The 69,209-nt window shown below is 44.7% G+C and overlaps 1 protein-coding gene across 1 annotated transcript; it reads right to left on the bottom strand.

Moving 5' to 3' along the window:
• Positions 1–47,650: 47,650 nt before the first annotated feature.
• Positions 47,651–68,945, bottom strand: ATIC (5-aminoimidazole-4-carboxamide ribonucleotide formyltransferase/IMP cyclohydrolase). The gene is made up of 16 exons (XM_073645621.1): positions 68,817–68,945; positions 66,913–67,039; positions 66,428–66,504; positions 64,310–64,376; positions 60,546–60,634; positions 59,230–59,381; positions 58,997–59,153; positions 58,032–58,157; positions 57,771–57,878; positions 57,560–57,645; positions 54,526–54,615; positions 53,782–53,910; positions 50,080–50,172; positions 49,653–49,835; positions 49,394–49,546; positions 47,651–47,843 (listed from the first exon to the last, which is right to left on the bottom strand). The coding sequence occupies exons 1-16, from the start codon at positions 68,827–68,829 to the stop codon at positions 47,724–47,726; spliced, it is 1,770 nt and encodes a 589-aa protein (XP_073501722.1). The 5' UTR covers positions 68,830–68,945; the 3' UTR covers positions 47,651–47,723.
• Positions 68,946–69,209: the final 264 nt, after the last annotated feature.

Raw genomic sequence — 69,209 nt, 5'->3', positions numbered from 1 at the left:
CTGGAAACAGAGGTCCAGAGTAAGGTATAGACGCGGTATCCACCGCTTGTCAGAGGTGATGCAGTGTATGGAGTGTCACCCTGGGGTTATATATATGTGGTGGGAGGAAGGGGAGGAGGTGTGTGTGGTGTGAGCGGTGGGACGCTGAAGTGCGGGCTGCCGAGAGGACCTGAACCGGAAGTGACGCGAACGCGCGTCATCGGGTCACATGATAGTCACATGAGCGGAAGTATCCCATATTTGCGTTCCAGGAGAAGAGCGGTGCGTTCCACTGCTTGTAGAAGGTGTGTAGCTTGGTGTAGGAAGCAGGTAGGAGGTGGAATCTCGAGAGGGGACATCCATAGGGAGCAGGGAAGGAAGTGGAGGTATTAGGAAGGTTGCTGGGGAGAGAAGAGGGGGAGAACACATTAAAAACCACAAGCATGTACATGAGGAAAAAGAGAATATACTCTAAGTATATCAATTACTCTAGATAACTTTTCAGATAAAGTATTGTGCAGGACAGAACAAATCATACAGAATTATGTAAAGCATAACCAATTGTACAGAATGGGAGTGGAGTCCATCACTAAATATGGACTGAGAAAGTCCCATTATAAACGCGGCTAGCTGTGTACTAGTATTCATTGTGGACCAATTAAATAAAAGAGAGCAGGTCATAGTCCCGATTGAGTCCTTTAGGGGACAATGTTTGAAGTTCATGAATCCAGAAAGATTCACGGCGTTTAAGCATACCGATCCGGTCGCCGCCTCTTCGTGGGATGGGTATATGATCTATTACTTGAAATTTGAGTTGTGAGATGGTGTGTCCAGCGGTAGAAAAGTGGTGTGGTATGGGTAGAAGGAGGTTTTTACAACGAATAGTGGATTTGTGTTTTGATATACGGTCTTTGACCGGTTGGGTAGTTTCCCCGATATAGATGAGACCACACGGGCACTTGATGAGATAGACTACGAAGGAGGAGTTGCATGTGAAGAAATCTCTAATGTGAAATTGTTTGTCGGAGTGTGGGTGGTAAAACGTGTTACCCCTGATGACATTGTTGCATTGAAAGCAGTGGAGACAGGGAAAAGTCCCAGTTTTGGGGTTAGCAAGGAATCTTTGTCTGGGTATAGGAGGGTTGGTGGGTAAATCAGCTCGGATCAGGCGGTCTCTTATATTGGGTGCTCTTTTGAAGCATGGGAGGAAGGGGTTTTTGAATTCAGGAACTGATGGGTATGCAGTGTGTAGAATTTTCCAGTGTTGATGGATCCTTTTATGAAGGATACGTACTGCAGGGTGGTAAGTGTGGACAAAGGGGAGACGGTCCGAGGTGGTGTGGCGACTTCGAGTGTCTGGGTTGAGAGATTCTTGTAAGAGAGCTGGGGGATACCCCCGTTCCATAAATTTGTATTGCATCTCTCTAAGACGTGTGTCCTGTGTGGTGGTGTCGCTCACTATGCGTTTCACCCTGTGGAATTGGGACTTGGGTATAGATGAGATCGTGGATTTGGGATGTGCACTGTCAAAATGAAGTAAGCCATTTCTGTCCGTTGGTTTGACATATAGATCTGTGGACAACATTCCCTTTTCATTTTTAATGACCTTGGTATCTAGAAAATTGATAGACTCAGGACTAAAAGTCATTGTAAACTTAAGGCCTTCCCATGCCGTGTTGATGATGTCAAAAAAGGTCTCAAGAGTTTCTAAAGGGCCCCCCCATATGAGGAAAATATCGTCTATATACCTTTTCCATGTGATCGCATGTGCTTTGTACAGGTCGTTGGAATAGACAATTTCCTGCTCGAATTCCGCCATATAGCAGTTGGCGTACGGGGGCGCTACGTTTGAGCCCATCGCGGTCCCCTGTTTTTGAAGATAGAAGGTGTTCCCAAACAAGAAGAAGTTTTTGGTGAGGACTAAGGTTAATAGATCTATGCAGAGATTCTGTGTGTCCACGGGTGTGTTGAATCTATTTAGCAAGTTGCCCACACATTCTATGCCTTTGATATGGGGAATAGATGTGTACAAGCTATTGACATCAAGAGTGACAAGAAAGGCAGTGGGTGGTATTTGATGAATAGAATGGATTATATCAAGGAAGGCCCCTGTGTCCAATAAGTAAGATGGATTTTTCTGAGTCAAAGGAGTCAGTATTTTTTCCAAAAAGATGGATAACGGGGACAGTATAGAATCTGTAGAGGCCACAATGGGACGGCCCGGGGGGTTTTCAAGATCTTTATGAATTTTGGGAAGGATGTAGAATACTGGTGTAATGGGATATTTTTTTATTAAAAAGTCTCGTGTTTTGAGATCAATTGTTTTCTGTGCCAAATAATGGTCAACTGTGTTAAGGATTGACGTACTGATGTCATGTGTGGGATCTCTTTCTAATGCAGAGTATACCTTACTGTCATTTAGTTGTCGTTGTATTTCGTGAGTGTATTTATTTGCATCCATGACTACAATGGCCCCTCCCTTGTCAGCCGGTTTGATTATAATAGTTTTGTCGGTCTCTAGAGATTTGAGGGCCTGTTTGTCTACACTTGACATATTGTGATGGTAATGGATCAGGCCTTTTTGCATGTCCCCCCTTAATTGTTCAAAGGAGCTGTTGATAAAACCTATAAAGGTTTCTACCGCATGTTTGTCCCTGGGTGGACGGTATGTGCTTTTAGACTTAAGGCCGAGGCTAGCTGCAGTGATTTGGACTGGGTCTGGTAGTGGAGTGGTTTGAAAGCTCGTGGATGCAGGTTCATGTGCGAAGTGAGCTTTGAGACGTATGGAGCGATAAAATCTCTGAAGCTCCATATCGAGCATGAATGTGTTACACCTGCTGGAGGGACTTCACCCGGATTACCCGCTCTCAGGTACTACAACGTTAGTGGTTAATATCTCTTCACGATCCCTCAGCATAGCTGAGATCTCTGCCTTACAAAAAGGACTGAACTTCTGCCCCTCCAGCAGGTGTAACACATTCATGCTCGATATGGAGCTTCAGAGATTTTATCGCTCCATACGTCTCAAAGCTCACTTCGCACATGAACCTGCATCCACGAGCTTTCAAACCACTCCACTACCAGACCCAGTCCAAATCACTGCAGCTAGCCTCGGCCTTAAGTCTAAAAGCACATACCGTCCACCCAAGGACAAACATGCAGTAGAAACCTTTATAGGTTTTATCAACAGCTCCTTTGAACAATTAAGGGGGGACATGCAAAAAGGCCTGATCCACTACCATCACAATATGTCAAGTGTAGACAAACAGGCCCTCAAATCTCTAGAGACCGACAAAACTATTATAATCAAACCGGCTGACAAGGGAGGGGCCATTGTAGTCATGGATGCAAATAAATACACTCACGAAATACAACGACAACTAAATGACAGTAAGGTATACTCTGCATTAGAAAGAGATCCCACACATGACATCAGTACGTCAATCCTTAACACAGTTGACCATTATTTGGCACAGAAAACAATTGATCTCAAAACACGAGACTTTTTAATAAAAAAATATCCCATTACACCAGTATTCTACATCCTTCCCAAAATTCATAAAGATCTTGAAAACCCCCCGGGCCGTCCCATTGTGGCCTCTACAGATTCTATACTGTCCCCGTTATCCATCTTTTTGGAAAAAATACTGACTCCTTTGACTCAGAAAAATCCATCTTACTTATTGGACACAGGGGACTTCCTTGATATAATCCATTCTATTCATCAAATACCACCCACTGCCTTTCTTGTCACTCTTGATGTCAATAGCTTGTACACATCTATTCCCCATATCAAAGGCATAGAATGTGTGGGCAACTTGCTAAATAGATTCAACACACCCGTGGACACACAGAATCTCTGCATAGATCTATTAACCTTAGTCCTCACCAAAAACTTCTTCTTGTTTGGGAGCACCTTCTATCTTCAAAAACAGGGGACCGCGATGGGCTCAAATGTAGCGCCCCCGTACGCCAACTGCTATATGGCGGAATTCGAGCAGGAAATTGTCTATTCCAACGACCTGTACAAAGCACATGCGATCACATGGAAAAGGTATATAGACGATATTTTCCTCATATGGGGGGGCCCTTTAGAAACTCTTGAGACCTTTTTTGACATCATCAACACGGCATGGGAAGGCCTTAAGTTTACAATGACTTTTAGTCCTGAGTCTATCAATTTTCTAGATACCAAGGTCATTAAAAATGAAAAGGGAATGTTGTCCACAGATCTATATGTCAAACCAACGGACAGAAATGGCTTACTTCATTTTGACAGTGCACATCCCAAATCCACGATCTCATCTATACCCAAGTCCCAATTCCACAGGGTGAAATGCATAGTGAGCGACACCACCACACAGGACACACGTCTTAGAGAGATGCAATACAAATTTATGGAACGGGGGTATCCCCCAGCTCTCTTACAAGAATCTCTCAACCCAGACACTCGAAGTCGCCACACCACCTCGGACCGTCTCCCCTTTGTCCACACTTACCACCCTGCAGTACGTATCCTTCATAAAAGGATCCATCAACACTGGAAAATTCTACACACTGCATACCCATCAGTTCCTGAATTCAAAAATCCCTTCCTCCCATGCTTCAAAAGAGCACCCAATATAAGAGACCGCCTGATCCGAGCTGATTTACCCACCAACCCTCCTATACCCAGACAAAGATTCCTTGCTAACCCCAAAACTGGGACTTTTCCCTGTCTCCACTGCTTTCAATGCAACAATGTCATCAGGGGTAACACGTTTTACCACCCACACTCCGGCAAACAATTTCACATTAGAGATTTCTTCACATGCAACTCCTCCTTCGTAGTCTATCTCATCAAGTGCCCGTGTGGTCTCATCTATATCGGGGAAACTACCCAACCGGTCAAAGACCGTATATCAAAACACAAATCCACTATTCGTTGTAAAAACCTCCTTCTACCCATACCACACCACTTTTCTACCGCTGGACACACCATCTCACAACTCAAATTTCAAGTAATAGATCATATACCCATCCCACGGAGAGGCGGCGACCGCATCCGTATGCTTAAACGCCGTGAATCTTTCTGGATTCATGAACTTCAAACATTGTCCCCTAAAGAACTCAATCGGGACTATGACCTGCTCTCTTTTATTTAATTGGTCCACAATGAATACTAGTACACAGCTAGCCGCATTTATAATGGGACTTTCTCAGTCCATATTTAGTGATGGACTCCACTCCCATTCTGCACAATTGGTTATGCTTTACATAATTCTGTATGATTTGTTCTGTCCTGCACAATACTTTATCTGAAAAGTTATCTAGAGTAATTGATATACTTAGAGTATATTCTCTTTTTCCTCATGTACATGCTTGTGGTTTTTAATGTGTTCTCCCCCTCTTCTCTCCCCAGCAACCTTCCTAATACCTCCACTTCCTTCCCTGCTCCCTATGGATGTCCCCTCTCGAGATTCCACCTCCTACCTGCTTCCTACACCAAGCTACACACCTTCTACAAGCAGTGGAACGCACCGCTCTTCTCCTGGAACGCAAATATGGGATACTTCCGCTCATGTGACTATCATGTGACCCGATGACGCGCGTTCGCGTCACTTCCGGTTCAGGTCCTCTCGGCAGCCCGCACTTCAGCGTCCCACCGCTCACACCACACACACCTCCTCCCCTTCCTCCCACCACATATATATAACCCCAGGGTGACACTCCATACACTGCATCACCTCTGACAAGCGGTGGATACCGCGTCTATACCTTACTCTGGACCTCTGTTTCCAGGTATGTGTCACCCTCCTTTAGCCCCCTGAGCCTGTAGTCTCTTGTACAAGCCTCTCTCATTTTGTGATATCCCATTACAGCTTTCTCTACTGACGTTCCATTCCTGGCCTATACTCCTAAGTATATGTTCCAGTTCTTTGCTCAGGTATGCCCCTTCTTTGTACATCTACATTCTTACTTGTTTCCTATATAGTCCCCTTTTTTTAATGGGTTCATTTCTGCCTTACAGCAATCTTAGTGGATTCCTTTTTCCACCTTCATGACCCGTACCTTGGTATGTTACCTCTTTCTCTTTTTTTCACACATTCCCCATGGGACATCCTTCCTAACTCCTCCCTGTTCCCTTCCTCCCTTCGTGTCGCCCTATGAAGGTAGCTTTTTGACTTACAAGAATTGCACTTGTTTATGTTTTCCTCTGACGATGTCAACTGACGTTCGCAGAACACATGATCATTACTATATGTAACTGTGTGTTTGTTGTTTTCTTGTTTTTGTAGTACACTGATGAAGGTCCCGAGGGACCGAAACGTTTGTTTATTTGATTGTACCTACTTCATTAAAAACTTTATATCCAATTTTCTAAATTTCTTGAGTGCCGGGTTTTTCTAATATAGGACTGGTAGACACGGCTGGAACAAGCAGGAGCCTCCAGGTAGGCTGACAGGTAGGCACGGCAGGTAACAGGCGGGAGCCTCTAGGTAGGCTGTCAGGCAGGCAAGGCAAGTAACGAGCAGGAGCCTCTAGGTAGGCAGTCAGGTGGTCATGGCAAGTGACAGGCAGGAGCCTCTAGGTAGACTGTCAGGTGGTCACGGCAAGTGACAGGCAGGAGCCTCTAGGTAGGCTGTCAGGTGGTCATGGCAAGTGACAGGTGGGAGCCTCTAGGTAGGCTGTCAGGTGGTCACGGCAAGTGACAGGCGGAAGCCTCCAGGTAAGCAGGCGGACAGAGCCCATACACAGACTGGCGGACTGGACTGTAGACAGACTGTCGGGCTGGAGAGCAGACAAGCAGACGGGCTGGACTTGTAGTCAGGCTGGCGGGCTGGACTAGAAGTCAGGCTGGCGGGCAGGACTGGTAGTCAGGCTTAGCAGCGGGACCTGAGGGCTGAAGCAGAGTTAACACACAAAGCTACAACCTTGCACGGACACCTCCATATTGGAGGAGGTGCCTTTTATAGGGGAAGTCCTCCGGCCATTGGCCGGGGACTTTTTAGGACTGCGCGCGTGGCCCCTTTAAGAGGGAGGGAGCATGCGCGCGCGCGCGCGCCCTAAGCACAGAGCCGAGGAAGCTGCGTGCACCAGCAGCAGCTGCAGGGAGGCCAGAAGACGCCGGAGCAGGACCGCGGCGGTAAGGAGGACGGCGTCTCTGCCGGGCAGGAGGCAGAGACGCCGATGCTACATTTCTGATGCTGCATTCATCTACTGACGGTGTTTTTGAGGCTGCATTCATGTACTGATGATTGTTCTGCGGTGAATTCATGTACTGATGGTGGTTCTGGTGCTGCACTCATGTGCTGACAGTGGTTCTGATCTTGTCCACATGTACTGTAGCAATCCATAACGTGTTTCATGGCTATGTTAAAGCTTAAAAATTGTCAAAAATGTATATAGGAGCTGACCTGACATTACAATTGAATATTGTACTAAGCTTGGCACTGCATTCATATACTGATGGTGTTTTTGGTTCTGCATTCATGTACGGACAGTGTTTCTGGCGCTGTATTCATGTACTGATGGTGTTTCTAGCGCTGCTTTCATGTACTGACAGTAGTTCTGGCTCTGCATTCATGTACTGACGGTGGTTCTAATCTTATGCACTTAAAAATAGTCAAAACTTAGAAATTTGAGATTATGTGGAGGATTTGGCAAGTTTCTGCCCCCAAAAAAAGACTTGGTTTAAGTTAGTGTGTGTTAACACTTAATTTTTTTTGGAGCAGAAATGCTCCAAATCCTTCTCAAATACTGAATTTGGTGCCGGTGATGTATTAAAGCACTGATGGTGGTTCTGGTGTTGTATTCATGTAAATACCCCTTTTAAAAAAAACTTGCTGCTCTTGGGATTGGTTCAATATGGCAATGTGGCCCTTGGATCAAAAAGTGTTGTGCACCCCTGCTATAATAGGACATTCAATATTTATTGTATCAGCCACCCCACCACATGATTTTAGAGTAGTCATCCCATTCTATGTGGTGGAACTACCATGCTAGGAGGAGGGTTAGCGTAACCGATAGGTATCGTAGGTCCCTCCATCATGGAAACCCAAGGGAGTACCAGGCAGCATCCAAAGACACTTCCAACCAATGAAGCCCGGTGATTTGTTTTTAAACTGCTAGTAATGTGAGCAGTGCACTACTCCAATCGGAAGTCAGCCCCCAGATCAAGTGAACCTGTATTGCGTGCACTGCAAATGTGCAGCAGGCCGCATCACATTCGATTGTGCCTTCCAAATCCAGAAGCGGACAGTCAGGAGACCAAGTGATTATGTGTGCTCACATCATATCCAGCCCCATATTCTGAACTCTGAAGCGGCTGTCAAGAGCAGAGCGCCCCCACCATTCCAGGCAATCACCTTGAAAGAAGGCTGATGAACCATCCACAGGCTGCCTGCTCCATCACCCAGGGGACGACTCCTACAGAAATCTTGAAGAAATTTCCCAGGTACATAAATAAAAAGTGTCAAAGTTATAAAGCAAGAAGATTCGTATTCAGTTTCAAATACAGCCCGATGGATAGACCGATTCGGACAGCCATAAATAAGAACTGACATATCCTTGAGAAAGTCAGTGAAATAGCAAATGTCATGGCCCGTGGGTCACATGCAGGAGAAGTACCAATCTTAAGGATATGCTGGTACACAATCGTTTAAAAACAGAATCTTAAAATTGGCTGAATACTTGTAGACCAGTCGGTAACCATAAATGTGGGAACTGTACCTTTTGTCCATTCCATCTCACCTCTCAATCTTTACAAATAGGATTTTATGTCCTGTAGGACTTACAGTACAGACCAAAAGTTTGGACACACCTTCTCATTTGAAGAATTTTTCTGTATTTTCATGACTATGAAAATTGTACATTCACACTGAAGGCATCAAAACTATGAATTAACACATGTGGAATTATATACTTAACAAAAAAGTGTGAAACAACTGAAAATATGTCTTATATTCTAGGTTCTTCAAAGTAGCCACCTTTTGCTTTGATGACTGCTTTGCACACTCTTGGCATTCTCTTGATGAGCTTCAAGAGGTAGTATTAGGACTAATGTTATTTCATGGATAGAATCTGTAAGTGAAAAAAATATTTGGATCCCCTATAGCTCAACTGTACCATTACCCTTGGAAACACTAATTGATCACGTATATTTGAAAAATTTGAAGTAGAAATACGGATTGCATATTGACAACAATATAGATGAAAAGAGTCAGATTTTTCTGGATGAAACTGGGACGATGTTTATACGCTTGTGTGATTTTTGGACTGTTTCTAAAGAGGTTTTCCACTACTTGGACAGCCACTTCTCATACCTCATGGTTAATCCTGTTAAAATAAAACACACCTACACTCACGCCCCAAGCCAGTGCTGCTCCAATAGTGTCGGCACTCGCGTTCCCGGGGTTCATGTGAGCCCTATGCCCAATCAGCGCCGGTGTCACTTGTCCTGCCTTTGGACAAATCAAGCATCAAGAGGAAGTCAGAGCAGCCGCAGCCCTAGCTTCCTGTTGATGTTCAACACGTCCAAATGCAGGGACAGTGAAGACGACGCAGGGCTCGTGTGACGGAACAACTGCGGGAAAGGGGCCAAACATAAGGAATGTGAAGGGGTTTTCTTAACAGTGGACAACCCCTTTAAGTTTTCATGAGGAGTTTGAGCCAATGTTTTCTTGCTGTGAAATAAAAAGCACTGTCTTAGGGTATGTGCACATGTTGAGTATTTGATTGCAGAAATTTCTGCATCTCTTGGCAGTAAAACAGCCTCAAAGGCGTTGCATTTTTGCCTGCGTTTCAATGCACTCAATCGGTGAAAACGCAGGCAAAAAACGCACAGAATTGACATGCTGCAGATTATTTTCTGCACCAAATCTGCAAGTCAAAAATACTCAACGTGTGCATGACACTTCAGGTTTCTCATGCACTTTGCTGACATCAGGTTTTGCGACAAATCTGTGCAGAAAAAAAACGCGACAAGAACATAACAAATCTGCAGTGTGTGCACAGGCCCTTACAGTTCCAACAAAGTGGATGTCACTTTTTGAAAAATAAAAATAAATAAACTGACCAGCATGGCATGTTTAAAGTTACCTAAACTTCTGTGGGTACACAGAGTTATGTGACGATTCTCCACATAGTATTGCATTACATGCAGAAAATCTGCAGGTAAACACAAGACATCTGTACTGCAAAAAAAAAATATGCAAGTAGCCCAATAGGTGCACAAACTCTGCAACATCGTATGATCTTAGCCCAACAGTGAGATAGACAACATGGTAGAAATTGCTGTGCAAGCCGCGATTATAGTAAGGTGGCAAATAGAGATGAGCGAGCACTAAAATACTCGGGTACTCGTTGCTCGAGTCGAGCAAATTGGAATACTCGGGTGCTCGACCCGAGCAACGAGCCCAATGTAAGTCTATGGGAAACTCGAGAATTTTTCAGGCGGCTCCCCCCGACGGTCTGCAGAGGGCCTAAAAATTGCCCAAATCGATGGGAACAGTGCTCAAATGACATGGGAACAGCATGGGGACGACCCCTGGAAGTATCTCTGGCTCCCAGATCACTGCTGTCAGCAACGTGGTCCAAGAATTACGCCACTTTTACGGACTCACAATAAAACATACAAAAACGAAACCAAAATGGATTTTCCTGGGAAATATGTTAAGGAACCTCCTTTCTAGGGTAATGACTTGTATATAAGGCAAAATAAATAACCAAAAACAAAAATACTCCTCCATAACTTGGGCTATGTTCACACGTAGCGTTTTTGATGCGTTTTTGCACTTTTGCATTGCTTTCAACCAAGACAAATACATTCACCAGGAAAAGTCATTTTAACATTTTACAACCTTATCTGGCCATGTGGTGTGTGACACATCATCAGACACATGCATACAGTGCTGAAAAGACATGGGAACAGCATGGGGAAGACCTCTGGAAGCATTTCTGACTGCCAGGTCACAGCCTAAAAGTGTGCCCATCATAAGTGATCCTTGGCGCATGCGAAGATGCCTCCCGCCATACACCTGTCATTGCAGACTTGCAACAATCACCGTCCACGTCCTTGTCCCACTGCAGCATTCAGTTGTCGCTACCCCATTCCTTGGAATGCAAGCGCAAGTATGCAGGCAGGCAGCCACCCACCCACCCACAGGCTGCAATACTACAATGGCAAATTTTTGACAGCTGCTTGCACTTGAAATGTGGCCTTTTAGGCTCGTGGAGGCGGAAGCTTTTCATAACTTCATGCCGGCGGCGGTCGGGTGTCCATACTCGGTCCCCAGCCGCCACTATATTTCCTGGTATCGCCTCCTCCTTCCACAAGCACGGGTCCCACAACATTACCCGTGCCCTCCCCAGTGCACTTACTGGGAAGGACCGCCTAACCACAAACACGTGGATAGGTGAATGTGGCCAGGGACGGTATGGAGCCAGTCCACAACTTTTTTTTGCTGACAGTTGTATTTAGCTCGGTGAAAGGACTGGCATAGAGGGAAACTGTATCTACACTGCGTGTCATTTCTCCCAGGAAGTCCTGTAATTGAGCTTGTTGCAGAAGCAATGGCAGCCCGTCCAACATCAACTCGCACTTGTCGGTGGTGCTTTGACACACACACCTCTTTCTTTGCGCATTTAATGTCTTGAATACAGAGTTGGACAATGGCCTGATCTGTAATGCGTTTTGAGAAATAACATGCATAAGCATGGCCGATCCACATTAAAAAAGCAGCCATAGAGTGTCCGGGAACCTTCCCCCACACTTTTCTTAGCCAGGGCTGCATTTTGGCAGGCTCCTCCGGCAGGCCCTGGCATCTCCTTCAGGAGAGTTCATAGTGCCGAGGTGAGGCCATGATGATGATAGAGGCCACCATCTGCTTAGTTTTCTGTTACTTGGAATGCAAGTGCAAGTGCAAGTATGCAGCCAGCCACCCACCCACCCACAGGCTGCAGCAATAAACTGCCAGATTTCTGGGCAGCTGTTTGCACTTGAAATATGGCCTTTTAAGCTCGTGGAGGCGCAAGCTTTTCACAACCACATGCTGGCGGCGGCCGGGTGTCCATACTCGGTCCCCAGCCGCCACTATATTTCCCGGTATCGCCTCCGCCTTTCACAAGCACGAGTCCCACAACATAACTTGTGCCCTCCCCAGTGCACTTACTGGGAAGGACCGCATAACCACACATGGACAGGAGCCAGTCCACAACTTTTTCTGCTAAGAGTTGTATTTAGCTCGGTGAAAGGACTGGCATAGAGGGAAACCGTATCTACCCTGCGTGACATTTCTCCCAGGAAGTCCTCTAAAGCTGCTTGCACTTGAAATGTGGCCTGAACATTACTGCTGGTACTTTTCTGTGGGAATTGCTTGCCTCCTACCAGCGTGGAATATTTCCAGCAAACTATGGTACAACGCCTTGGTATTAGCACTGCCCCCAGTACCAGTAGCGAAGCCATCCCCAATTTCCTTCTCAGGAATTTTATTTGGTAGACTGAGTGGCTGCCCAAATACATTTTCTCACAAAGGAGCTGAAGATAGAGTGGCAGTAGGTGCAAGTTTCTCCAGCCTGTTAAATATTAGAGGGTGAATGGCAGCACATTGGATCAGTGGTTAGCACTAGTGTTGAGCGAGCACTAAAATGCTCGGGTGCTCGAAGCTCGGGCCGAGCTCGCCGTGATACTCGGGTGCTCTACCCGATCAACGAGCCCAATGTTAGTCTATGGGAGACCCGAGCATTTTTGCGGCGGCACCCCCGGCAGTCTGTAGAAAGCCTAAAAAGTGCCCAAAACGATAGTGACAATGCTCAAAAGACATGGGGACAGCATGGGCATCGCCCCAGGAAGCATTTCTGACCCCCAGGTCACTGCTGTCAACAACGTGGTCAGAGGTATTAAGCCACTTTTAAGGGGTCACAAGAAAACGTTCAAAAACAAAACTGAAAGTGCTTTCCTGTGAAATATGTTAAGGCATTTCCTTTCCAGGGTAAAAACTTGTGTATAAGGTAAAATAAATAACAAAAAACAAAAATACTCCTCCACACCTTGAGCTATATTCACAAGTAGCATTTTTCATGCGTTTTTGCACTTTTGTATTGCTTTCAACCGTGACAAATGCATTCACCAGGAAATGTCATTTTAACATTTTACAATCTTATCTGGCCATGTGCTGTGTGACACATGTGCATACAGTGCTGAAAAGACAAGGGAACAGCATGGGGAAGACCCCTGGAAGCATCTCTGACACCCAGGTCACTGCCTAAAAGTGTGCCCATCAGAAGTGATCCTTGCCGCATCAGAAGATGCAGACTTGCAACTATCCCCGTGCAAGTCCTTGTCCCAGGGCAGTGTTCAATTGTACCTCCCCCATTCCTTGCAATGCAAGCGCAAGTATGCAGCCTGCCACCCACCCACCCCCAGGCTGCAATACCATACTGCTAGCTTGCTTGAAATTGAAATTGGGCCTTTTAGGCATGTGGAGGCAGACGCCGGCCACCATGTCATGGCTGCGTCGGCGGCCTGGTATCCATACTCAGTCCCCAGGCGGCCGGGTGTCCACGCTCGGTCCCCAGCCGCCAGGGGGCAGCCGGATGTCCATACTCGGTCCCAAGCCGCCCCGCAGCCGGGTGCCCACACACGGTCCCCACCTGCCTGGGGGCGGCCGGGTGTCCATAAACGGTCCCCAGCCGCCCCTATTTCTCCAGGGAACTTCCCCCACACTTTTCTTAGATTGGCCTGCTTTAGGGCAGCATAGGACGAGCCCACCAGAGAACCAGACTCCTCCGGTGGGCCCTGGCTTCTCCATCAGGGGAGTTGAGAGTGCCAAGGTGAGGAGCATGATGATGATGATAGAAGTTAGCATCTGCTTTGTTTTCTTGGAATGCAAGCGTAAGTGTGCAACCTGCCACCCACCCACCCCCAGGCTACAATACCATACTGCTAGCTTGCTTGCACTTGAAATTGGGCCTTTTAGGCATGTGGAGGCGGACGCCGGCCACCATGTCATGGCTGCGTCGTCGGCCTGGTATCCATACTCAGTCCCCAGCCGCCCGGCGGTGGGGTGTCCATGCTCGGTCCCCAGCCGCCAGGGGGCGGCCGGGTGTCCATACTCGGTCCCAAGCCGCCCCGCGGCCGGGTGCCCACACACGGTCCCCAGCCGCCTGGGGGCGGCCGGGTGTCCATAAATGGTCCCCAGCCGCCCCTATTTGAAGGACAGCCTAACCACAAACACGTGGACAAGTGAATGTGGCCAGGGATGGTCCATCTGACTGACGCCTTCACACTGGGTTAATATTGTGGAAGCCGGAACACAGTTGGACACTGGGATGCAACACGTCCTCCAGACATAGAGGATTGCGGGTCCTGGGTCAATCAGGCTTCAACACAAAGTTCAGAAGGTAGACAGCAGCAGTGGTCGGCCTCCTACACAACGAGTAAATTATTCATGATCATGAGGCCATCCATCTCCTTAGCTTTCTGTTCCTTGGAATGCAAGCGCATGTATGTAGTAGCGGCTAGGCCTGAGGTGGTCAGCGTTTTGGCGCATATCCTACCTCCTCCGAGGATTGCTGGATGTTTTCCTGCTACTATCCCAGTTCTATGACTCCCGTTAAAACAAAGCTTCAGGTGATGAATGCTGGATGAGGTGGTGGCAAAGGAGAAAGAGCAGGAGGAACAGGGACCATTCACATCAATATCAGGCCAGTCAACCACACATGTCTTGTAGGATATGTTTCTGTACCAAAAGGAGCGGTTCAGCTACACAGTTAAAGGGCATACAGTGAGTGCAATGCCTACCAAAAATTTCGAGGCACTCCAATGCCCCTTGGAAGTGACATGGAGGTCAGAGGGCCTTAACTAAACTGTTTTTTTTCCATTTATAGCAAATGGGTCTGCTGTACACTGTTGGCCTAAGCAGTGAATGGAAGGCTTTCCAAAAATTATGAGGAACTGCAATGCCCCTTGAAACAGACGTGGATTACAGCATACTAAAATCCTTCTACCCATTATTGGGAAGTGGGTCTCCCTTAGTGTTCACCTATGCATTGAAAAGCAAAAGCTGACTAAAATTAGGAAGAAATGCATTGCCCGTTGGAAGAGTCGTGGAGGTTAGAGGTAACTAAAATCAACATTTCAATGCCCCTTGAAAGAGCTGTAGAGTTCAGAGTGGTTTAACAAGACGGTTTTAATGCCCCTTGGAAAAGTGGTGGAGGTCGAAGTAGCTTAACAAGACGGTTTTAATGCCCCTTGGAAGAGATGTGGAGGTCGCAGTAGCTTAACAAGACGGTTTTAATGCCCCTTGGAAGAATGGTGGAGGTCGCAGTAGCTTAACAAGACGGTTTTAATGACCCTTGGAGAAGTGTTGGAGGTCACAGTAGCTTAACAAGACGGTTTTAATGCCCCTTGGAAAAGTGGTGGAGGTCGAAGTAGCTTAACAAGACAGTTTAATGCCCCATGGAAGAGATGTGGAGGTCGCAGTAGCTTAACAAGACAGTTTTAATGCCCCTTGGAAAAGTGGTGGAGGTCGCAGTAGCTTAACAAGACGGTTTTAATGCCCCTTGGAGAAGTGGTGGAGGTCGCAGTAGCTTAACAAGACTGTTTTAATGCCCCTTGGAAGAGTGGTGGAGGTCGCAGTGGAATATAAAGACAATATCAATGCCCCGTGGAAGAGACCTGGAGGTCACAGTAGCTTAACAAGACTGTTTTAATGCCCCTTGGAAGAGATGTGGAGGTCACAGCAGCTTAACAAGACGGTTTTAATGCCCCTTGGAAAAGTGGTGGAGGTCGCAGTAGCTTAACAAGACTGTTTTAATGCCCCTTGGAGTAGTGTTGGAGGTTGCAGTAGCTTAACAAGACGGTTTTAATGCCCCTTGGAAGAGTGGTGGAGGTCGAAGTGGAATAAAAAGACAATATCAATGCCCCGTGGAAGAGACATGGAGGTCACAGTAGCTTAACAAGACGGTTTTAATGGCCCTTGAAAGAGTGGTGGAGGTCGCAGTAGCTTAACAAGACTGTTTTAATGCCCCTTGGAGTAGTGTTGGAGGTTGCAGTAGCTTAACAAGACGGTTTTAATGCCCCATGGAAGAGTGGTGGAGGTCGAAGTGGAATAAAAAGACAATATCAATGCCCCGTGGAAGAGACATGGAGGTCACAGTAGCTTAACAAGACGGTTTTAATGCCCCTTGAAAGAGTGGTGGAGGTCGCAGTAGCTTAACAAGATGGTTTTAATGCCCCTTGGAGAAGTGTTGGAGGTCGCAGTAGCTTAACAAGACGGTTTTAATGCCCCTTGGAAGAGACGTGGAGGTCACAGTAGCTTAACAAGACGGTTTTAATGCCCCTTGGGAAAGTGGTGGAGGTCGCAGTGGAATAAAAAGACAATATCAATGCCCCGTGGAAAAGACCTGGAGGTCACAGTAGCTTAACAAGACGGTTTAATGCCCCTTGGAAGAGACGTGGATTTCACAGTAGCTTAACAAGACGATCTTAATGCTCCTTGGAAAAGTGGTGGCGGTCGCAGTAGCTTAACAAGACTGTTTTAATGCCCCTTGGAAGAGACGTGGAGGTCGCAGTAGCTTAACAAGACGGTTTCAATGCCCCTTGGAAGAGACGTGGAGGTCGCAGTAGCTTAACAAGATGGTTTTAATGCCCCTTGGAAGAGACGTGGAGGTCGCAGTGGCTTAACAAGACGGTTTTAATGTCCTTTGGAAGAGTGGTGGAGGTCACAGTAGCTTAACAAGACGGTTTTAATGCCCCTTTGAAGAGATGTGGTTGTCAGAGTGGTTTAACAAGACGGTTTTAATGGCCCTTGGAAAAGTGGTGGACGTCACAGTAGCTTAACAAGATGGTTTTAATGCCCCTTGGAAGAGAATTGGAGGTCGCAGTAGCTTAACAAAACAGTTTTAATGCCCCTTGGAAGAGACGTGGAGGTCAGAGTGGTTTAACAAGACGGTTTTAATGTCCCTTGGAAAAGTGGTGGAGGTCGCAGTGGCTTAACAAGATGATTTTAATGCCCCTTGGAAGAGACGTGGAGGTCGTAGTAGCTTAACAATACAGTTTTAATGCCCCTTGGAAGAGTGGTGGAGGTCGCAGTGGAATAAAAAGACGGTTTTAATGCCCCTTGGAAGAGATGTGGAGGTTACAGGAGCTTAACAAGATGGTTTTTATGCTCCTTGGAAGAGACGAGGAGGTCGCAGTAGCTTAACAAGACGGTTTTAATGCCCCTTAGAAGAGACGTGGAGGTCACAGTAGCTTAACAAGACAGTTTTAATGCCCCTTGGAAGAGACATGGAGGTCACAGTAGCTTAACAAGACAGTTTTCATGCCTCTTGGAAGAGACGTGGAGGTCGCAGTAGCTTAACAAGACGGTTTTAATGCCCCTTGGAAGAGTGGTGGAGCTCACAGTGGAATAAAAAGACAAAATCAATGTCCCGTGGAAGAGACCTGGAGGTCACAGTAGCTTAACAAGACGGTTTTAATGCCCCTTGGAAGAGACGTGGAGGTCACAGTAGCTTAACAAGACGGTTTCAATGCCCCTTGGAAGAGTCGTGGAGGTCGCAGTAGCTTAACAAGATGGTTTTAATGCCCCTTGGAAGAGACGTGGAGGTCGCAGTGGCTTAACAAGACGGTTTTAATGTCCTTTGGAAGAGTGGTGGAGGTCACAGTAGCTTAACAAGACGGTTTTAATGCCCTTGGAAGAGACGTGGAGGTCAGAGTGGTTTAACAAGACGGTTTTAATGTCCCTTGGAAAAGTGGTGGAGGTCGCAGTGGCTTAACAAGACGGTTTTAATGCCCCTTGGAAGAGACGTGGAGGTCGCAGTAGCTTATCAAGACGGTTTTAATGCCCCTTGGAAAAGTGGTGGAGGTTGCAGTAGCTTAACAAGACGGTTTTAATGCCCCTTGGAAAAGTGGTGGAGGTCGCAGTAGCTTAACACGATGGTTTTAATGTCTCTTGGAGAAGTGTTGGAGGTCGCAGTAGCTTAACAAGACGGTTTTAATGCCCCTTGGAAGAATGGTGGAGGTCACAGTGGAATAAAAAGACAATATCAATGCCCCTTGGAAGAGTGGTGGAGGTCGCAGTAGCTTAACAAGACGGTTTTAATGCCACTTGGAAGAATGGTGGAGGTCGCAGTGGAATAAAAAGACAATATCAATGCCCCTTGGAATAGTGGTGGAGGTCGCAGTAGCTTAACAAGACAGTTTTAATGCCCCTTGGAAGAGACATGGAGGTCACAGTAGCTTACCAAGACGGTTTTAATGCCCCTTGGAAGAGACGTGGAGGTCGCAGTAGCTTAACAAGACAGTTTTAATGCCCCTTGGAAGAGACGTGGAGGTCGCAGTAGCTTAACAAGAACGTTTTAATGCCCCTTGGAAAAGTGGTGGAGATCGCAGTAGCTTAACCAGATAGTTTTAATACCCCTTGGAAAAGTGGTGGAAGTCGCAGTAGCTTAAACAAGACTGTTTTAATGCCCCTTGAAAAAGTGGTGGAGGTCGCAGAAGCTTAAGAAGACGGTTTTAATGCCCCTTGGAGAAGTGTTGGAGGACGCAGTAGCTTAACAAGATGGTTTTAATGCCCCTTGGAAGAGTGGTGGAGGTTGCAGTGGAATAAAAAGACAATATCAATGCCCCGTGGAAGAAACATGGAGGTCACAGTAGCTTAACAAGACGGTTTTAATGCCTCTTGGAAGAGATGTGGAGGTCGCAGTAGCTTAACAAGACGGTTTTAATGCCCCTTGGAAGAGTGGTGGAGGTCGCAGTGGAATAAAAAGACAATATCAATGTCCCGTGGAAGAGACCTGGAGGTCACAGTAGCTTAACAAGACGGTTTTAATGCCCCTTGGAAGAGACGTGGAGGTCACAGTAGCTTAACAAGATGGTTTCAATGCCCCTTGGAAGAGACGTGGAGGTCGCAGTAGCTTAACAAGATGGTTTTAATGCCCCTTGGAAGAGACGTGGAGGTCGAAGTGGCTTAACAAGATGGTTTTAATGTCCTTTGGGAGAGTGGTGGAGGTCACAGTTGCTTAACAAGACGGTTTTAATGCCCCTTGGAAGAGATGTGGGTGTCAGAGTGGTTTAACAAGACGGTTTTAATGGCCCTTGGAAAAGTGGTGGAGGTCGCAGTAGCTTAACAAGACGGTTTTAATGCCCCTTGGAAGAGACGTGGGTGTCGCAGTAGCTTAACAAGACAGTTTTAATGCCCCTTGGAAGAGACGTGGAGGTCAGAGTGGTTTAACAAGACGGTTTTAATGTCCCTTGGAAAAGTGGTGGAGGTCGCAGTGGCATAACAAGACGATTTTAATGCCCCTTGGAAGAGACGTGAAGGTCGTAGTAGCTTAACAAGACAGTTTTAATGCCCCTTGGAAGAGTGGTGGAGGTCGCAGTGGAATAAAAAGACGGTTTTAATGCCCCTTGGAAGAGACGTGGAGGTCACAGTAGCTTAACAAGATGGTTTTAATGCCCCTTGGAAGAGACGAGGAGGTCACAGTAGCTTAACAAGACTGTTTTAATGCCCCTTAGAAGAGACATGGAGGTCACAGTAGCTTAACAAGACAGTTTTAATGCCCCTTGGAAGAGACATGGAGGTCACAGTAGCTTAACAAGACAGTTTTAATGCCTCTTGGAAGAGACGTGGAGGTCGCAGTAGCTTAACAAGACGGTTTTAATGCCCCTTGGAAGAGTGGTGGAGGTCGCAGTGGAATATAAAGACAATATCAATGTCCCGTGGAAGAGACCTGGAGGTCACAGTAGCTTAACAAGACGGTTTTAATGCCCCTTGGAAGAGACGTGGAGGTCACAGTAGCTTAACAAGACGGTTTCAATGCCCCTTGGAAGAGACGTGGAGGTCGCAGTAGCTTAACAAGATGGTTTTAATGCCCCTTGGAAGAGACGTGGAGGTCGCAGTGGCTTAACAAGACGGTTTTAATGTCCTTTGGAAGAGTGGTGGAGGTCACAGTAGCTTAACAAGACGGTTTTAATGCCCTTGGAAGAGACGTGGAGGTCAGAGTGGTTTAACAAGACGGTTTTAATGTCCCTTGGAAAAGTGGTGGAGGTCGCAGTGGCTTAACAAGACGGTTTTAATGCCCCTTGGAAGAGACGTGGAGGTCGCAGTAGGTTATCAAGACGGTTTTAATGCCCCATGGAAAAGTGGTGGAGATTGCAGTAGCTTAACAAGACGGTTTTAATGCCCCTTGGAAAAGTGGTGGAGGTCGCAGTAGCTTAACACGACGGTTTTAATGTCTCTTGGAGAAGTGTTGGAGGTCGCAGTAGCTTAACAAGACGGTTTTAATGCCCCTTGGAAGAATGGTGGAGGTCACAGTGGAATAAAAAGACAATATCAATGCCCCTTGGAAGAGTGGTGGAGGTCGCAGTAGCTTAACAAGACGGTTTTAATGCCCCTTGGAAGAGACGTGGAGGTCGCAGTAGCTTAACAAGACTGTTTTAATGCCCCTTGGAGAAGTGTTGGAGGTCGCAGTAGCTTAACAAGACAGTTTTAATGCCCCTTGAAAGAGTGGTGGAGGTCGCAGTGGAATAAAAAGACAATATCAATGCCCCGTGGAAGAGACGTGGAGGTCACAGTAGCTTAACAAGACGGTTTTAATGCCCCTTGGAAGAGGCGTGGAGGTCGCAGTAGCTTAACAAGACAGTTTTAATGCCCCTTGGTAGAGACGTGGACGTCGCAGTAGCTTAACAAGACAGTTTTAATGCCCCTTGGAGAAGTGTTGGAGGTTGCAGTATTTTAACAATCAGTGAATATGAATAGCGGTACCTGCTCCAGTGCACCTGCGGCCTGCAATACATTGGCCGCACTATCCAGGAAATGCACTCCAGATTAAATAAACATCGCCAAAATATTAGAAACGGCTTTCCCCTACATAGTGTTTCTAATCATTTCTTAAAAGAACATCAAAAAAATCCTAATAACCTAAAACTAACTATCATTGATCATATAGTTGATACACACCATGATAGACTAAATCGTCTCATTACGCGTGAAAATTATTGGATTTTCAAAATGGGAACCTTGTCTCCTGAAGGTTTGAACCTTAATATAGAGAAGACAACTTTTTAATTAATTGTTTTTATATTTTAGCAAATTTATTATATATATCTTTAATATGGGGGAGGATGGGGGAGGAGAGAGAGAAGGAGGGAAGAGGGGAAAGGAGAGAGGGAGGGGAGGAGGGAGGAGAGAAAGAAAAGAGAAAAAATAAAAAAAAATAAAAATTTTGGGGGGGGATTTTTTTGGGAAAAAAATAATTTTTTTGGGGGGGGGATTTTTTTGTGGGAGTATTTTTTTTGGGGGGGGGGATTTTTTATTTTTATTTTTTTGGAATTTTTTTTTGGGGGGGGTTTGGGAATTTTTTTTTTTTTTTCTCTTTCCTTTCTTCGTCTACTTTTCCTTAATTATAATGATAGAAACTGATTGCAATTTTATAACTTTATATTTATACATTGTTTTATGTTGTATGTAAAAATTATTATTATTTTTTTTTTATAATATAAAATATAGGGTGGTAGATAACAATATATCCTATTAAGTATTATGATTATAGGATTCACAAGTTTTTATACAGCGAATCCTTTTTATAAGAACCCTATATGCTTCATTAGGTATTAATTTATAACAATCCTTTTTTACTCTATTGAGCATATATGAACTCAAGGGGTTAATATAGAGGTATTACTCTGTACAGGCCCCGCCCCTTTTAAGTAATTGTATACCTAGTCAAATATATAAGGATCAATTGTTTGCTGCTTGTCACACCTGATGAAGGTGGCTGTGTCCACCGAAACGCGTTGTGTGTATTAATAAATCAGTCCTTTTAATATTTTTGCCCTGTTATTGGCGCTCTGGTACTGCTATTCATATTCACTGATTGTCCCTTTTCCCCTGTTGGGGTGCGGTAGAGCTGCCTTTAATCTATTGTTCCTTCACCTGTGGGAGCAATTTAATTAGAATTACTACCCTGGTTTTCCAAGCTGCGCTGCTATAACCCCTCCAGAACGCTGCCGGGGGTGTTGGTGAAGCTGGGCGTCCATCTCGGCGTTACATGCTACTAACCTGACCACGTGATCCACCACCGAGAGATCAGGATCTGTGAACGCCGCTGGAAATAGATGACAGCCACCAACAGAGCGGAGCTTGTGGAGCTTTACACTGGGGTTGTGCAGAGGTGCACAACTTCACAAGGTTAGTAACAATTGCAATACTGAGTCACCCATTGCGCCTTGTTCTTTCCTCTCTTTACATATGCAGTATTTTAACAAGACGATTTTAATGCCCCTTGGAAGAATGGTGGAGGTCGCAGTGGAATAAAAAGACAATATCAATGCCCCTTGGAAGAGTGGTGGAGGTCGCAGTAGCTTAACAAGACAGTTTTAATGCCCCTTGGAAGAGACGTAGAGGTCGCAGTAGCTTAACAAGACGGTTTTAATGCCCCTTGGAAGAGACGTGGAGGTCAGAGTGGTTTAACAAGACGGTTTTAATGCCCCTTGGAAGAGTGGTGGAGGTCACAGTAGCTTAACATGACGGTTTTAATGCTCCTTACAAGAGCCATGCAGTACAGCATATTAAAAACATTATTCCCATTATTGGGGAGTGGGTCTCTCATAGTCTTTGCCTATGCCTTCCAAGCAAAAGCTGCCAAAAATTAGGACGGAGGAACTTGCAATGCTGGCAACATGGACCCCGGTCACCCTGGTGGTATAGTGGTGGTGGAGGCTGAGGATAAGGAGAAGAGAAAAAAACAGCCAAAATGAGGAAGCGTATACCCATGTGTGGGTGTGAAGCAGTGCATGGGAATACACCTCCCGAAATAACACAGTGGATTTGACTTTACGTTACTCTGCTGTCATTTGGTAGTGATGAGAAGTCTGGCCCAATCCAGCCCTTGTTCATTTTGATAAGGGTCAGCTTGTCAGCATTGTCAGTTGACAGGCGAGTGCGCTTATCAGTTATAATTCCTCCAGCGGCACTAAAAACACGCTCCGATAACACGCTAGCGGCAGGGCAGGCCAGGACCTCCAAGGCGAGTTCATTCCAAGTGTCCAGCTTGGATACCCAATAATTAAAAGGCATAGAGGAATCACGGAGGACGCTGGTACAGTCGGCAAGGTACTCCCTCACCATCTTTTGAAACTTTCCATTCCTTGTGAGAGTACCCCGCGCCTCAGGGCCTGTAAGCTGGGCGGGTCTCAGAAAACTGTCCCAGAATGTTGACAGTGTTCCCCTGCCTCTGCTGGATTGGAGTTGCGTCTCTCTCGCCTGTTCGTCTTGGTTGGTCAAAGAACTGTGACCTCTGCCGCTAGCGTGTTCAGATGGGAATTTTTTTAACAGTTCTGCAGCAACGGCCTTCTGGTACTGCCGCATTTTTGTAGACCTCTCCACCTCAGGAATAAGAGAGTGAAAGTTCTCCTTGTAGCTGGGGTCTAAAAGTGTCACCAACCAGTAATGACTGTCACCCAACATTTTGGCAACGCGAGGGTCACGGTTAAGGCAGCGTAACATAAAGTCAGCCATGCGTGCCAGACTGGTAACAGGCAAGACTTCTGTGTCCTCACCAAGATGACGACTGACCATGCTCTCCTCCTCCTCCCTCCTGTCCTCAGGCCACCCACGCTGATCGGACGGTATGACAGTTGTACAGGTACTACCGTCTACAGCGCATGATACCAGCTCCTGTTCTTCCTCCTCCTCCTCCTCTCCCTCATTGTCCCCCAATGCACGTTGGGATGAGATGAGGCTCGGCTGTGTGTAATCGCCCATTACGGCTTCTTGATCCATCTCATCATACTCTGGCTGCAATGCCTCCTCTTTAATTCTCTGCAGAGAGCGTTGCAAAAGACAGACAAGTGGGATGCTGACGCTAATGATGGCGTCATCGCCACTCACCATCTTGGTGGACTCCTCAAAGTTTGTCAGGATGGTACATATGTCAGACATCCAGGTCCACTCCTCAGGTCTTATGTGTGGAGTCTGACCTGAATATTGACGGCCTTGTTGCAGCTGGTACTCCACAACTGCTCTCTTCTGCTCAAAAATCCTTTGCAACATGTGGAGAGTAGAGTTCCAACGTGTGGGGACATCACATACCAGTCGGTGTGCCGGAAGCTGCAAACGCTGTTGCAACACAGCAAGGGCGGCGGAAGCTGTAGCCGACTTCCGAAAATGAGCTGACAGGCGGCGTACTTTGACGAGCAGATCTGGCAACTCGGGGTACGATTTAAGAAACCGCTGAACCATGAGGTTAAGCACATGAGCCAGGCATGGTACGTGTGTGATCTCGCCTCGCCTCAGAGCTGCCACCAGGTTACGGCGATTGTCACACACGACCATGCCTGGATGTAGGTTCAGCGGTCTCAGCCACAGATCTGCCTGCTCTTTCACAGCTGTCTACAACTCACAAGCAGTGTGAGGTTTATCACCTAAGCTTATGAGTTTCAGCATAGCCTGTTGCCGCTTGGCTGAGGCAGTACTGCAGTGCTTCCAGCTTGTAACTGATGTGGTGATATCTGAGATGGAGGCTGAACATGAGGAGGAGGAGGAGGATGATGTGCAGAAGCTGTACACTGTGGGGGCACATCTGACTGACATAGGGCCCGCAATCCTTGGTGTGGGGAGGATGTGTTCCGTCCCAAGGTCCGACTGGGTCCCGGCTTCCACTATGTTTACCCAGTGTGCCATCAGGGAGATGTACCGTCCCTGGCCACAAGCACTTGTCCACGTGTCCGTTGTCAGGTGGACTCTCCCAGTAACTGCATTGTTGAGGGCACGGCAGATGTTTTGGGACACGTGCTTGTGTAGTGTGGGGATGGCACACCGCCATAAGGTTGCGGAAGGATTCCGTCTCCACCAGCCTAAAAGGCAGCATTTACAATGCAAGCAGTCATGAAATATGCGAATTTAGGACTGTGGTCTGTGGGGCGTTGGCTGCGAATTTGTGCTTTCGTTCAAAGCTCTGGGATATGGACAATTGAACGCTGCGGTGGTACGTGGATGTGGACGTTGATGCTGTTTCTTGAGAAACTGCCATAACAAGTGAAGACTGAGAGGAGGGGGCATCTTTGCATGCAGTATGGACAGGGGATTCCCTTGCATGCACAACAGGGGGTTCTATTACACACACAACAGCGGAAGAAGCAGTGGTGACAACCGCTGATACTGGTCGTGGAACCTGGGGTTCGCCCCACAAAGTCGGGTGCTTTGCTGACATGTGCCTGATCATGCTGGTGGTGGTCAGGCTGGTAGTTTTGTCACCCCTGCTGATGCTGGCATGGCAGGTGGTACAAATGGCCTTTTTGTGGTTATCAGCAGAGTCTTTAAAAAAATTCCAGACTCTGGAAGACCTACCGGTTGTACAGGCACCGTCCCTCGTGTTGGTGTTATGGGGAACGGTTGTCTGCCCTCTGTCTGCGGCCACCACACTGCTTCTTCCTGCCAGTTGGGGTACTCTGCCTCCCTCCCCTTGTGTGCTGCTAGCCTCGCTCTGCGTGTCCTCCTGCCACGTTGGGTCAGTTACTAGATCATCCACCACCTCCTCCTCTTTCACTTGCGCACCACGATCCTCCTCCTCAGTTCGTGGCAATTGTGTCTCGTTATCGTCCACCTCTTGTGACAAATTGCCAGCGTCGACTTCCTCTGGCCGTGGCTGTTCAAATATTTGGGCATCGCTACATGGGATCTCCTCTTTCACCACTTCAAACGGAGCAGGTGAGGGGCACAAATATGGAAATGGACCAGTGAACAGCTCTTCAGAGTGTCCAAGTGTGGGATCAGATGCTGTCTGACGCCACTCGGCATGGTGGGAGGAAGGAGCATCAGAGTGAGGAGGAGTATGCGGTCGAGACTCACGGCTAATAAAACTCGACCGTGTGGAAGACAGACCGGAGGTGGTGGTGCCCAGGTAACTGGAAGTATTATCTGCTATCCAATTAATAACCTGTTCACACTGATCAGTTCGCAATACTGGTGTTGTAGTGTGCTTCCCTAGTAATTCGGTCAAGAAGTGGAAGAGAAAAGATGTGGCTGTTGGTTGTGGCACATTTTCACCTTGGCCACGGCCCCGTCCTCTACACGCACCATCACCTGAACTTTCAGTTCCACGTCCCTTGCCACGCGCGTTGCCCATTGTAAATGAAGTAAAATAGCTTACACTCGCACTATCAATGGAAAAAGGGTAATAAAAAGGAGATTAGAACCATGGAAGAGGAAAACCACAGTTCTATTTCTCTGGCCTACACCAGAATCTTTTAAATAGATATATTTGTGTCTGAGCACTGAGCGAGACAATCAATTTTTTTATTTTTTATGTAAAAAAGGCAAAAAGGTGGATAATACAGAGATTTGAACCGTGGAACTGCAAAACCACAGTTATAGTTATGTGGCCTACACCAGACTCTTTGAAACAGATATATTTGTGTCTGAACAGTCAGGGAGACACTATTACTGTTTTTTTTTACGGAAAAAATGCCAAAAGCAGGATAATACAGAGATTTGAACCGTGGAACTGCAAAACCACAGTTATAGTTATGTGGCCTACACCAGACTCTTTTAAACAGATATATTTGTGTCTGAACAGTCAGGGAGACACTATTACTGTTTTCTTTTACGGAAAAAATGCCAAAAGCAGGATAATACAGAGATTTGACCCGTGGAACTGCAAAACCACAGTTATAGTTATGTGGCCTACACCAGACTCTTTTAAACAGATATATTTGTGTCTGAACAGTCAGGGAGACACTATTACTGTTTTTTTTTTACGGAAAAAATGCCAAAAGCAAGATAATACAGAGATTTGAACCGTGGAACTGCAAAACCACAGTTATAGTTATGTGGCCTACACCAGACTCTTTTAAACAGATATATTTGTGTCTGACCAGTCAGGGAAACACTATTACTGTTTTTTTTTACGGAAAAAATGCCAAAAGCAGGATAATACAGAGATTTGAACCGTGGAACTGCAAAACCACAGTTCTAGTTATCTGGCCTATAACAGACTCTTTTAAACAGATATATTTGTGTCTGAACAGTCAGGGAGACACTATTACTGTATTTTTTTACGGAAAAAATGCCAAAAGCAGGATAATACAGAGATTTGAACCGTGGAACTGCAAAACCACAGTTCTAGTTATCTGGCCTACACCAGACTCTTTTAAACAGATATATTTGTGTCTGAACAGTCAGAGAGACACTATTACTGATTTTTTTTACGGAAAAAATGCCAAAAGCAGGATAATACAGAGATTTGAACCGTGGAACTGCAAAACCACAGTTCTAGTTATCTGGCCTACACCAGACTCTTTTAAACAGATATATTTGTGTCTGAACAGTCAGGGAGACACTATTACTGTTTTTTTTTTACGGAAAAAATGCCAAAAGCAGGATAATAAAGAGATTTGAACCGTAGAACTGCAAAACCACAGTTGTAGTAATCTTGCTTACACCAGACTCTTTTAAACAGATATATTTGTGTCTGAACAGTCAGGGAAACACTATTACTGTTTTTTTTAACTGAAAAAAATGCCAAAAGCAGGATAATACAGAGATTTGACCCGTGGAATTGCAAAACCACAGTTCTAGTTATCTGGCCTACACCAGACTCTTTTAAACAGATATATTGGTGTCTGAACAGTCAGGGAGACACTATTACTGGTTTTTTTACGGAAAAAATGCCAAAAGCAGGATAATACAGAGATTTGAACCGTGGAACTGCAAAACCACAGTTCTAGTTATGTGGCCTACACCAGACTCTTTTAAACAGATATATTGGTGTCTGAACCGTCAGGGAGACACTATTGCTGTTTTTTTTCATGGAAAAAATGCCAAAAGCAGGATAATAGAGAGATTTGACCCGTGGAACTGCAAAACCACAGTTCTAGCTATCTGGCCTACACCAGACTCTTTGAAACAGATATATTTGTGTCTGAACAGTCAGGGAGACACGATTACTGTTTTCTTTTTACGGAAAAAATGCCAAAAGCAGGATAATACAGAGATTTGAACCGTGGAACTGCAAAACCACAGTTCTATTTCTCTGGCCTACACCAGACTCTTTTAAACAGATATATTTGTGTCTGAACAATCAAGGAGACACTATTACTGTTTTTTTAACGGAAAAAATGCCAAAAGCAGGATGCTACAGAGATTTGAACCGTGGAACTGCAAAACCACAGTTCTAGTTATCTGGCCTACACCAGACTCTTTTAAACAGATATATTGGTGTCTGAATAGTCAGTGAGACACTATTACAGTTTTTTTTTACGGAAAAAATGGCAAAAGCAGGATAATACAGAGATTTGACTGGTGGAACTGCAAAACCACAGTTCTATTTCTCTGGCCTACACCAGACTCTTTTAAACAGATATATTTGTGTCTGAACAGTCAAGGAGACACTATTACTGTTTTTTTTTACGGAAAAAATGCGAAAAGCAGGATAATACAGAGATTTGAACCGTGGAACTGCAAAACCACTGTTCTATTTCTCTGGCCTACACCAGGCTCTTTTAAACAGATATATTTGTGTCTGAACCGTTAGGAGACACTATTACTGTTTTTTTATAGAAAAAATGCCAAAAGCAGGATAATAAAGAGATTTGACCCGTAGAACTGCAAAACCACAGTTCTACTTATCTTGCCTACATCAGACTCTCAGACTCTTTTAAACAGATATATTGGTGTCTGAACAGTCACAGACACACTAAATTTTTTTTTTTTGGGGGGGGGGGGATACCAAAAGGTTAATAAGACGCGTATTTGTACAGTCTGACTGAGGGAAAAAAATACAAGATTTAGATGAAAAAAAAAGGATTTTTCCTGGCCCCTGAGACTGGGGGATAAGTCTAGCAATTTGACCAAGCAGAGCACACAGGACTGTAATGCAGCATTTGCTGGTATAACCACTGCGTCTCCTATACAGCCTGCCTGCCTGCCTGCCTGATATCTGGGATGGTTATTAGTTCTGAGTGAGAAGGACTGTTTGTTTGATTTGGCAGGCTTTAGAGACCCTACACTAACTATTTCGCAGTATAAATCTCTCCCTAGCTCAGCAGCACTATCCCTACACTGTCTGATCCGGAGCGACTGTGTCCAAGATGGCAGCGCCCGGTTTTAAATACTCGAGGTGACGCTGTGCGGCCAGCCAATCACTGTAATGCCCACAAACAACATGGCTGCGGCATTACAGTGACTGGCTGGCAATCCCTGCATGTTCATTGGCTCTGTAAAGAGCGCCAAACGTACAGGGCGGAGACCCGAGCTCCCGCCCGAGTAACCCGGAAAAGCTCGGTGCTCGCCGAAAATCCCGAGTAGTGAGATGCTCGGGCGAGTACCGAGCAGTGTCGAGAATGCTCGTTTAACACTAATCCTAGTGATATTAGATATTTGATACATTATTGTAGTACAGTAGAGGATACCTGGAGTGTTTCTCTGTTCAGGTAAGTGAAAATTTTGGCAAGTTAAAGCTTTGATCAAATGATTAATTTTAAGATTTTTTTCCAGAAAGGCTTTCACTGGAATAAAAAGCTACATGGTAGTGTTCCCATTCATTTTTTAGCTGGTAAATATTTGGGTGTTTTAGGACTTTGGGTCCCACTAAAATCTCTGGGCCTGACCCTACAAATGTAATTTTTTAACATATCTCAACATTAGAATATTGTAATATTTAGGGTATTTTCCTACTGGGAGGGTCTTCTGTCTGTATTTTCTGGATGGAAAATCATCTGTATATTACAGTAGTAGGATTGTGAATGGGATTTCACAAAATCATTTTCAAACAGTGCAGATATAAAATAGCAACAGGAACATTTATGTGAACCCACCTTCCCTACCCTCAATGTATTTGCTGCTGCAGATTTTGCTGTGCATTTTCTGCAGTGGATACGGCTCATAGGAACATGCTTTTTGTGAAGATTAGAAACACATGCCCCTTAAAGTTCTACATTGCACTCTCTTACTTCTTATACTTAATACAAAGTTCCTCAAAGTCAATAAGGTCAGTAAGTGCAATTTGCTAAAGGTGGGCTTGCACTGCTATATTGCTCCCTGAACTTTCTACCAGGTTGAGCCATTTGAAAAACAAATTCTTGTTATTACTGGGAGTCAGGAGACAAAGAGCAGTGGCATTTACATGCAAGGTCTTAGGTTCAACTTCCTCAAGCAACATCAAATACTTCCCTTTAGAAAGTAAAGTGTCTTTTACTTTGGTAAGTACTCTATATAAAGTATAGTAAATACTGTATATAATGTCCAACCGTGCAAACAAAGTTTACACTTTTTTGCCCCAATTTAAAATGGTGAGTGCAGCGCCGGCCGGCACACTTCTTCTGTCACCACTGGCCTGCAGCTTGTTTCTCCTAATCAGGATGTCATCAGGGGATGGTGATAGAAGCAACACAGACGTCTGAATGAGGCCTGAAGAGTTGTGGACAGCTCTGAAAGAGCAGGCAGATCTGTGGCTCACACTGCTGAACCTACAGCCAGGCATGGTCATGTGTGACAATGGCCGGATCCTGGTGGTGGCTCTGAGGCGAGGCGAGCTCACACACGTTCCATGCCTGGCCCATGTGCTTAACCTCGTGGTTCAGCGGTTTCTCAAATCCTACCTGGAGTTGCCGGATCTGCTTGTTAAAGTACGCCGCCTGTGTGCCCATTTTAGAAAGTCACCTACAGCTTCTGCCGCCCTTGCTGTGTTTCAGCAGCGTTTGGAGCTTCTGGCTCACAGACTGGTGTGTGATGTCCCCATGCGTTGGAACGCTACACTGCAGATGTTGGGAAGGATTTGTGAGCAGAAGAGGGCAGTTGTTGAGTACCAGCATCAAAAAAGCGGTCGGTATTCAGTTCAGACTCCACACATAAGACCTGAGGAGTGGACATGGATGTCAGACATATGTATCATCCTACAAAACTTTGAGGACTCCACCAAGATGGTGAGCGGCGATGATGCCATAATTAGCATCACCATCCCGCTTCTCTGTCTTCTGAAACGCTCTCTGCTCACAATCAAAGAGGATGCATTTCAGATGGAACACGATGAGATGGACTAAGGAACCATACAGGGTGATTACACACAGCCCAGCCTCATCTCATCCCAACGTGGATTGGGTGACAATGAGGAAGAGGAGGAGGAGGAGGAAGAAGAGGAGCTAATTTCGTGCGCTATAGACGGTACTACCTGCACAACTGTCATACGTCTGTTCAGCGTGGATGGCCTGAGGAAAGAGAGGAGGAGGAGAGCATGGTCAGTCGTCCTCTTGGTGAGGACACGGAAGTCTTGCCTGTTAGCAGTCTGGCACGCATGGCTGAGTTTATGTTACGCTGCCTTTCCCATGATCCTCGCGTTCTCAAAATTTTGGGTGACAGTCATTACTGGTTGGTGACACTTCTAGACCCACGCTACAAGGAGAACTTTCTATCTCTTATTCCTGAGGCGGACAGGTCTACAAAAATAGGGCAGTACCAGAAGGCCCTTGTTGTGGAACTATTAAAAAAATTCCCATCTGAAAACGCTGGCGGCAGAGGTCACAGTTTGTTGGACAACCAAGGACTACAGGCGAGAGAGAGACACAACTCCAATCCAGCAGAGGCAGGGGAACACTGTCAAAGTTCTGGGAGAATTTTCTCAGCCCCTCCCATCGCACAGGTCCTGAGGCCACAAGGTACTCTCACAAGGAGTGCAAAGTTTGGGAAGATGCTGAGGGAGTACCTTGCCGACACTACCAACGTCCTCCGTGATTCCTCTGTGCCTTATAATTATTGGGTATCCAAGCTGGATACATGCAATGAACTGGCTCTCTAGGCCTTGGAGGCCCAGGCCTGCCCTGCTGCCAGCGTTTTATCAGAGCGGGTTTTTAGTGCCGCTGGTGGAATTATAACTGATAAGTGTATCCGCCTGTCAACTGAAAATGCTGACAGGCTGACTCTTATAAAAATGAAACAAGGGCTGGATTGGGCCAGACTTCTCAACACCACCGAATGATAGCAAACTCAAATCCAGTGTCTTTTTTTGGGAGGTGTATTCCCATGCCCCTTTTCACACCCACACATGGGTATACACTTCCTGATTTTGGCTATTTGCTCTTGTCCTCCTCCTTCTCATCCTCATCCTCCACCACCATATCACCAGGGTGACCGTGGTCCGTGATGCAACACCCACATCATTTTTTTAAAGAGTGTTTATGATGCCCGTAAAACAAATAAATTTATACAGTATGTTCATGTATGTCCAGGGTTAAATGTTTGTCAGCCCATACACTTAGTGCATGGGCATTACAAGTATAGGAGACCCGTTCCTTTCTAATGGGAACATTTTTTTATGTTCCACATCTCTTCCAAGGGGTATTGGAGTGCCTCCCAATTTTTGGCAGCCCTTGCATTCACTGCATAGGCCAACACTATGGGAGACCCTCTTCCTAATAATGGGAACATTTTTTCATGAGGTCCTCTACGTCTCTTCCAAGGGAAAAAAAACACAAAATTTGAGCTTGGTTTAAAATGGTATACATGCAGCACATAAATGCATGTTTCATAATGGCCATGAATCAGAAAAACCTACAAGAAGCAAAATGAAAATAAACCCTGCTGTAAATAAATAAAAAGCAAGTGCATTTAAATAAAATAGGGTTCTTAGTAGTGTTGAGCGAGCATGCTCGATACTGCTCGGTACTCGCCCGAGCATCTCACTACTCGGGATGTTCGGCAAGCACCGAGCATTTCCGGGTTACTCGGGCGGGAGCTCGGGTCTCCGCCCTGCACGTTTGGCGCTCTTTACAGAGCCAATGAACATGCAGGGATTGCCAGCCAGTCACTGTAATGCCGCAGCCATGTTGTTTGTGGGCATTACAGTGATTGGCTGGCCGCACAGCGTCACCTCGAGTATTTAAAACCGGGCGCCGCCATCTTGGACACAGTTGCTCCGGATCAGCCAGTGTAGGGTCAGTGCTGCTGAGCTAGGGAGAGATTTATACTCCGAAATAGGTAGAGTATGGTCTCTAAAGCCTGCCAAATCAAACAAACAGTCTTTCTCAGGACTAATATCCATCCCAGATATCAGGCAGGCAGGCAGGCTGTATTGGAGACGCAGTGGTTATACCAGCAAACGCTGCATTACAGTCCTGTGTGCTCCTGTTGGTCAAATTGCTAGACTTATCACCCCGGTCTCAGGGTCCAGGAAAAATTATTATTTTTTTCATCTAAATCCTGTATTTTTTTTTCCTCAGTCAGACTGTCCAAATACGCGTCTTATTAACCTTTTGGTATCCCCCCCCCCTCCAAAAAAAAAATTGAGTGTGCCTGTGACTGTTCAGACACCAATATATCTGTTTAAAAGAGTCTGGTGTAGGCCAGAAAAATATAACTGTGGTTTTGCAGTTCCATGGTTCAAATCTCTGTATTATCCTGTTTTTGGCATTTTTTGCCGTAAAAAAAAACTGTAATAGTGTCTCCCTGACTGGTCAGACACCAATATATCTGTTTAAAAGAGTCTGGTGTAGGCCAGAAAAATATAACTGTGGTTTTGCAGTTCCACGGGTCAAATCTCTCTATTATCCTGTTTTGGGCATTTTTTGCCGTAAAAAAAAACTGTAATAGTGTCTCCCTGACTGGTCAGACACCAATATATCTGTTTGAAAGAGTCTGTTGTAGGCCAGAAAAATATAACTGTGGTTTTGCAGTTCCACGGGTCAAATCTCTGTACTATCCTGTTTTTGGCATTTTTTGCCGTAAAAATAGCCAGTAATAGTGTCTCCCTGACTGGTCAGACACCAATATATCTGTTTAAAAGAGTCTGGTGTAGGCCAGAAAAATGTAACTGTGGTTTTGCAGTTCCACGGGTCAAATCTCTGTATTATCCTGTTTTTGGCATTTTTTGCCGTAAAAATACCCAGTAATAGTGTCTCCCTGACTGGTCAGACACCAATATATCTGTTTAAAAGAGTCTGGTGTAGGCCAGAAAAATATAACTGTGGTTTTGCAGTTCCACGGTTCAAATCTCTGTATTATCCACTTTTGGGCCTTTTTTACATAAAAAAACAGTTTGAGTGTGTCGCTGACTGTTCAGCCCCAAATATATCTATTAAAAAAGTCTGGTATACGCCAGTAAATTAGAACTGTGGTTTTGCAGTTCCACGGTTCAAATCTCTGTATTATCCAGCTTTTGGCCTTTTTTTTCGTAAAAAAAAAAAAAAATAGTGTCTCCCTGTCTGTTCAGTCACAAATATATCTGTTTAAAAGATTCTGGTGTAGGCCAGAGAAATAGAACTGTGGTTTTCCTCTTCCACGGTTCTAATCTCCTTTTTATTACCCTTTTTCCACTGATAGTGCGAGTGTAAGCTATTTTACTTAATTTACAATGGGCAAGGCGCATGGCAAGGGACGTGGAACTGGACGTTCTGGTGATGGTGCGTGTAGAGGACGGGGCTGTGGCCAAGGTGAAAATGTGCCACAACCAACAGCCACATCTTCTCGCTCCCACTTCTTGACCGAATTACTAGGGAACCACACTACAACACCAGTATTGCGAACTGATCAGTGTGAGCAGGTTATTAATTGGATAGCAGATAATACTTCCAGTTACCTGGGCACCACCACCTCCGGTCTGTCGTCCACACGGTCAAGTTTTAGTAGCCGTGAGACTCGACCGCATACTCCTCCTCACCCTGATGCTCCTTCCTCCCATCATGCCGAGTGTCGTCAGACAGCAACTGATCCCACACTTGGACACTCTGAAGAGCTGTTCACTGGTCCATTTCCATATTTGTGCCCTTCGCCTGCTCCGTTTGAAGTGGTGGTAGAGGAGATCCCATGTAGCGATGCCCAAATATTTGAACAGCCACGGCCACAGGAAGTCGACGCTGGCAATTTGTCACAAGAGGTGGACAATGATGAGACACAATTGCCACGAACTGAGGAGGAGGATCGTGGTGCGCAAGTGGAAGAGGAGGAGGTGGTGGATAATCTAGTAACTGACCCAACGTGGCAGGAGGACACGCAGAGCGAGGCCAGCAGCACACAGGGGGAGGGAGGAAGAGTACCCCAACAGGCAGGAAGAAGCAGTGTGGTGGCCGCACACAGAAGGCGGGCAACAGTTCCCCGTAACACCAACACGAGGGACGTTGCCAGTACAACCGGTAGGTCTTCCAGAGTCTGGAATTTTTTTAAAGACTCTGCTGATAACCACAAAAAGGCCATTTGTACCACCTGCCATGCCAGCATCAGTAGGGGTGACAAAACTACCAGCCTGACCACCACCAGCATGATCAGGCACATGGCAGCAAAGCACCCGACTTTGTGGGGCGAACCCCAGGGTCCACGACCAGTGTCAGCGGGTGTCACCACTGCTTCTTCCGCTGTTGTGCATGTAATAGAACCCCCTGTTGTGCGTGCAAGGCAATTCCCCCCATACTGCATGCAAAGATGCCCCCTCCTCTGTCTTCACTTGTTATGGCAGTTTCTCAAGAAACAGCATCAACGTCCACGTCCCACCCCAGCGTTCAATTGTCCATATCCCAGAGCTTTGAACGAAAGCGCAAATTCGCAGCCAACGCCCCACAGGCCACAGTCCTAAATTCTCACATTTAACGACTGCTTGTGTTGGAAATGCTGCCTTTTAGGCTGGTGGAGACAGAATCCTTCCGCAACCTTATGGCGGTGGCTGTCCCTCGGTACTCGGTCCCCAGCCGACACTATTTTGCCCGGTGTGCCATCCCCGCACTACACAAGCACGTGTCCGAAAACATCTGCCATGCCCTCAACAACGCAGTTACAGGTAGAGTCCACCTGACAACGTACACGTGGACAAGTGCTTGTGACCAGGGACGGTACATCTCCCTGACTGCACACTGGGTAAGCATAGTGGAAGCCGGGACCCAGTCGGACATGGGACGGAACACATCCTCCCCACACCGAGGATTGCGGGCCCTATGTCAGTCGGAGTTGCCCCCACAGTGTACAGCTCCTGCACATCATCCTCCTCCTCCTCATGTTCAGCCTCCATCTCAGATATCACCACATCAGTTACAAGCTGGAAGCACTGCAGTACTGCCTCAGCCAAGCGGCAACAGGCTGTGCTGAAACTCATAAGCTTAGGTGATAAACCTCACACTGCTTGTGAGTTGTGGACAGCTGTGAAAGAGCAGGCAGATCTGTGGCTGAGACCGCTGAACCTATATCCAGGCATGGTCGTGTGTGACAATGGCCGTAACCTGGTGGCGGCTCTGAGGCGAGACGAGATCACACACGTACCATGCCTGGCTCATGTGCTTAACCTCGTGGTTCAGCGGTTTCTTAAATCGTACCCCGAGTTGCCAGATCTGCTCGTCTAAGTACGCCGCCTGTCAGCTCATTTTCGCAAGTCTGCTACAGCTTCCGCCGCCCGTGCTGTGTTGCAGCAGCGTTTGCAGCTGCCGGCACACCGACTGGTGTGTGATGTCCCCACACGTTGGAACTCTACCCTCCACATGTTGCAAAGGATTTGTGAGCAGAAGAGAGCAGTTGTGGAGTACCAGCTGCAACAAGGCCGTCAATATTCAGGTCAGACTCCAAACATAAGACCTCAGGAGTGGACCTGGATGTCTGACATATGTACCATCCTGACAAACTTTGAGGAGTCCACCAAGATGGTGAGTGGCGATGACGCCATCATTAGCGTCAGCATCCCACTTGTCTATCTTTTGCAACCTTCTCTGCAGAGAATTAAAGAGGAGACATTGCAGCCAGAGTATGATGAGATGGATCAAGAAGCCGTAGCGGGCGATTACACACAGCCCAGCCTCATCTCATCCCAACGTGCATTGGGGGACAATGAGGGAGAGGAGGAAGAACAGGAGCTGGTATCATGCGCTGTAGACGGTAGTACCTGTACAACTGTCATACCGTCGGTTCAGCATGGGTGGCCTGAGGACAGGGGGGAGGAGGAGGAGGAGAGCATGGTCAGTCATCATCTTGGTGAGGACACGGAAGTCTTGCCCGTTACCAGTCTGGCACGCATGGCTGACTTTATGTTACGCTGCCTTAACCGTGACCCTCGCGTTGTCAAAATGTTGGGTGACAGTCATTACTGGTTGGTGACACTTTTAGACCCCCGCTGCAAGGAGAACTTTCACTCTCTTATTCCTGAGGTGGATAGGTCTACAAAAATGGGGCAGTACCAGAAGGCCCTTGCTGCAGAACTGTTAAAAAAATTCCCATCTGAACATGCTAGCGGCAGAGGTCACAGTTCGTTGCCCAACCAAGGCGTACAGGCGAGAGAGACGTAACTTCAATCCAGAAGAGGCAGGGGAACACTGTCAACGTTCTGGGACAGTTTTCTGAGACCAGCCCAGCTTATAGGCCCTGAGGCGCGGGGTACTCTCACAAGAAGTGGAAAGTTTCAAACGATGGTGAGGGAGTACCTTGCCGACCGTACCAGCGTCCTCCGTGATTCCTCTGTGCCTTTTAATTATTGGGTATCCAAGCTGGACACTTGGAATGAACTCGCTCTGTACGCCTTGGAGGTCCTGGCCTGCCCTGCCACTAGCGTGTTATCGGAGCGTGTTTTTAGTGCCGCTGGAGGAATTATAACAGATAAGCGCACTCACCTGTCAACTGACAATGCTGACAAGCTGACCCTTATCAAAATGAACAAGGGCTGGATTGGGCCAGACTTCTCATCACCACCAAATGACAGCAGAGTAACATAAAGTCAAATCTACTGTGTTATTTCGGGAGGTGTATTCCCATGCACCGCTTCACACCCACACATGGGTATACGCTTCCTCATTTCGGCTGTATTTTGCTCTTCTCCTTAACCTCAGCCTCCACCACCACTATACCACCAGGGTGACCTTGGTCCATGTTGCCAGCATTGCAAGTTCCTCCGTCCTAATTTTTGGCAGCTTTTGCTTGGAAGGCATAGGCAAAGACTATGGGAGACCCACTCCGTAATCATGGGTAGAAGGTTTTTAGTATGCTGTAATCCACGTCTGTTTCAAGGGGCATTGCAGTTCCTCATAATTTTTTGGTAAGCCTTCCATTCACTGCTTAGGCCAACAGTGCACAGGAGACCCAGTTGCTATAAATGGAAAAAACGGTTTAGTTAAGGCCCTCTGACCTCCATGTCACTTCCAAGGGGCATTGGAGTGCCTCAAAATTTTTGGTAGGCATTGCACTCACTGCATGCCCTTTAACTGTGTAGCCGAACCGCTCCTTTTGGTACAGAAACGTATCCTACAAGACATGTGTGGTTGACTGGCCTGATATTGATGTGAGTGGTCCCTGTTCCTCCTGCTCTTTCTCCTTTGCCACCACCTCATCCATCATTCATCACCTGAAGCTTTGTTTTAACGGGAGTCATAGAACTGGGATAGTAGCAGGAAAACATCCAGCAATCCTCGGAGGAGGTAGGATATGCGCCAAAACGCTGACCACCTCAGGCCTAGCCGCTACTACATACATGCGCTTGCATTCCAAGAAAGCAAAGCAGATGCTAACTTCTATCATCATCATCATCATGCTCCTCATCTTGGCACTCTCAACTCCCCTGATGGAGAAGCCAGGGCCCACTGGAGGAGTCTGGTTCTCTGGTGGGCTCATCCAATGCTGCCCTAAAGCAGGCCAGGCTAAGAAAAGTGTGGGGGAAGTTCCCTGGAGAAATAGGGGCGGCTGGGGACCGTTCATGGACACCCGGCCGCTCCGGCTGCCCCCTGGCAGCTGGGGACCGAGCGTGGACACCCGGCCGCCGGGTGGCTGGGGACTGAGTATGGATACCTCGCTGCCGAAGCAGCCATGAGGTAGTGGCCAGCTTCGGCCTCCTCCAAACTAAAAGGCCCCATTTCAAGTGCAAGCTAGCAGTATGGTATTGCAGCCTGGGGGTGGGTGGGTGGCAGGCTGCATACTTGCGCTTGCATTGCAAGGAATGGGGGAGGTACAATTGAACACTGCCCTGGGACAAGGACTTGCATGGGGATAGTTGCAAGTCTGCATCTTCTGATGCGGAAAGGATCACTTCTGATGGGCACACTTTTAGGCAGTGACCTGGGTGTCAGAGATGCTTCCAGGGGTCTTCCCCATGCTGTTTCCATGTCTTTTCAGCACTGTATGCATGTGTCACACAGCACATTGCCAGAAAAGATTGTAAAATGTTAAAATGACATTTCCCGGTGAATGCATTTGTCACGGTTGAAAGCAATACAAAAGTGCAAAAACGCATAAAAAATGCTACTGATGAACATAGCCCAAGGTGTGGAGGAGTATTTTTGTTTTTGGTTATTTATTTTACCTTATACACAAGTGTTTACCCTGGAAAGGAAGTTCCGTAACATATTTCACAGGAAAACCGTTTCAGTTTCGTTTTTGAACGTTTTATTGTGAGCCCGTAAAAGTGGCTTAATACCTCTGACCACGTTGTTGACAGCAGTGACCTGGGGGTCAGAAATGCTTCCTGGGGCGATGCCCATGCTGTCCCCATGTCTTTTGAGCACTGTCACTATCGTTTTGGGCACTTTTTAGGCTTTCCACAGACTGCCGGGGGTGCCGCCGCAAAAATGCTCGGGTCTCCCATAGACTAACATTGGGCTCGTTGCTCGGGTCGAGCACCTGAGTATCACGGCGAGCTCGGCCCGAGCTTCGAGCACCCGAGCATTTTAGTGCTCACTCAACACTAGTTCTTAGTAATACTGTTTTTGATCAAAAATAGTATGAAAGCTATCCCACCAGCGACAAGGTCAACTTGTCACACATATCACACAGAGGTCAACTTTGACACATGGTAAGGTTTTTAATATTAGACTTAGTAGGTTCTATCCCGAACGGGTTCACCTTGTCGCTGGTGGGATAGTTTTCATACTATTTTTCAAAAACAGTGTTACTAAGAACCCTATTTTATTTAAATGCACTTGCTTTTTATTTATTTACAGCAGGGTTTATTTTCATTTTGCTTCTTGTAGGTTTTTCTGTCTCTTCCAAGGGGCATTGGAGTGCCTCCAAATTTTTGGCAACCCTTGCATTCACTGCATAGGCAAACACAATGGGAGACCCACTTCCTAATAATGGGAACATTTTTTCATGAGGCCCACTACGTTTCTTCCAAGGGGCATTGAAGTGCCTCCCAATTTTTGGCAACCCTTGCATTCACGGCATAGGCAAACACCATGGGAGACCCACTTCCTAATAGTGGGAACATTGTTTTCAGGAGGCCCTCTGACAATAACAGTATAGGAGACCCACTCTTTAGTAATGGGAACAACAAAGCATAGCCGGCTAATGGCTCTCTATGAATAGTGAGGGCCGACTGCTGGCCCTTTAAGAATAGTAAAGGCCGCCTGATGGCCCTATAAAAATAGGCTTTGTGACTTTCAGAGTCCCTCCTTCATAAATGAATCAGGATGTGTTTGATCATGTCTCACACACCACATGGCCAGATAAGGTTGTAAAATGTTAAAATGACATTTCCCGGTGAATGCATTTGTCACGGTTGAAAGCAGTGCAAAAGTGCAAAAACGCATCAAAAACGCTACGTGTGAACATAGCCCAAGATGTGGAGGAGTATTTTTGTTTTTGGTTATTTATTTTGCCTTATATACAAGTCATTACCCTGGAAAGGAAGTTCCTTAACATAGTTCCCAGGAAAATCCATTTTGGTTTCGTTTTTATATGTTTTATTGTGAGTCCGTAAAAGTGGCGTAATACCTCTGACCACTTTGCTGACAGCAGTGATCTGGGAGTCAGAGATGCTTCCAGGGGTCTTCCCCATGCTGTCCCCATGTCATTTGAGCACTGTTCCCATCGATTTGGCCAATTTTTAGGCCCTCTGCAGACCGCCGGGGGGAGCCGCCTGAAAAATGCTCGAGTTTCCCATAGACTTACATTGGGCTCGTTACTCAGGTCGAGCACCCAAGTATTCCAATGTGCTTGACCCAAGCATTTTAGTGCTCATCCATCACTAATAAACATCACTTATGCAATATATAAAGAGATCGATTTGATGTGTATCCTGTTTGTCCTCAACGTACATATCCACATATAGCATATTCTATTAGATAAGTAATACCTGTAATTCTTTATATCATAATACAACTGTTCTGAGGAAAAGCGTGGCTAACATGTAACCTCAGAATCAAAAAAATATTTTAATCAGAAAAATCTCTTTAACCTCTTTTCGACCTGGTCAGTAATAGTACGCACCAGGTCGGAAAGGTCGGTTCAGCGGGGGCTCCGGCGGTGAGCCTGCACTGAACCGGGCACATGTCAGCTGATTCTTACAGCTGACATGTGCCCGCAACAGCCGCGGGTGGAATTGCGATCCACCCGCGGCTGTTAACCAGTTAAATGCCGCTGTCAATCTCTGACAGCGGCATTTAACTCACCCTTCCGGGAAGCGCGTCCTAAGCCCCGCCCATCGGTGAACCCGTCACGTGATCGCGGGTCAGCAATGGGTGGGCATGACAACTCAGGGTCTGCAGTAGACGCCTGTGGTTGTCATGTCTCAATTGCTATGAGCGCCACCTAGTGGTGAGCGCTCATAGCAAGTGAGCATTTCTGCTGCATACAAGCGATCTGCTCATCGCCTGTATGCAGTAGAAGCAATCAGACAACTGCTGCTTCTAGTCTCCTATGGAGACTATTGAAGCATGCTGAAAGTGTAAAAACAATGTTTTTAAAAATATTAAACAAATAAAAAAAATAAAAGTTTAAATCACCCCCCTTTCGCCCCATTAAAAATAAAATAATTAAAAAAAAAAAAACACATACACATATTTGGTGTCGCCGCGTTCAGAATCGCCCGATCTATCAATATAAAAAAAGAATTAATCCGATCGGTAAACGGCGTAACGAGAAAAAAGTTCTAAACGCCAGAATTACTTTTTTGGTCGCTGCAACATTGCAATAAAATGCAATAAGGGACGATCAAAACATCGGATTTACCCCAAAATGGTATCAATAAAAACGACAGCCTGGCGCGCAAAAAATAAGCCCTCACCTGGCCCCAGATCCCGAAAAATGGAGACTCTACGGGTCTCGGAAAATGGCGTCTTTTTTTTTTTTTTAAAGCAAACTTTGGATTTTTTTTCACCACTTAAATAAAAAGGAACCTATACATGTTTGGTATCTACGAACTCGTAATGACCTGGAGAATAATGATGGCAGGTCAGTTTTAGCAATCAATGAACGTGGTAAAAAAGGGACCCAAAAAACAACTGTGGAATTACATTTTTTTTTTGCAATTTCACCGCACTTGGGATTTTTTTTCCCGTTTTCCAGCACACGATATGGTAAAATCAGTGATGACGTTTAAAAGTACAACTCGTCCCGCAAAAAATAAGCCCTCACATATTGAATGTAAATTAAAAAAGTTCTGGCTCTGGGAAGAAGGGGAGCAAAAAATGAAAACACAAAAACAGAAAGACCCAAGGTCGTTAAGGGGTTAAAAAGCGGACAAACATACCGTACATATTATTGTGTAAAACCACACTAGAGGTACTGAACGCTAATGGTATGTTCCATAGAGCCCTAATAGTAAAAGAAGGGGGTATCTCACACAGCTAGTATACCATTAATCATCATGAAGTAATCCCTTCCAGGATTATATAGAATCATATGGCGAGTTTTTCAGTACCTCACAAGGATGAGTGCAACCCAGTGAACAAAGTGATTGTAGTGCAAAATAAAACAAACAGGATCACTCTTCCATGGACCTCTACACTACATATAAACACTGACCAGGCCCTAAAATATTGCCTATATGCTGATTCCTGTCTACCTGCGGAGGTTGGTACACTGGTCCAGGATGCATAATGAAGGTTTCAGCCTTTGATCAGTGTCCCAGTGTCTCCAATGGAGAACTTATCATGACCATAGACAAAAAATGGTCCCAGATAGATGATAGAAGCCTCAAGCCTCAAATTTGTGTCCTCATATCTCAGGTCTCTGATCAGTGTCCCAGTGCCTCAATGCGTTTCCCCAAATCTAAGGTTCCTCAGGAGGTTGATACAGAAGGAATGTCCAGGGTGTATAGATATACACTGCTCAAAAAAAAAATGGGAACACTCATTGAATACTTTGTTCTGTACAAAGTTGAATGTGCTGACAACAAAATCACACAAAAATCATCAATGGAAATCAAATTTATTAACCAATGGAGGCCTGGATTTGGAGTCATCCCCACAATTAAAGTGGAAAAACACACTACAGGCTGATCCAACTTTGATGTAATGTCCTTAAAACAAGTCAAAATGAGGCTCAGTATTGTGTGTGGCCTCCACGTGCCTGTATGACCTCCCTACAATGCCTGGGCATGCTCCTGATGAGGTTGTGCATGGTCTCCTGTGGGATCTCCTCCCTGACCTGGACTAAAGCATCCGCCAACTCCTGGACAGTGTGTGGTGCAACATGACGTTGGTGGATGGAGCGACACATGATGTCCCAGATGCGCTCAATCGGATTCGGGTCTGGGGAACGGGCGGGCCAGTCCATAGCTTCAATGCCTTCATCTTGCAGGAACTGCTGACACACTCCAGCCACATGAGGTCTGGCATTGTCCTGCATTAGGAGAAACCCAGGGCCAACCACACCAGCATATGGTCTCACAAGGGGTCTGAGGATCTCATCTCGGTACCTAATGGAAGTCAGGCTACCTCAGGCGAGCACAAGGAGGGCTGTGCGGCCCTCCAAAGAAATGACACCCCACACCATTACTGACCCACTGCCAAACCGGTCATGCTGAAGGATGTTGCAAGCAGTAGATCGCTCTCCACGGCGTCTCCAGACTCTGTCACATGTGCTCAGTGTGAACCTGCTTTCATCTATGAAGAGAACAGGGCGCCAGTGGCGACTTTGCCAATCCTGGTGTAATGCCAAGCATCCTGCACGGTGTTGGGCTGTGAGCACAACTCCCATCTGTGAACGTCAGCCCCTCATACCACCCTCATGGAGTCTGTTTCTAACTGTTTGTGCAGACACATGCACATTTGTGGCTTGCTGGAGGTCATTTTGCAGGGCTCTGGCAGTGCTCCTCCTGTTCCTCCTTGCACAGAGGTGGAGGTAGCGGTCCGGCTGCTGGGTTGTTGAGCTCCAAGGCCCCTTGTGTACTGGCCTGTCTCCTGGTAGCATCTCCAGCCTCTGGACACTATGCTGACAGACACAGCAAACCTTCTTGCCACAGCTTGCATTGATGTGCCATCCTGGATGAGCTGCACTACCTGAGCAACTTCTGTGGGTTGTAGGGCCTGTCTCATGCTACCATGAGTGTGAAAGCACAACCAACATTTAAAAGTGACCAAAAACATCAGCCAGAAAGCATTGGTACTGAGATGTGGTCTGTGGTCCCCACCTGCAGAACCACTCCTTTGAGGGTGTCTTGATAATTGCCAATAATTTCCATCTATTGTCTATTCCATTTGCACAGTAGCATGTGAAATTGATTGTCAGTGTTGCTTCCTAAGTGGACAGTTTGATTTCACAGAAGTTTGATTTACTTGGAGTTATATTCTGTTAAGTGTTCCCTTTATTTTTTTGAGCAGTGTATAATATATAGATGCACCTACCCTAGTTCTGACTATCATAATGGACTGAACATCAGTGTGCATCTATTAATGACAAATTTACTATAAATCCCCAAATAGCATTTAGAAGAGGACGATCGCTTAAGGGCAGACTGGTCCATAGCTTCTACAGCCCACCGACAGCTACCACCTGGTTAGCATCAGATATTAAAGGGTGCTATAAATGTGGAAGGTGTGTGGCGTGCCTATGTTTCCCCAGGAAAAACTTTCACGAGTAACATTACAGGAAATAAATATGTCAACCATTTTATAAACTAACAAGCAGGGAGTGATATACAGGGCGGTGTGCATTTGCGGTTTAGAATATATTGGAAAAACTAAACGTGAATTTAAGCAACGTATAGGTAATCACTTGGGGGACATTACACACAAGAGGGACACTTCACTGGCAAGACACCCATGGAGGAAATCAAACTTAAAATTCATGGCGACAGATTTGGTCAAGGAACCACCAAGAGGAGGCTGCTGGGATCAGCTGATCCTCCAAAGGGAAGCAAAATGGAACTTCTATTTAAACACAGCATCTCCCTTTGGAATTGAATGAGCAACTTCTGTATGGATGCTTTGTGATTATCTGTCAGCTGCTCAGATATTAAATGGAGATATGGTATTTGGTCTGGTTTGTCTGATCCAAAAATGATTACTATAACCTGTTATTATGGTATCTGGTCTAGCCTGTGAGCCAAAATTTAGTCAATTTGAAGGAAGATAACCTTTTACTTACTGTACATAAAGATAAAAAGTGCAGTCCCCATAAAAGGATTAGGTGACTAAACACACTTGACACTTCAGTGGTGTTTTCCTTACAGTAATCCTATATGCAGGTGTTGCCTTATCTTCCATCACTAAGCTACATACAGGTGCATCTCACTAAATTAGAATATCATAAAAGTTAATTTATTTTAGTTCAATACAAAAAGTGAAACTCATTATATAGAGTCATTACAAACAGAGTGATCTATTTCAAGTGTTTATTTCTGTTAATGTTGATGATTATGGATTACAGCCAATGAACACACAAAAGTCATTATCTCAGTAAATTAGAATACTTTATAACCGCTTGAAAAATGTTTTTAAAATCCAAAAATGTTGGCCTACTGAAATGTACGTTCAGTAAATGCACTCAATACTTGGTCGAGGCTCCTTTAGCATCAATTACTGCATCAATGCGGCAATGTGACATGGAGGCGATCAGCCTGTGGCACTGCTGAGGTGTTATGGAAGCCCAGGTTGCTTTGATAGCAGCCTTCAGCTCGTCTGCATTGTTGGGTCTGGTGTCTCATCTTCCTCTAGACAATACCCTATATATTCTCTATGGGGTTAAGGTCAGGCGAGTTTGCTGGCCAATCAAGCAGTGATACAGTTTGTAAACCAGGTATTGGTACTTTTGGTAGTGTGGACAGGTGCCAAGTCCTGCTGGAGAATGAAATTTCCATCTCCAAAAAGCTTGTCGGCAGAGGGAAGCATGAAGTGCTCTAAAATTTCCTGGTAGACGGCTGCGCTGACTTTGGTCTTGATAAAACAAAGTGGACCTACACCAGCAGATGACATGGCTCCCCAAACCATCACTGATTGTGGAAACTTCACACTAGACCTCAAGCAGCTTGGATTGTGGCCTCTCCACTCTTCCTCCAGACTCTGGGACCTTGATTTCCAAATGAAAATTGGAACTCTGGGACCTTGTGGAGTGTGTCAGTGACTGCCTTCTGGATATCTGTCAAATCATCAGTCTTCCCCATGATAGTGGAGCCTACTGAAACAGACTAAAGGACCTTTTTAAATGCTTAGGAAGCCTTTGCAGGTGTTTTTTGTTAATTTTAATTTACTGAGATAATGACTGTTTTCATTGGCTGTAAGCCATAATCAACATTAACAGAAATAAACACTTGAAGTAGATCACCGTTTGTAATGACTATACTTTTTGTATTGAAGAACTGAAAAAAAAATTAACTTTTTGATGATATTCTAGTTTAGCGAGATGCACCTGTATGAAAAGACTGGTTTGTTTGAGAACCTCATGTAGTAGATGTGCATAATCGATCTTGCTGCCATATAATGTCTATATAAAAATAACAGGTATGTCACTTTGAGAAAATTCTGAGAGCAGTTTGAGATGCTCTGATTACTTTAACAGATTACTTACTAAAGTCTGAACATAAAGTATTAGCTAGCTTATAAGGGGGTAATCCACCTTGTAACATCAATATACAGCAATAAAAGAATGGATATGTGACAACAGGTTACTGTATATACTCGAGTATAAGCAGACTTTTTCAGCCCATTTTTACACTATTCCCCTGAGGAACCCATGATGGAGGAAACGCGTCAGGAGGCACATAGGGAATATCAAGGTATGAAGCAGTATTTGAGGGAGAGCTGTGCACTGCCATTGTAAGGGCAGGAGTTTTGGGGTCTAGGGTCAGTCAGCATGAAAATTTTCCCTGCCTAACACCAGTTACAAGGAACTCCTGTCCTCCCTATCTGAAGGTACCAGCTGATGAGATTGTTCCAATTCTTTTTGAATCCTCATAAGTAAATAATACCTGTACAAGCATACTTATCTAATAGAATATGCTATATGTGGATATGCATGTTGAGGAAAAACAGAAGGCTACACATGCAATATATAAAGATCTATTGATAAGTGAGGTTTATTTATGGATTTAAAACATGAATTGAGTTGGATAATCTGTTCTATTGGCCACTGTTCAAGTGGAAGGATATATGGAGCCATTTGTATAAAATTGTCCAATTAACCACTGTTGATGTAAAAGGATGGATCTGTTTGGACCACATTGTTATATTCATATATGTATTAGTCAGTTAATTATACCAAACAGTAGGACATTTTGATTTTTTTTTTTTTTACATATAATCTATAAGGAAGGTGTCTAATTAGGAGTCAATAGTTCCATTGCGAGTCTTATTGTAGGGAATAGGTGGACAGTGGTATATACTGTTAACCTTTTAATAGGGGAGAGTTACATTTACAAGCAGCTATTACCCCACTTTTTGTTGGTACATTGTGAATAAAGTATATTGTGCCAAGTACTGCTCATATAAGAGGGTGGTGGCCCACCGGAGGATTCTCCTGTGGGCCAGTCTGTGCCTGCTTACGCCAAATATTCAGAGAAAGCCATCACAAAATAACAAATCACTCAATAGCAATGCAATACCATGTTTTATTGTAACAGTACAAAGATCCTCTAACAAAAAGTTTTTCGTTTTCGTAATGTTAGTGGTGAAAGAGTCGCAGGTTGGTGTGCGCCAAGACAATGCCCAACTCGTCACAGGCTTCAATTATCAATTTGTCAGCTGCCGAGCCGGAAGGAGCAGCAATGTACTCAACTCCGCTCTGCAAGGAAAATATAGTAATGAGAATAGGAATGATACAACCCAAGATACATGTGCACTGACTGGTCTTTAAAGACACATTACAAGAGGTTCTTCAGGTGGATTTACACTGTCGATTGCAGCTCGTAAAGGGTAGACACTGGCCAATGTAATTAGTGGATTGGCACTTAAAGGTGGAACAGTCGTTTTAATTTTTATTTCAGAAATCAATATAACAATTGCTTATTTTCATGTGTGCCATCAGAAAAAAAAAAAAAAATTGCTTCTCTGCCAAAATTGGTAATTATCAAAATTCTCAATTCTGAGGTAAAATCTGTATTCAGTGAAGACTATTACATTACTAAGAAGATTTTATCAGTAGTGGCTGCCATCTCAGAATTTTAAAATTTACGGAATAAAAATTAGGACAGTTACTCTTTAAGGCCTTTTTCCACAGGCCTCTACGAGCGCCATGGACACTGGATAATCGTTAAAATGATTCTTTGCTCCCATACAGTTTGAGGTCACATCTTCCCATGAAAAGAGGTAATGGGCTGCCAACAATATGCAGTCATTTGTTTTTAGGCCTGGATAAGTGATCCAATTAGTTTTTCCTCATTTAACAGCTGTCTGTATGGCTGATCATTGACCCATGTAAAGGGCCCTTTAGGTTAAAGGGGGTATTCCCATCTTTAAGAAACTATCCCAATATGTATTAGGTATAATATTAGCAAATACCTCCAATTAGAAATTTAGTATAGTTTTTCTGATTCACTGTCTTTCCTCATGTGCAGGACCTTTGGAATCCAATGTTATAACCCACTGAGAGAGACAGTTAGCTAGTTGTGTGGCTAGTGACTGTAACCATAGATACCCAAGGTCCTGCAATGTCTGCAAATAAGACAACTCAAATCAGAAAAAAGATACTACATTTCTAACTGGAGGTATTTGCTAACATTATTCCTCCTACATATTGGGATAGAACCTTGAGAACACCCCTTTAAGTTCCCATGATAAGTTTTGTTTTGCACAGTGAAAACCTACAGTTCCAGCAAAGATGCATGAGATTTCTATAAATCCACACGACCGCATCAACAACGTTTTGCCAAAGCCGAATACCGATAAGTATGAAAAACAAGCAGCTTAATTCAAAAACCATGACATACCAAAAAAAAAAAATGCAGAAGTAATCCAGTGTGCAGAAAAGCTGCAACACCAAAAAGTGGCCAAATACTCATGAGGGATTGCTTTTTTTGCAGGACTTTTTTATTTAATGCAACCATTAAAAGCACCTAAAAAGGTTTAATGGCTGTGATTGGAGTCAGTGTCCCCAATTGTCACAGTACAGTATTAGTTGTAGTAAACTGCAAGCAGCCTCCCTGCTATGTACATAGAGGATGTCTGGAAACTGATCACTTTCTTAATCAGTCTCTTTCCTTTGTGATCTTGTGCAATTTCACAGAATATCAGCATTTCTGTATGATCGCTAGGGATTGGATACAAGACTATTTTGTTCATAGCCTCCTGTATAATCTGATCGAGGCGACCACCCACAGTTGCTCATCATCTCACCTTCTTTGCCCGCTCCACATTGTCTCGGAATGGAAAAAACGCATCAGAGCTCAGGGAAACACCAGCTAGAGTAGAGATCCACTGCCTCTTATCTTCAGGAGTTAGCTGCTCTGGTGGCTGCTCATACAGGGACTTCCACTGCTCCAGTTCCTCCTGGGGACAGACACCATATGTATACACAGATTTCAGTCATTTGTGCTACACACTGCTCCAATGTGCACTAGCCATACAACATGCACGCTTCAGTCAGAAGAGATACCTTCTCTAGGGTCCCGCTGACAAATTGGTCAATGGCATTTGAAATATCAGCTCTCTTCACTCCAGCTTTAAACTTCATTCCCAGGACCCGTGGGTGATGCCGCAGCCACCAGTTATCAGCTTTGTCCCCAGCCAGACGGGTGCAGTGTATGCGGGACTGTTGCCCAGCACCCATACCCACCACCTGTCACAAGAAAAGCTCCGATTATACGTCTAGTTCTCCATGGTCCTCAAAAAGTGAATCTTTAATATAAAGATATTCCCATGTTAAAGTGGCAATCTCACTAGGACATGCCAGTAGTTACTACCATCCACCGTAGCTGACCTGTCCCTCATATCCTTTGACCCAGAGACAAAGAAAAAAAAAAAAAGCTTTTTTGAACATTATGTCACAATAAGTGTATAAATGTCACAAAAATTCTCTTTACCTGTCCATCCTTGGCGTAGCATACAGAATTAGACTGTGTATATTTCAGGGCAATAGTGGCAACAATCAAGTCTCTGATTGCAGACTCTGGGAGCTATAAAAAAAAAAAATTGAATATAATTAGTATAATATAGTATTCTAGACAAGATTTTTTTAAAAAGTGTAATTTGTTTCAGCTCTAAGTTTCCGTTCAGCAATAGGTTATGGCTTCAAAGGGGTATTTCTATCTCCAAGATCCTATCCAATATGTAGTAGGTATAATATTAGCAAATCAGAAGAACTATACTACATTTCTTATTGAAGGGATTTGCCTCGTTGCTTACCCCATGTGCAGGGCATTGCAGTAGCTTGGGTATTCATGGTTACAACTAATTATACGAGTGGGCAAGCTACTGCAATGCCCCGCACATGGGGTAAGCGACAGCAAATGAAAAGAACTATACATTTCTAATTCGAGGCATTTGCGATTATTACTACACCTACTTCGTATTGGAATAAGATCTTGGAGATTGGAATACCCCTTTAAGTCAACAATTTTGGCATATTTAAGAGTAGTTGCAGAATAGTTTGTCAGAAAAATCTGCCATAAATGGAAACCAGTATTTTGGTGTTGATTTTTGACACCGCTCCTTTTCAACTTCATTCACTAGCTGTGCACTATAGGAGCATTTTCTCAAAATGAATAGTAAGCTTGTTCAAAAGAGTTTTGATGTGGATTTTGAAGTGGAATCTTTTTTTAAACAAATTTTGGAAACTTAAAGAAATTCATATCGAAAGGTTTTTTTTAACCCCTTCCCGACCCGTGTCACACCGTTTGTGACATGGAAAACAGTTCGTTTCCGACCCATGTCACAGCGTCTGTGACATGGAGGGAAAGAGCCCCTGCAGCGCCTGCGAGCGGGGTCGCTCAGGTGTCACAGTTGCTACTGCAACTGGACATCCTGAAGTCGACCCCCCGGGGGGTGGATTAACCCCCCCGTGCCTGGGACCCCTCCGATTGGCAGTTTCACTAAAAGTGAAAATGAAACAGCCAATCGGTATGAATTAAATATTTCACCAATGAAAATTGGTGTAATATTTAAATCTGGGCATTGCCTGATGCTTACAGCATCAGCCATTGGCTGGGGGGAGTGTCACCTCTGTTCCCCCCCTCCCCCCAGATCTGATTGGGGGGCTAGCGTCACATGGATACTAGCCCCAATAAGATATGGAGGGATGGCTGAAACCTCCCAGCACCTTCCCAACCCTAGATCGTCTGCTGCGGACCCTGTGGATCGCGTCTGCCGCCGCCACCGCTGATCAGCGGTAAGTATTGCCGCCACTCCCCCCGACCCCCCCCTCCACTTTCATACCTGCACCCCGACCTCCGCTCCCTCTCCCACGTCTTCATCCACCGGCTGCTGCTCGCCTTCTGACAGCCGGTGGACTGTGATCACAGCAGCAGCAGGCTCTGTGTAAATGCCCTGCTCCTGTGATCAAACCCACCATCCCCCAGTCCCAGTGATATCACCCCCCACCTCCCAATAATCACCCCCTCCCCCTGTGTTCACCCCCCCCCGTTCCCAGTGTTCACCCCCCCCCGAAAACCCAGTAATCAGCCCCCTGCTCCCCTTTCTGCCCCAGTAATCACCCCCCGATGCTGCCGGCCTCCTACCCCCCCTTGCTGCTGCCGGCTCCTGCCCCAGTGATCACCCCCCTTGCTGCTGCTTCTGGCTCCTCCATCTCCTCAGCCCCCTCCTACGCCTGACCGCCCCCACACGTGACTGCAGAAGGTTACACCAAGCACAACACTATAATAAAGTTTTTTTTTTTTTTTTTTTTTTTTTTTTTACACACACGCACAAAGCACACAAAATGTCCCGCTCATCCCAGTCTAGGGCGTACTCAGCTGAGAAGGCTATGTCAGGTTGGTGTGTGTGTTGTAGTGTATGAGAGTGTGTGTGTGTGTGTGTGTGTGTGTGTGTGTGTGTGTGTGTGTGTGTGTGTGTGTGTGTGTGTGTGTGTGTGTGTGTGTGTGTGTGTGTGTGTGTGTGTGTGTGTGCGCACTACAATATACCACACCGCACACCAACCTGACATGCACTACACAATGGTGTCCGCTAACAAATTGGAACCCTTTGCGTTTGGAGAGTCCCTGTGTGCCCAAACATTGGAGCTCCCCCACAAGTGACCTTATTTTGGAAACTAGACCCCCCAAGGCACCTATCTAGATGCATAGTGAGCACTTGGAACCCCCAGGTGCTTCACAAAATGACCTGTGAAAACAAAAGAGTACATTTTTTTTCACAAAAATTTTCTTTTAGCCTAAATTTTTTAATTTTCACATGGGTAACAGGATAAAATGCATCCTAAAATGTGTTGGTCAATTTCTCCTGAGTACACTGATACCTCATATGTGGTCATAAACCACTGTTTGGGCGCATGGCAGGGCTCAGAAGGGAAGGAGCGCAATTTGACTTTTGGAGCTAATTTTCCATTCAAAAAGTAAAATGGCGCTCCTTCCCTTCTGAGCCCTGCCGTGTGCCCAAACAGTGGTTTATGACCACATATGAGGTATCAGTGTACTCAGGAGAAATTGACCAACAAATTTTAGGATGCATTTTATCCTGTTACCCATGTGAAAATTAAAAAATTTAGGCTAAAAGAAAATTTTTGTTAGAAAAATAAAAATGTTCATTTTTTCTTCCATGTGGCTTTAGTTCCTGTGATGCACCTGAAGGGTTAATAATCTTCTTGAATGTAGTTTTGAGTAGCTTGAGGGGTGCAGTTTTTGGAATGGTGTCACTTTTGGGTGTTTTCTGTCATAAAGACCCCTCAAAGGGACTTCAAATGTGATGTGGTAACTAAAAAAATGGTTTTGTAAATTTTGCTGGAAAAAAGATAAATTGCTGATGAACTTTGAACCCTTCAAACTTCCTATCAACATTTTCTTTTTCCAAAATTGTGCTGATGTAAAGTAGACATGTGGGAAATGTTATTTATTAACTATTTTGTGTCACATCACTCTCTGGTTTAGTAGAAAAAAAATTCAAAATTTGAAAATTGCAAAATTTTCAAATTTTTTCCCATATTTTTGATTTTTTCACAAATAAACGCAAATATTATCGACCTAAATTTAATACTAACATGAAACCCAATATGTCACGAAAAAACAATCTCAGAATCGCTAGTATCCGTTGAAGTGTTCCAGAGTTTTTACTCCGTAAAGGGACACTGGTCAGAATTGACAAAAATGCCAAGGTCTTTAGGGTCAAAATAGGCTGGTCCTGAAGGGGTTAAAATAGATCTTCCATAAAGGAAATCTGTCATCACGATTTTGCCACCTAATCTGAAATGAGCATGGTGTAAAGGCAGGGACCCAGATTCCAGTGATGTGTTACTTACTGGGCTACTTGCCATCTTCTGATTTAAACAACTTTTTTTTTTATTAAAAATGATAGCAACAGGTTTACTAGTCCTTTAATGGTTACGTATTTCTTCCTATACATAAGTTCTATATAACCAAATCCCTACCACTGATTGCACCTTTCTGCCTATGCAGAGCAGTGTGGGTGGGGTTATACAGGGGTCATTATTCAGATAATTGATTTTATCAAAACCAAGTCCAGTGTATTTTCTGTGAGCTTTCCTGCATACAGCCATTGCAATGTGTTAACAGAATGACCAACCCCTAAAAAAGAAAAATTGGACTGCAAGTCTGTACCTCTTTCTTGGCTGTAAGCCGATTGCTGAAAAGGGAGCTGTCTACAACCGCATCATTTCTCCGCTGTTCCAGTTGCAACCCAAAAAGGGTTCGAATCTCAGCATTATCAGGTTCATAAGTTGAATCCATCTAAAAGAAAAAAAAAAAAAAAAAAAAAGATTATTAACACCCCTCCAGTCTGCTTTACGTGTATAAGTAAGATGGATTTCAGATGCCAATGTTGGAGGGGGGGAAATTTTAGGCATGGGAGGGAGAAACCCACACCATAATAAATTAAGCTCAAGCTACAGCTCCTATAATTGCCTTCCTGTGTGTCACGTTTCCTAAAAGCCATATTAAAAAAAAAAAAAAAAAAAAGAGAAAAAAAAAAAAAAAAAAAACTACATATCAAAAATGTGCCCACTCCAAGAGCTTACTCCCAGCACATGGAGATAATCATGTTCACCTCAACATGTGCTTCCAACTATCTGAGGTGCCCATTACTCAATTATGGGATCAAGCCATGCACGGCCAGCTAGTACTAATGCAAGTGCTCTGGGGAAAAAGAAAAAAAAATAATTCCTGCAATTTCAATAATCAAATCCAGATGGAAAAAGCCCATCATATCCTAATATAGTCTGCTTAACTTCTAGGAACCTAAATACCTTTATATTTACAGCATTCTCTGGATTTCTTCATACCGGAGCTCTGTGAGGATGAGCATTGTTTAATGAAAACCAGGACCAGTGTAGGATCGTACATTACCTGCAGGACACAGTAATTGCCATTCTTCTTTTTGGAGAGGATTTTCAGCGCCTCTTCATCGTATCCTGGAGCTATAATGCCATCAGAAACCTAGCAGAGGACAAGATTAAGGGAAGACCATTACTGACTGATGGCTATAGATTACAGTAGGATTTGTCATTAGGATATGCATCTAGTCAATCTTTCCATCGGCATAAGAATAAGTGGTATCCCCATGTAGAACAGGTCTGGCATAGGCACAGGATAGGCCATACATATGCCTGGTATGGTGGTCCCAAATCCTTCACAGATTTAGACTTCAATGAAGATGCAGTGCGCATTGGGGGGCACTTAAGTCCTGGGCAACCCTCTTCTCAATTAATTGATGAATGGCTGGATATAAGGGTGCAGACAGCCAGACTGACATCAGACCACAATGCAATGACTGGCTACTCTAACAGTGTGTGACGGCATTATATATTTCTATGCAGCTGTTATGCTTCCTGTCGGGAGAGCTGCCGGCCAGTCCTTGCATTGCGGTCTGATTTATAAGGCTGACTGCGCCCTTAGTGATGTACGAGGTAGAACAGATGCACTCAGTACTTGGCAGCTTAGTGGTGACTACCTAGTGCTACACTTTTATTAGCTATAGACTTGAATAGGAAATAGAGTATTGACAAAGAATGCACAGCGTAAAAAAAATATAAAGAAGGTAGTCCAGTGTTTAAAGTAGTGGACAATCCTTAGGATAGGTCATCAATGTATGATCGGTTGGGTGCAACACCCAGCACCCCCACCAATCACCTGTTCTGTGATGGCGGCAGCTGAAAGTGCTCCGTTATGGAGCTGCTTCCTCTGTGGCTGGGTCCTGCACATTTGCCTCCTATTCAAATCAATATAGCCAGACAGCAGGCGGCCACAGCCAGACAGCAGGCAGCCACAGCCAGACAGCAGGCAGCCACAGCCAGACAGCAGGCAGCCACAGCCAGACAGCAGGCAGCCACAGCCAGACAGCAGGCAGCCACAGCCAGACAGCAGGCAGCCACAGCCAGACAGCAGGCAGCCACAGCCAGACAGCAGGCAGCCACAGCCAGACAGCAGGCAGCCACAGCCAGACAGCAGGCAGCCACAGCCAGACAGCAGGCAGCCACAGCCAGACAGCAGGCAGCCACAGCCAGACAGCAGGCAGCCACAGCCAGACAGCAGGCAGCCACAGCCAGACAGCAGGCAGCCACAGCCAGACAGCAGGCAGCCACAGCCAGACAGCAGGCAGCCACAGCCAGACAGCAGGCAGCCACAGCCAGACAGCAGGCAGCCACAGCCAGACAGCAGGCAGCCACAGCCAGACAGCAGGCAGCCACAGCCAGACAGCAGGCAGCCACAGCCAGACAGCAGGCAGCCACAGCCAGACAGCAGGCAGCCACAGCCAGACAGCAGGCAGCCACAGCCAGACAGCAGGCAGCCACAGCCAGACAGCAGGCAGCCACAGCCAGACAGCAGGCAGCCACAGCCAGACAGCAGGCAGCCACAGCCAGACAGCAGGCAGCCACAGCCAGACAGCAGGCAGCCACAGCCAGACAGCAGGCAGCCACAGCCAGACAGCAGGCAGCCACAGCCAGACAGCAGGCAGCCACAGCCAGACAGCAGGCAGCCACAGCCAGACAGCTGAATAGTTCCAGCAGCCGTGGGCATAGAACAGCTGATCGGTAGGGTGCAACACCCGGTTCCCCTGCCTATCAGACATTGATGACCTATCATAAGGATAGATTAGTGTTGTAGTGGACAACCTCTTTCAACAGGGAAGCATGTACAAATATCTAATATCACCATACATACCTACATTAGTGTGCCTTGTGTTGCCAAAACACTGCCGCTGTGTGGCTGGATGACCACATGACACCAATATCAAAATAGTGACCGTCACTTCCAAATGGAAAGTCAAAAATGAACAGGTGCAAGCCAAGAGGGCCACTCTATATGTAGTAACTGACAAGTTAAAGTCCTTCTCGGCTTACACCTGTTCACATTCGACTTCCCGCTTGGAAGTGACGGTCAGTCTTTGATATTTGTAAAACATGCCTTCTGACAGAGCACTCCACCCATCAGACGATGTCGCCTTTAAACAGCTAGATCCTGTCTGCCCATGTGATTGTAGGCTTTAGCCTGAGAGGCATCATGTTAGGCTTTGGGTCTCAGCAGGGAGGGTCACCTTGTTAATGGATTTTGGGCAACACATGAATTGGCCAATTTAAGCGCCAAGTACCTTCAATTTTACTTTTACTATAGCAGTAATGCAATTTCTATTTCATATTTTCAATGTTAACATGCTATAGCATTAGAATAAAACTTTAATTCGTTAGTCACATGACATTAAGGCATTTATATATGTGGGATTTTGCTGTACATAGTGCTGAAGCCCTGTTATTAGCACAGGCAATCTGACTATCACAGCTTCAAGTCCCTAAGGGGACTGTGAAAGTGGGGGAAAAAAAAAAAATAAAAAAATCAAATCCCCAGAATTCCTTTTTTTTGGCCACTGCAACATTACCTTTTATTGCAATCAAAATATTGTATCTACCACAAAAATATATATATGACCTGGGGAATCCTGTTAGGTCAGTTTTACCATATAGTGAACATGGGGGGGGGGGAGGGGAAACAAAAAAAACCATCAATTGTGGAATTGCACTTTCCTGCAATTTCACCCTCCCGTTTTCTAGCACACTACATGGTAAAATCAATGGGGGGTCATTCAAAATTTTAACTTGTCCCGCAAAAAAACAAATCATACAGCTATGTTGACAGAAAAATAAAGTTATGGCCCTTGAAATAAGGGGAGGAAAAAAAGATAAAAATACATGACAGGGTTAAAAAAAAAAGTTTTATATTAGGACATGCTGGGTTTTTCAAATATGGGTTTGAAGCATATAATGCATAACTTCATTAGTCCTCACTTTACAGACCCCCATATCACATGTACCGGGGTGAGAATGTTAACTGAAAAGACTGGTCGTCAGTGTAATTCCCAATAGTGCAGCTACTGAGCTCTTCATACCTCTCTGGAGATGATCTTTGCAGTGGGGACATCACACACATCAGAAATGGCAATGAAGTCCCCAAAAGAAGACATCCTGTCAGAACCTAAAAATAAGAGATAAGAGTCCAGAACAGCAATTAACTGGCCAAATTGTTGATATTTTCTGAAAACAATTACAAGTAAAAATGTTGCAAAGGAACGATGAATCCTCAAGCAAGCCTTCACTTACCTCTGGCTCTCGCATAGGCAAATGCCAAGGGAGTGAGAGTGGCAAATATGTCGTGTACCATGCACACCTGGGCCTCTTCTTCTGTCAAAGGAACGCCAACAGCAGCACCTGGTGATAGAAAGTGATATTACAAGCTAGGCACCAAATTACAGGATGAAGTTAGAAATGACTACACTGGAACTCTATATCCAACAAGCTTAGAAACTAACCATTACAGAATTAAAGTGTTCTATTATGACATGGAATCGATTGGATTGTTACCTGCAGGGCTCACATGTTTGAAGGAGGTGGCCGCAGGGAGGCCTAAAGCATTTTTCAACTCTCTCACCAGCTGCCAGCCGTTCAGGGCATCACACAGATTAATGAACCCCGGAGATCCATTCAGCACTGCAGAAGGGAGATAGGCGAGTAACTACAATAATCACGGTGTATGGAATCAGTCTGCTCCGTAGACTCATGGGTCATCAAAACAGTAATCCATGGAGGGGGCTCATGCACAAAGAACCCTGCCATGAATAAAGAATGGGATCTAATCATCCTCCAAGAGAAATGTGGTGATTATCAACGTTTTGCCAGCAGTATGGAGACAACGTCACAAGGAAAGAGTGATAAGTGGCTCGGTGAGTAAGACATTAAAGTTTTGGGTCTATGGCCAGGAAACTCCCCATATGGTTATCTTAATTAGGACCTGTGGTCAGTCCTCAAAAATACAGGAATGGTCATAAACTCAGCACCGACTAGGCAAGACACGGCTGTCAGGATTTGGCCCAGAAGTTTATAACCACCTGGAAGGGAGCAGATTACAGAAGTCTTGAAAAATAAGAGTCAATACTAAATATTGAGTCTTTGCATTAACTGGATGCATTGGTCACCAAATATAAAAACTTGTGAAATACTTATACCGACGAAACTCCTCATTGAGTTTTAAAACACTGACGTAGCAAGGTTCAAAACCAAAATTTGTGTCAGCCACAACTGTATAAAGTATTAACATTAGGACCAATGGGCAACATATGCATCAAAGATGGAGAAAACTCCTGATCTATACCTGTAACAAAGTGAACATGCATTGCTACACAATGGATTAGTATAGAACGGACAACCATTAGGTTATAGAGCAATATGGAGCCAATCTTTCAGAACATTATGAACCAAGCAATAATTACAAATTGTCCTATAACATCAACAAGTAAAGGACCAGCAGCATTAGTTTATTAGTCACTTACCAGTTAATGGAAGTTGTGGTCCACGAGTAAAGATCTGAGCGGGCACCTGGTGAGGATTAATGCCGTATCGCAGTGGAAGCTGAGATACACCCTTACTGTACTGCTTACGGAAATAATCCGAGATGGCATCATCATACTGTGCCGTGTGAGTAAATGCCTGTGACGAGAACACAAGCTATAACAAGTAATAACACGGAATATAACAGACGGCATTTCTGGCCCCATCACTTTACCTTAAGAGCCAGTTGGCAGCGGCTCTCTAGGGTCGTGTCCTTCTGTTCAGATTTTTCCATTTCATCTGCAATACTGGTGTAATCGCTGGGGTCGCACAGGACAGTGACACGTGCATGATTTTTGGCAGCTGCACGAAGCAACGTAACACCACCTAAAAACAAAGTAAAGAAAACTATTTCCACCTTTTAAATGATTTGACAACTAAAAAAAAACTAAAAGGAGGAACTTCAGTATGCCCCCACCTGTCAAAGCAACCCATCAGCTCCCTGCGATTGTGTCGCTGGAAGTGCAGATGGGTGCCTGAATACCAGGGGCTGATCGTGGCACCCAGATGCTGCCATCAGTGATTTACAGCTGAATTTAAGAGGTTTACAGGAGCGATCAGTGGTAATACCAATTGCTGCTGTTAAAGTATGGCAGTAGGACTTGCAACAAGTAGCAATGACAAAGTAAAACACGACCACTTTAAATATAGGATTGTTCTTTTAAGAAGGACCTGTCCCTTACTCAAGGTCCCCTGATCCTCCTGCCCCTTTTCATTTTGCATTACTCCATTGCAGAGATATTAACATTTGTTGCCTTTGGAGTGCAATATTTAAAAGCTTTGCAGTCAAACTGAGCATTTCTTTAGCATTTTCTATGGATGTGTGCGCCTTCGCCCACTCTCCAAGATGCTGCCAATCACAGATCTGCTGAGTCTGAGACTGTTTAGTCAACCAAGTTGTGAAAGCACAAACTTCCAGGGAAGACATAGAAGAAACATCCAGTTGGCCTGAGAGCAGAGATTTCACATACTGCTCTCCAAAAGGAACAAGTGTTAATATCTGAAAATGAGAAGAAAAAAAAAATTAAGGGAACTGTGATTTTTACAAGGTTCTTAACGGTTTTGAGCAAGTGACAGATACTGTTTAAGCAAAAGATTTGCAAAGATCTTGAATTATACGTGGGGTTGTTCTTGATCAGTTATCTTCTAAAGATATTTCTTGCATGTATAAGAGCAAGTCATGTTCTGGACTTTTTAGCTTCACTTTTAGGCCACTTACTACTTTTATGACTTGCCTTGGGTCTTTTAGAGTTGTTTTTCATTTCTATTGGAGACTTCTCAATTTCCTGCATCTAGCAGACATGTATGACATATCCACAGATTTACACTCAGTGTTACAGTTACATAGAACAGAATACCCAAAAAAAGAAAATGCAAATTTACACTCCTTGTGGTAGACCGGAGTACGCCCTGGAATCAGTTCACAGGAAGAACAGAAGAAGCGAAGAGCTCCCTTAACTCGATGTCACGAAGAGGTGAAGAAACATTTACCAATATCAATCTGCTCAACAGCTTCCTCCACTGTCACACCGGATGCAGACACAGTCTTCACAAAGGGATACAAGTTGCAGACCACCACTCTGCAAGGTAAAGAAAAAAAAACAGAAGTCAAAAAGTAACACCTCGCTACACATTTTATACGAGAGGCAAATGGGGGGACTAAATAATTTGATGAGTGATAGGGTATGATGAACTAAATATACCAGCAGTTCAAGTGTGTTAAAGCTATTGAAAATACACAGCAAGTGTGACATTCTGCATATTGTAGAAAACACTTGAGTGTAAAGGGATGTGAAGCAGCAGAATATTTTTTAACTAGTACCCCAGGTAACAGGTCCAATAAAGTCAGTGAACATTTCACTTTTCAAAAAAATGGGGCAGACTACTACACCCAGCAATGAGGGTACAGCCATGGGGACAAGGTTTGCACCTAGCTATGCCAACCTATACATGGGAAGACTTATCTTGGTGATGTACTTTGTGAAAACCTGGTCCTCTTGTATTGTTCCATTGATTACATATTTGGTCTGGTCTAGTGGCAAATCTGCACTCACAATTGAAGTGATAAGTGATTTTTATTTTAATTTCCCACCATTGCATAGTAAACATGAAACGCAATTTTTAGATTTAACCACACACATTGAGGCTAGCAACATTTTTACTCGCACGTGTAATAAACCAACAAATAGTAATAGCTTAGACTTTAGAAGCATGCAAAACAAAAGGGCGTTATTTATTGTACAGAACGCCCATGCCACAAAGAGTATGTAGGATGAACTAAGAAGAATAGCCAGAGGAATCAGTGAACACATGTGGAACATTAGTAATAAATTTGAGGGGCATCCCTTGTCCAGGCATTATGCCACAGAACATGGAGGGTCATTTAAGGTCTCACAGGTTTGGGGCATACAGATAGTTAAGAAAAATTGGCATGGTGGCGTCAGTGGTGTCCGTTTTGGTGGATTAAGAGTTCGAGTCAGTATAAAATGGACAGACTCCTAAAACATAATTGGGTACAGTAGTTCAATGCAGTTTGAGGAATATTTGTTCATAAGAATTTTGGAAAGTTATGAAGTGCCCTATAAATGTCTGTCCTATTCCTGATCTAAGGGTCTAGACTTTTAGCTGAGATGAATCTGTGCTACAGTAAATCACTTAAACATGAGCCATGTATGAAGGAGTCGGAGTTATGGAAATTGAGGAGTTGGAGGTTTGGCTTACCGACTCCACAGCCCTGGTATCCTCATTAGCAGCATTACCATGTGGTGGGGCCATGTAGAGTTAACATCCTTACCTGGACCATCCCCGAGTAAGGAAACCACAGTTTCTGAAAGATGTAGGAACACAGGCAGGATAACCGTCTTCTACACTGAAAGTGAGTGCTGCCGGCCGAAGCAGTAATCTCAGACATGGTTTCCCTTGGACTGAGGTTTCTAGACCGGTTCCTCATCCTAACTGGATTTACATTGTCGCTTTACTCATGGTTTATTTAGTTTGTGCACCTTATGTTTTATTAGTCTACTTGTGACTGACAATCCAGGTGCACTGCAATTACCATTGGAGATATAGATCTATATCTATAAATCTCATCTATTCAACTGCTTTTTAATTAACAGACATGTTAACTGCTGGTATATGTGGTTCATCATACTCCATTATCAGTCAGCGCAAGTTATTCTATCATCATCATTTATACTTTTCTTATAACTAGTAGATTTTGCTGCTTATGTAATGGTCAGTCAGCAGCACCCTTGTGGATTTTTGTAGTCTTAAATGGGAGAATTTGCTGAAAGGAGGGAGCATTTTCACTTGTTTTAAGGACATTACATCAAAGTTGGATCAGCCTGTAGTGTGTTTTTCCACTTTAATTTTGGGGGTGACTCCAAATCCAGGCCTCCATTGTTTAGTAATTTTGATTTCCATTGATGATTTTTGTGTGATTTTGTTGTCCGCACATTCAGCTTTGTATAGAACAAAGTATTCAATGAGAATACTTCATTCAGATCTAGGATGTGTTATTTGAGCGTTCCCTTTATTTTTTGAGCAGTGTATTTTCAGTACACACTTAACACTGTGGGCAATAGAAATAAACCTCCTTGGGTGGAGCAGCTTGGAGACTCAAGCAAGAGGTTAGTGGTCTTATAAATTCAGCAGAACAGTTCACTGGTAGGGTGAGAAATGAGGGAGGAGATGTAAGGTAATGCAGCACTGTGGAAAGCTTTATTTACCAGTGTGATAAGCTTATGTTGTAAACTTACAAAAGACAAAAATATATCTCATAAACTACCATCATTATATATAAATGTAAAGCAAAGTTGCATATGAAATATAGGGTACTTAGTGAACTATTTTTGATAAAAAAAAAATAAAAAAAAGTATACAAGCCGTCCCACCAGCGACAAGGTGACCCTAATTGGGACGGTCCTACACTGTCTATAAGTACCCTATATTTCATATGCAACTTTGCTTTACATTTATATATAATGATGGTAGGGTATGCGATATATTTTTTGTCTTTTGTAGGTTTTGTATCTTTTTGCTAGTGTGAACATGCTCTTATTTCTTGCATGTGTACCATCTTAGACCTCAGTTCACATTGCTTGGTTTTATGTTGTAAATTGTAGCAGGTGGGTAACCAGTACAATGACTGGCACATGGTGGAGGCATTTGTGTAGCAGCTGGACAAAAATCTAGGCCTGACCGCTGCATTAAGGACTGGCTAGGGGAGAGTTTAGCAAGAGAAAGACAAGCAAGTATTTGTAGATTTGAAAATGAATCAGCAAAAGTAATTGTTATTTTAAAGAAGTTGTTCATTAGCTTATAACCCCCCCACCCCCAATGTATTACCCCAGGGCCCCTAAGGGTTTTTGTAATTACCTTGTGTTGCAGTTTCTGCTTGTGAGCGACGCTACCGCAGGCATCACATGACCCGCCACTGATGTCACGCCTGACTTGACATCAGTTACGCGGTTCCAGCGGTGGATGCTGGGTTGTGCGCATCACACCCAGCAGTCACCATGGGGGTAACCCCACCCACCATCCACCTGTGGAACGCAGAAGAGACCCCCGGCTGCATCCGGAACTATGATGTGACATCAGCGGATGTCAGATCCGGCTGCAGAAGGGGGTCACGTGATGCCTGTGAGCGGCCAGTGAGCGCAGCTCAAAGGCAGTAACTGCAACACGAGTTATTTACAAAGAAACTTAGGGGCCCCGGAGGAATACATTGTGGGGTGGGGGGGGGGGGGTAAAAAAGCGGACAACTCTTAATGGCAGGAAAAAGGAAAGTTTTGGAGATGTTTTGAAGTGCAAAAGAGAGAGTGAGGTATGAGCAGAGTCAAATAACTTTTTTTAAAGATTCACTTTTGCATGAAGAAAGGAAATGCCGTCAGAGACAGTGGTAATCGCTACTATTTTGTAGCAGTGCTGGGGTGAGGTCATTAAGATATATAATTGGGTTTCATCAGCAAATAGATACTGAATGCAAAATCTGCTGATAGTTTGTCATAAGAGCTGGGTTATCATGGGACTAATCCTCAAGGAATGCCAAAATGTAAAGCAAAAAGGATGAAGTTGAGCCAGCAAATGAGATGTGAATAGGAGTCACAGGTAGGTGGATAACCAAGAGCAGTATCCTGAAGTAAGGGTATAATCTACAAACAAATTTGCATCACAGTATGTTTTTAAAATGGAACATTTGCAAGCTACCATTGTAGGTTCATATAATATACATATATATATGATGGTTTACAAACCTGACATAGCTAAAACCTAATCTAGTAAGGTCTTCCTTGTCTTCAGGGGTGCTTCTTGCCAGAATACCTGCCAAAAGAAGATCAAGAGTCCCATATAGTTATGCTATACCAAATATTTAACTATATTACTACTTTTAAAACTTTCTAGTCATACGGAATGCAGAAAGTTTCTGACTTGTTTGTATACCATCACCCAATGATGGGGTCAATAAAGTCAGCATGCTCAGCTCACTGTGTCTTAGTCTATACAGCAAAGCTGCAGAAAACAGATCTGTCAGTCTGTTGAAACTGGTGTGTGAAAAGGTTTAAAAAACAACATTTGGATGTAGGAGTAATTATCTCTAGGTATATTTCATAAGTGCATGCTCCAATAATTTTTTGTTGGAATAGTACTGAATCCAGTAGAAGACAAAAACACCCCACACATGAAGTTACAATAAAGGAAACAAGACTACCAGAAAGGTGCATTATAGCTCTACACAAAAGGCTGTATGCACGAACCTGTATGGTAATCCGGTTTTACCTCGCTACACCTGGGTGTGCATACAAATTGAGATTGGAGGCATACAGTGGTAGAATCAAAGCACCAAGATGAAGCTACACAGGCTTTATAGTTACAGCTCCAATGACCGGTTGTTGTAGGCCAAAAAATATATAAATAAATGGAAACCTGGGTATTTTTACATGCAGAAGCAGTGGTATGGCTGTGTGTTCTCCAATTAAAGTGATAGCTGCCTTTTGCAATGATATGATGTGCCGGTCATGAGAAACCTAGCTTGTGCAGCCATGCACTAGGGCTGTTTCCCCCCAAGAAATTTAAACTATGAGCTGCACCACTACAATGTGTTGTACCCAAAACATTTACATCCTTGCAACATGAGAATCAACCCAATATGATGGCAGATAGGAACCAGACTAATCAAAGCCAAAAACATCACTTGACAAACTTTGTGAATAATATTTATTTTTCCCGTTGAAAGCAAGCTTGTACTGAAGAATAAATATTATGACAAGGTGACCACCTACTATCCCTAGCCATTAGTTTTTATATGCATGCATTAAAGGGATATTTCCATCTCCAAGATCCTATCCCAATATGTAGAAGGTGTGATATTAGCAAATACCTCAAATTAAAAATCTAGTATAGTTCTTCTGATTTGCCATGTTGCTTACCCCATGTGCAAGGCATTGCAGGACCTTGGGTATCCATGGTTACGATAACTAGCCATCACCATCAGTGATCAAAACCATGGATGCCCAAGGTCCTGCACATGGGATAAGCAACATGGCAAATCAGAAGAACTATACTAGACTTCTAATTGGAGGTATTTGCTAATATTATTACACTTACTATATATTGGGATAGCATCTTGAAGATGGGCATACCCCTTTAAGGAAAAAATAATAATTTATAGTGATCTGTAATGACAGCGATGGGGAAAAAAAAAAAAAAAAAAAAAAACCACACAAACCATTTCCAGAAAAGCATCAGAAAACACTGCTGGCATTTTCTTGAAGAGTCTGCTTCAAAACCAATGCAAGTAAACCAGGGTCAGACAAGCTATGTAAACGGCGAGCTTTCAATCCAAATGCAAGTTTGTGCCCTTGTGCTGTCCTTATTTCACTGGACCACCAATTTGGTGGAGATTCATCCGAGAAACAGACCGGAGTAGTACATGCAGTAATTTTGTCCATAGAAAGTTGCCACATGAACAAAACACGCACTCTCATATAGATTGTGTGAATAGGTCCCAAGTCCGCAAGAATTTGCATAGATCAGTGTAGCCATCTTGACTAAGATTGGATGGCTACTTACAATATGAGAGTATTCTTCATTAACAGAAATGCTCAATCAGATGTAGGCTTTCCAACGTTAAGAATTGCAGTGGATCCCATAAGGCTGGGGTCCTAATGACAGCAGTTTGGTAATGCACCCATTGAGTTGAATGGGAAAGTGAAAAGAAAAAAAAAAAAAAAAAGAAAAAAAAAAAGTGCAGTTTTTTTTATGCACAGACCATACGGGTTACAGTCCATGTATAATCTCAATTTGTGCCATTACTCAGTAAAGTGTATGTAGGACTCCTATACATGAACAGGTTTTCTACATTTAAAGCTCACCTCCATGAATCGCGGGATGAAGGGTTTTCACGCGACCCCCCAGCATCTCTGGGAAGCCAGTGAGTTCAGACACATCTCTGAAAAAGGGAAAAAGAAACAACATCTAAACTCAGAACAAAGTACAGATATTAAAGTTTTTGTTGCCTCAAGCAGCTACCCAAGACTGTGGTTATAGCACACATCTTTACATGGAATTAATTTCTACGACTAATTGTGGATCTAAATGATAAATGAATAGTTATACCATCTGACCTGTATGGGGGTCTACAAGAAGATACTGTAATAAAATAGTCCTGCTAGCAATACCTACATGTACACTAGTCAGGAATAGGCATCAATAATTTACAATAATGCCCCATGATTCCAGTTCACAACCACCTACTGACACCCTGCTAAGGAATATGTATACTAAAGTAGTCAGAAAGCATCTTTATTATTCTATCAGAGGATATAGCAGTCCCCATTAATCTACGATCATATATTACCTGACAGTGAGACCGGCATCACGCAGACATTTTGCAGTTCCACCCGATGCCACCAAGGAAAGACCAAGAGCACTCAACTGATGGGCAAAGTCCACAATCCCCGTCTTATCAGACACACTGAAGAGAGCTGGAAGACAAAGTCAGCCATTACATACAACAATTATATAATGGTCATATCTGTACATTTAATATGTATGGGAAGCACTGATCAGAAGCTGCATGGAGTATTACTAGGACCACACACACTTTACATAGCAGATCCAATAGGACATCTGCTATGCTGGAAGCTATAACAAGTCACAGCACCCATGGGCAATATCCAGTGCAATATTGTCCAGTGCTGGCGAGGTGTCTGGCACGGTCAGCGAGTCTACACTGTCACTATTCTAACTTGTTGCCTCCTGGTCCCTTCAATCATCAGTCTCCCACACTCAATGCAGTCATTACATGCATCTGTACATACAGATACCGGCTGGTGACTGCTCCCTGCAGCTTTACATGAATAACCTCATTATACAGGTGACCATACACCACAAGATCTTTTTAAGGTGTCACTCTCCCCATTTCCTTACAGAATGTCAGAAGGCCAGACAATCCCTTTAAAGGATGAGAGTGCAGGGAGATACGGCTATATACGCTAAACTCATTTATTCCAGTTTCTCTTTCAGAATAGCTCAATACAGCTGTATTAAACAGATAAGTTGTAAGGTCGGTCTCTGCAAGTTGATTTTGGAAAGGGCATCTTTTTAGGGGAGCATTGCCAAGATCAAAGTACAGAGACTGCCATTTAAAAAAAAAAACAAAAAAAAAAAAAAAAAACAAAAAAAAAAAAAACACCCAAAAAAGGTAGAGCATTAGTGTCTCTAATGACACCAGGGATGATGGGTGCTGCTGCAACACTGGCTAAGGTCATGCCCAAAACAGATCCATTAATTAACTGGTGCCCTGAATCTAGCGGGGAGCAGCAATAGGAAGGGATGATGTGCGCTCACCTCCGGCAGGGTCAGTGTGCACACGGCTGTGATTGTAGGACAGACAGCAGTACGTTAGCAAAAGGGGAGCAGCAGAACAGTGCAGGGAGAGCTTTGGCTACACCAGTGGTGCACGGAGCACCCACATATGCATCAGAATTAAACATTTTTTTCCTGAATAATTTGGTTTGCTCTAGTGATTAACGCATTTTAACATACACAAAGTATAGAAAGAAAATCACTGCCAGCGACAACTCCTCTACAGTAACATACAGCCCAAGGAATCATATTTAGGTTCCCCATAGAAGCCTGTATTGTGTAAGTACACAGATGTCCTACACCGACCCCAGGATCCTGGTCATACAGTATAAGGCTTTATCTGTGCAGTCACATGGAGCAGAGAGAAGGGATTAGAGCTGGAAGTGGAGAATGAATGAGACAAGCGCGAGGCCACATGAGCTGAAATACAAAGACAGCTCTCTATTAGACATTATAATCAGGACTAGGAAGAAATATATGAACTCTGCAAGTGCAGATCACAGCAAGAAGCCTGAGGAAAGGGGCCTAAAGGCAGAAAACTCCCTATACCAACTACCACGTGGAAGGGAAAGAGGTCTGCCCAACTATACACAGCAGATCAGGAGGAAAGGCTAGGCCTGATACTGAGCAAAGTAGTAGAGGGGGATCTGTGCACATGGAACACAAGCCCAACTCTAAACTCCACAGCATCCAGGAACCCCCCCCCCCCCCCTCAAAAAAAATTATATATTTCTAAAAAACATACTCTGCATGCAGATACAAGAAGCCGGTGAAGAACAGCAGAGCGGTTAGGAGCGCTCACTCACACAGAAGCTTCTATCATGCAGGCTGCAGGGCAGCATGGAACACTATGGAGGCGCAGAGAGGAGGCGCCGCTCATCACCAGGATCTTACCCAGCTCTGCCATGTCTGCTCACAGCGCTGCACCACACACTGCACGTGGAAGAGCCGTCAGTCCGGGCCGGAGTCAGAGCAGGGGGCGGGGCTCACATATATCGCGGATGTAGAGCTTTAATTGGGGGCGGGGTTAGGGCGTGGCCTGGCGGTGACAAGCTGTCAACCCGTGCTGTGGGCGGAGTCAGTGCTGCTCTCTGAGCTGCAGTCATTGTGTCCTGTCTGAAGTTCATGATCGGATGCGATTCAGTGCAGATCTGCTGCGCTTTCCTTACACAGGAAACGGAGAGCACTGATTGATTGATTTTGCTTTTCCTCTGCGTATTATCCCCTAAGTATGTGTTCACATGAAGTGCTTTTATTGAGTTGAGCTTTAGCAGCGTGCTACTTTGT

Source organism: Phyllobates terribilis, unplaced genomic scaffold, assembly GCF_046119375.1.
Source record: "Phyllobates terribilis strain yellow unplaced genomic scaffold, ASM4611937v1 Scaffold_9__5_contigs__length_417890890, whole genome shotgun sequence".
NCBI classification, from domain to species: domain Eukaryota; kingdom Metazoa; phylum Chordata; class Amphibia; order Anura; family Dendrobatidae; genus Phyllobates; species Phyllobates terribilis.
Note: the sequence above shows the minus strand (reverse complement) of the source record. Positions and strands in the feature narration are given on the sequence as shown.

Excerpts from the sequence above, each read along its gene's own strand:
- ATIC (XM_073645621.1), bottom strand. Across the intron at positions 59,154-59,229 it reads GCTGCCAACTGGCTCTTAAG|GCATTTACTCACACGGCACA; the intron begins GTAAAGTGATGG and ends TTCTCGTCACAG. Across the intron at positions 49,836-50,079 it reads GCTACGCCAAGGATGGACAG|GTGGTGGGTATGGGTGCTGG; the intron begins GTAAAGAGAATT and ends TTCTTGTGACAG.